Here is a 72,089-nt window from a genome sequence, read left to right as displayed (position 1 = left end):
GACAAAACCCTATTGTTATTGCCCTTTTTACAGAGGAGGAAACTAAGCTCAGAGAACCCGGCCACTTGGCTAGAGCGTGTTATTCGCTCAGTCGTGTCCAACTGTTTTGCCATCGCACTGACTGTAGCTCCCCAGGCTCCTCTGTCCACGGGATGCTCCAGGCAAGAATACAGGAGTGGGCTGCCTGTCCCTTCTCCAGGGGATCTTCCAGGATGGGAAGTGGCAACATCTTCTGTGACCTACCTAGTCCGAGAGGCCATGTACTATCACTTCTGCTGTATTTAACTTGTCACACAGACCAACTTTCACACAGTGTTGGGGGGACTATTTGACAGCATGAATGACTGTCGGCCAGGATCACTGGGAACCACGTTGGAGGCCAGCTACTGTAATCTCCCATCTTGACCCTCAGCTTCGGTCCTATGCACCCTGCATGGTAGCCACTCCAAATGACCCTCCTCCACTCCTGGCCACCAAAATCATTCCAGTCCTGCCAGAACTCACTGTTCCATATAGGCACCCAGAGCTCACCAGCTTTGATGGACTCCTGGTTCCCGTGGCACTGTTACTTCTGCTACAGCACTTATCATGCTCTGACTTGTATTACATGTGCTTGGCTATTAAGTTGCTTCGGTTGTGTCCAACTCTCTGAGATCGCATGGACTGTAGCCCTCCAGGCTCCTCTGTCAATGGGATTCTCCAGGCAAGAATACTGGAGTGGGTTGCCATGCCCTCCTCCAGAGGATCTCCCTGACCCGGGGATGAAACCCACATCTCTTACAACTCCTGCATCAGCAGGCAGATTTTCTTTACCACTAGTGCCACCTGGGAAGCTCCACCTTGTATTATCAGTTCAGTTCAGTTCAGTCGCTCAGTCGTGTCCGACTCTTTGCGACCCCATGAATCACAGCACGCCAGGCCTCCCTATCCATCGTTGGGTACAAATGTATCTACCACCAAAAGATTGAAAACTCTTACAGAGAGAATCCGTGACATTCACATTTTCACCTATCCTTGGCAAAATATCTGAAGAAGATGCTCTACACAAAACTATATGGCATTGAATTGAATGTGTCTTTCTTCCTGCCAGGGTTGCTGATTGGGAAGAGACTGTTTCATTTGACTTCGTACTATGTGCCTACTAGGTGCCAGCTCTTGGGGACAGACATGGTTCTTGTTTCCTCGGAGTTTCCAGTCAAGTGAAACATTGATAAATTCTCACAAATGACCAGACAGGTGGCCCCCACATTGAAAAATCTCTATTCTGTCAACTCGGTGCCTTAGAATATTCCTGAAAGTATTTTAGAATAAGATTCATAAAGATTTTATGCCCCAGTCCTTCCACTTAATTCTCAGCCTTTTTTTGTGTGTGATGGTTCCTATTCGTTCATTCCCTCGTTCCTCCACCTACTCACCCATTTACGCACTCAAAAAATGCTGAGGAAGTCACTGTGGGGACTCAAAGATAAACAAGGGAGTTTCTCCTGTTAGGACCGTTGTAATCCAGGGGAGGAGACAAAAGTGTGCAGAGATGACTCCGACACAGCCAGGAGCACCGCAGGAGCAAATTTCAGCAATGATTCACGCGACGGTCTTCTGCCAGTGTGCGCGGGGCAGGGCTCTGGCTTTGGCTGTAAGAGCTGCTGAGAGCACAGTAACCTCCACAAACTTCATCAGAGAGAAAAGGCTGTGTCTTTTTCATCCTGCAAGATCTGGATCATTCCCTGATCCACAGCACTAAATATCCGTGCCAATCTCTGCCTCTTTCTATGCAGGGAATTGAGAGCCAGGAAAGGAAATAGGATCAAAGGTTCATTGATGCTCTCTAGGTAAAAAGTCCATCTGTGTGCTCTCTCTGGGAAAGCAAGCAGGCCAGTCCTCCCCTTGGACTGCCCAGGTCTGGATGTCCCCACTCTGGACCATGCTGGCTGGCCTGGAGAGGATGGGCACACCAGTGATTCAATGCTAGAGGCTCCAAGGAATCTAGAACCTACCGATCTTCTAAGCAAAAAAAAAAAAAAAAAGGGAAAAACAAAAATGTGCTCAAATTAATTCCCAGGGAATCAGGACTATTCTTATTGTTACCATATTTCTTTTGATCCCTGAATAAGAACACCTGGGCAGTCCTGCTGTTTGGCACATGGGTTAGTAATCAGGTGGAATATTTTCCTTCATAGCTGCCCTGGAACCCTGGGACGCATGATTGCTAAAGCAAACCTCATAAATGCTCATTTATTTTTAATGCATGTGTTTTAATGTATGCAAAATATATGATACACATAAAAAGGATTCATAAGATATATGCACGGTTTGAAGCTTAATAAAATGAACACCATGGACCCACTACCCTGCTGAAGAAATATATGTCAGATTATTAGTAATAAGAAGAGTTAATATTTCTGAGCCCTTATCATGTGCCAGGCGCTGCTCTAAGCATTTTACATATATTATCAGATGGGTCCTGGCAATGGCCTTACCGGTCAGGTGAAGAGAGCAGTGTGGAGGAGGGGCAGGAGGAAGCCCTCATTTCAGGCTCTGCAGCCGACAGAGAGAGGGACCTGGAGAAGCGTGGACACACCAGTGGTTCAACACAGGTTGCATCTTTCTCCCTTTCTCTTCATGGTCCCGTCATAGATGCCAGAATTGTTTAGACTATGTCCTGATTCCCATGAAAAGGTAAGATCTGTGTCTACTAGCTTGAAAAACCATCAAATTATCCCCAGACCTTTCTGACTTCTGCCCCCAGAAATGCCCCCAACACCCTCCTCTTTGCACAGACTAGAGCATCACGCTGTCCTTCCCCAAGACATGTGAACAAAGAGGCTTTCAAAGAGTCATAGGGTGAGTTGAAGGGAAATGAATTTTTGGCAATGTGGCCCATTCACCTCTGTATATTGGCTCCAGCATACAACAGTTCAGTAAAACATCCATGCCAACGTTTTTTCTTTAACACATTCCCTACCAGTAATTGGAGGGGGGGGCATCCTGTGGAGGTAGTGGTAGAGAACTTGCCTGCCAGTGCAGGAGACCTAAGAGATGCAGGTTCGACCCCTGGGTTGGGAAGATCCCCTGGAGAAGGAAATGGCAAAACACTCCAGTATTCCTGCCTGGAAAATCCCATGGAGAGAGGAGCCTGGAGAACTATAGGTCCATAGGTTCACCAAGAGTCATGACTGAAGCGATGCAGGATGGATGGATTTCCAATAATTGAGAATAAAGATTAATTTTGGGGAACTTGGTCCTCTCTGTTCCCCTCCTTGCAGAAATCACCTTCATAGAAAAAGTCAAGTTCAAGTCCCTGGAATAGTTAACAGCATCCTTGGAATTAATGTCCACCCACTCTACGGCGTGGTGATGGGTTGTGAGAGCAGAGATTCATGACTTGGGTCTCATACCCCTCCAGGGTCACTGGGGAGGCCCGAGGCAGGGAACCGGGAAGGGAGCTCACCATTGAGCCCTGTCCAGTCTTCATTGAAGGTACAACGTCTTGAGAGCCCAGGGCCCAGTGGGAACCCTTGTACAGGAAAGTGATGCCCTCCCTATCACCAGGATGTGGGACCAGACTGTGTCTCAGGGGAGCTGCATCTTCTGTGACAGGACTCTCTGGACACACAGAAGCCGCTGTCTGTCTGAAGGGAAGATGAGCCCAGCACAAGAGGGAAGCTCTCCTCTGCAGCAGGGCGCCGGAGAACAGGAATGGCTGGCCACTCAGGAGAGGAGGAAGGGATGATGAGAAAGGGATGGGGGTGGGGTGGCCGAGATGCTTCCAGCCAGCATCCAGGGAGTCGCAGAGAACTGTGTGTCTAGGGTCCTGAGCCATCTTTAAGAGAACTCCACATACCTGCATGTCCGATGGTGGAGGAGAGGGTAGCCACACACTTTCTGTGGGAAGAAGAGCTTATGGACTGTTTCCACTTTCAGAAAAATTTCCTTGGGGCACATTTCAACAAATGAGGATCAGTGGTTAGGAAACTTGCAAGAAAATCCTCATGTTTCTAGAGGGGGCTCAAACCAAGGGAAGAGCAGGTGGAGGCGATTCTTGCCCCAGGCAGGGCTGGTCCAGATGTTACAACAGCAGCCTTCCCCTGAGCTGGCCCAGGGCCCCATCCCAGAGCCAAGAGCCAGTTCACTCCTCCCAGAAAACTCCTGGGAAACCAGATCCAGGCTGCAGTTGCCAAACACCAGCAAATGTAAAGAATGTGAAGGCAGAAACACGGGGCAGGAGAAGACGTCAAAACTCAGTACCCATGTGTGTGGTTGGGTAACGAGACAGGTACACACTCCCGTGCATCACGGTGGCATGCTCAGTCGCTCAGGTGTGTCTGACTCTTTGGGGCCCCATGGACTGCAGCCTGCCAGGCTCCTCGGTCCACTGGAGTGGGTTGCTATTTCCTTCTCCAGGGGATCTTCCCTACCCAGAGGTCAAACCCATGTCTCCTGTGTCTCCTGCATCGACAGGCAAATCCCTTACCACTGTGCTACCTGGGAAGCCCTGTGTCATGGTTATTTTGTATCAAATGGCAAACCTTATCCCTAAGGGTCAAAGATGATGTTAAAGCCAGAACAATCATGGGAATTTTTAATTCAACGAAAGAACTTTCAAGAAAGAAAAATTGTTCCCATTGATGTATTTATTTTCATCTTAGTAGGACAGCATGCAAGGGCCATGACCTCTTACTACCAAACAACCGAAGTCAGAGTATCGGTGGAACTTAAGCAAAAGATCTTCTTCAAGGACCCAGCGTTAGAATGGCAGACAAAAGGCAGGACGGTTGGAGGCTGAGGTTTGCACGTCCACAGTAGGCGAGCTCGGGTGGGGGGAAGGGGTGAGTGTGGAGGCCACTGCCCTGTGGGCTTGTGTCTCCACTTCCTTCCCCTTTCCTCCCACTCGCTGTCCACTGGCTATATTTGTCACTCCTGCCACACCTGCTCTTAGAATAAACTTCCATTGCCAACACCCAAATCCCTCTTCTTTCCACCCTTTGGGACTCTTGGAGAGCTCATGGCAAACGCTTCTGTGTTGACAGCTGTTTTCAAATTTCCAAGCATCCAATATCTGTGCCCTGACATAGGTGGGCGACGTATGGGTGTGAACAAGGCGGGCACCTCCCAGCCTTGGAGAACGGCCAGGCCAGAGAAGGAAGCAGATAGAGGTCCTCATAACCGAAATCCAGGCTGAGCCAGCTAAGGTACTGGAAAGGTAGAGATAAAATTACTGGTGTGCAGGTGCAACGGGGCACAGAGATGAACTCCAAAAATAGACAGGGTGGTCCTGGAGCAGGCCTGGCGTGCTGCAGTCCATGGGGTCACAAAGAGCTGGACACGACTGAGCGACTGAACTGAAACTCCTGGGGAAGACAGAAACTGAACAAAATGACAGGGGCTTGCATTTCTTAGCTCTGAGGTTCCCTGTGAGGATGCTAAACAGAAAAGTTAGAGAACAGATGTGCAGATCTTCACAGAGGGTTGATGGAGAGTTTCAGCACCCACTTGCACAACTGCGGGGGCCCCAAGCTCTGCACACACCCCAGCTCATGCTCAGCTTCACGTTCTCCAGGATCTTCATCTGAAGGTACAGCAGCCAGCTCAGACATCCCCCTACAGCTCAGAGGGAGACGACCAGAAGGAGGGCAGAGATCTTAAAGATCTCCCTTCCCTGACCTGGAATCAAGACTCGAACCTCACCTGGGAACCCTCCTGGGCTATACGGCTGCCCCAGGCCAATCTGTTTAGGGCTTCCAACCCACCTGCCCATCAGAACTGACTCGGGGCAGAAGGGGAGGTAAGGAAGTGCAGAGAGACAGAAAGGAGATGAGTCTTTCCAGGACCTGCCCTTGCACAAACCACTTCCCCTCCCTGAACCTCAGTTTCCTCATCGGTCAGGTGAGACAGGTGGCCTTTGCCGGCTCCCGCGTGACAGGCTGTTTCCTGCCCTCTTTCCTCCAGGATGCCCTTCTCTTCCAATAAGATGGGCTGTCTCCTGTCTCTGGAGCCCTTCTCCGCATCTGCTTGGCCTCCTCTCCATGCCTCCTCCCCTGCCTTCCCTTTCGCTCCCTTCCTGGGGTCTCTGCTCTTCTCAGTGCCTGCCTCCCTTGCTCATTCTATCTCAAAACACTGGTTTTTCTTCCCCTGCTCGGGCTTCACTGGGGAAGTAGCCAGACAGGACGGTGCACACAGCTGCTACTTTGGGGCTGGCTTTTCTGAGGTTTCCCTCCTTCCTCTCCAGCAGACGAGCGCGTGCGCGCGCGTGCGCGCACACACACACACACACACAAGACAGGAAGTGGGCCTTTCAAACTGTCTGCTCAGCATTTGCCAGACAGACTTCGGATTTCTCAGTGGCGGCAAGCAAGAACCATTAACCCCAGCCTGACTTGCAAAAGTGAATTTAGAATCTCTGAAAGGCGGGCAGACCTGGGTGGAGAAAAGAGCCTCCTTTCTTTAAAAAAAAAAAAAAAAAAACACTCCTTGCTGAGACATGAGCCACGCTCGTTGTGAGACGGAAGCCAGGAGGCATCTGGAACAGGGTCTGCTCAGCGGATGCAGTGAGATGCAGCCGTCTGCTGCAGAGCCGCTTGCTCCCTTTTAGAACCGTTGTCAGAGAAATGGGCTTTTTTAGGAGACACTCCATCTGGGAAGACAGCAGAAACAATGCTATGCATGTAAAGTACATCTCCCTTTGGATCTTTTTGATCTGAGCTTTCTTCCTGCCTTCTTTGGCCTAGAGTGGATCCTGAAAGAACACAGACTGAACCCTCACACTGGAAGGGCTCACAGAGGAGAGAAGGTGGCCTGAGGTGACCGTGTTCCCCTTTACTCCCACTGCCCTCCCCCCGCCACTCCCTCTTCCTCAGCCTCCCTGGAAACCAGTCTGAGGAGCCGCTGCCCCTCAGAGCCCCCATCCCCCATCCCCAGAGATACACCCCACCACACAAGGAGTGGATGTTAAATGCATGCAATAAATGTATCTATTCTTATCACATAGATGATAGTTACGACAAACCTGCTTTAGCAGGCAGATTCTTTACCACTAGTGCCACCTAGCTCAGTGGTAAAGAAACTGCCTGCAATACAGGAGATGTGGGTTCGATCCCTGGGTTGGGAAGATCCCCTGGAGAAAGAAATGGCTACTGGCTCCAATATTCTTGCCTGGGAAATCCTATGGACAAAGGAGCCTGGCAAAAGGAATTCATGGGATTGCAAGAGTTGGACACAACTTAGCGACTAAACCACAACCCTGACAAACCTAGGCAGAGTATTAAAAAGCAGAGACAACTCTGCCAACAAAGGTCCATACAAGCTATGGTTTTTCCAGTAGTCATGTACAGATGTGAGAATTGGATCCTAAAGAAGGCTGAGTACCAAAGAACTGATGATTTCAAATTGTGGTGGTGGAGAAGACTCTTGAGAGTCCGTTGGAAAGCAAGAAGATCGAACCAGTCAATCCTAAAGGAAATCAATCCTGAATAATCACTAGAAGGACTAATGCTGAATCTGAAGCTCCAATACCTCCACCACTTGATGAGAAGAGCTGACTCACTGGAAAAGACGCTGATGTTGGGAAAGATTGAGGGCAGGAGGAGACAGGGACGACAGAGGATGAGATGGGTGGCTGGCATCATCAACTCAAAGGATGTGAGTTTGAGTAAACTCCGGGAGACAGTGAAGAACAGGGAAGCCTGGTGGACTACAGTCCACAGGGTCGCAAAGAGTCGGACATGACTGAGGGACTGAACAATAATGACATTCCTATCACCTATGTTGGTGTTGAGCTCTCCCTGCATGAAGCACCTTCAGCCTTTGTGCTCTGGGGCACTTACTCAGGATTTCATAAACACATTTATCACTTTAATCCTTCTAAAGGGCACGTCCAGTCTGCCAGCCAAACTGCAAACTGCTCGAGCCTGGAACTGCATCTCATCCACCTCTCTCATCCTGGTACCTATCAGTATGTCTAATTCATAGTCAGCGGATTCTGTTTATTTTTTATTTTGATCTATTACACAAATAAAACATGCTCACGGTAGGGTTGCATGTTTATTGGCAGAGTAAATCACCACGGTACACAATTCTCAGGCTCCATGGCAATTAAAGAAATGCAAACTTTTAGAAAGAGAAGATATTCTGACATGTGTACTGCATGGTTGTTGTTGTTTAGTCGCTAAGTCACGTCTGACTCTTTGTGACCTTACAGACTGTAGCCTTGTCAGGTTCCTTTGTCCATGGAATTCTCCAGGCAAGAATACTGGGGTGGGTTGCCATTTTCTTCTCCAGGGGATCTTCGTGACCGAGGGATCGAACCCACATCTCCTGCAATGTCAGGTGGATTCTCTACCACTAGGCCAGCTGGGAAGCCTGTGTATTATATTAAGACAAATCAATAAAGGTGATAAAATACTTTATGGAGACGATCATAGGAAAGGAGTGTGCATGGACAGCATTGGAGGGATGCTGTAATCTGGTTAAAGACTGGTTAGTGACCTGGTGACATCTAACAGGACGTATAAAGGTCCTTGTGGCGAGACTTCCCTGGTGGTCCAGTAGTTAAGACTCCGTGCTCTGAATGCAGGGGGCATGGGTTCGATCCCTAGTTGGGGAACTAAGATCCTACATGCCTTGTGAAATCAGCCACACTCCGGGAGTCACCACCCATGTCCAAGGCAAGGTGGACATCTGGTCCTCTTGGGAGTGAGCGTGTGCAGCAAAACCCCAGAGCAGAGGGTCGCAGGCTGCCCAGAGAGGCCCCACAGGCTGAGGCCGGCAGCTGAGGTGTGGACTACACCTTCCTACATAGTGAGGTGGTGCCAGGGAGGGCATCCCTGGACAGCAGGAAGGGTGTGGCCTTGGGAGGAGAGACTTGGACTCAGTTTTTTAAATTAAAACTAATGTTTGCAATTTACTTTTCTGATAATGAAATTGTGCATGTTTATTACAGTAAAACTGGAAAGTAGATACAATCAATAAACAAACAAATCAACAAACACCTATCACACCCCTGATTACCTCTGTTATCACCTCAGGATGGAGTTTCAGGATTTCTTCTATATATATAGGTGTTGCATGCGTGTGTCTCAGACAACTCTACTGACCCATACATTTAAAACTGGTTAAGATGGGGGACCTCCCTGGTGGTTCAGTGGTTAAGACTCTATGCTCCCAATTCAGGGGGTGCACGTTCGATCCCTGGTCAGCTAACTAGCTCCCACATGCCACAACTACGAGTTTGCATGCTACCAGACCCTGAGGATCCTGTGTTCCACAATTAAGACCCAGTGCAGCCAAATAAATAAATACATATACATAGTAAATATTATTATGAAATATTTTAAACACAAAGATCAGTTAAAATAATAACAACCTACAGAATGGGAGAAGATATTAAGAAATCATATATCTGATAAAGGGCTAATATCCAGAATTTTTAGGGAACTCATACAACTCAACAAAAACAATAAAGCAGTGACATTACTTTGTCAACAAAGGTCCGTCTAGTCAAGGCTATGGTTTTTCCTGTGGTCATGTATGGATGTGAGAGTTGGACTATAAAGAAAGCTGAGCACAGAAGAACTAATGCTTTTGAACTGTGGTGTTGGAGAAGACTTTTGAGAGTCCCTTGGACTACAAGGAGATCCAACCAGTCCTAAAGGAAATCAGTCCTAGGTGTTCATTGGAAGGACTGATGTTGAAGCTGAAACTCCAATATTTTGGCCACCTGATGTAAAGAGCTGACTCATCTGAAAAGACCCTGATGTTGGGAAAGATTGAAGGCAAGAGGAGAAGGGGATGACAGAGGATAAGATGGTTAGATGGCAAAACCAACTCAATGGACATGAGTTTGGGTAAACTCCAGGAGTTGGTGATGGACAGGGAGGCCTGGTGTGCTGAGGTTCATGGGATCACAAAGAGTCAGACACGACTGAGCGGCTGAACTGAACTGAATGCAATTAAAAAGGGGGCAGGGACTTCCCTGATGGTGAAGTGGGTAAGAATCCACCTGGCCAGTGCAGGGGTCATGGACTTGATTCCTAGACCGGGAAGATTCCACATGCAGTGGAGCAACTAAGCCTGTGCGCTGCTACTACCAAGCCCAAGTTCTAGAGCCCGTGAGCTGCAACTACTGAAGCCTGAACACCTAGAGCCTGTGCTCTGCAACAAGGAGAAGCCTGTGCACCACAACTAGAGAGTAGCCCCCACTCGCCGTCACTAGAGAAAGCCTGCATGCAGCAATGAAGACCTCAGTGCAACCAAAAAAAACAAAACAATTAAATGAACATTTCAAAAGTGGGGAGCAAAAGACTTCAGTAGACAGGTCTCCCAATGAGATATACAAATTGGCCAAAGAAGCATATGAAAAGATACACAACATCATTAATTATCAAAGAAATGCAAATCAAAATCACAATGAGGTATTAGCTCACACTCAGGATGGTCACTATAAAAAGAACAAAAGATACCCAGTGTCTGCAAGGATGGAGTGAAATTGGAACATTCATGCACTGTTGGTAGGTACGTAAAATGGTGCCGCCATTATGGAAAACAGTAGGGAGCTTCCACAAAAAGTTAAAAATGAAACTACCATATGACCCAGAAAACCCACTCCTGGGTATCTATCCAACAGAATTCAAAGCAGAATCTCAAAGAGATATCTGCATGTCCATTGCACATTATTTGTTGTAGCACTATTCACAATAGCCAAGAAGTGGAAGCGAACAAAATATCTACTGACAGATGAATGGACAGGAAAAATGTGGTCTATACAGATATACATACATATATACATATAATGCGGCCTTAAAAAAAGAAGGAAACTCTGACATATGCTACAACATGGATGAATCTTGAGCACATTATGCTAAGTGAAATAAGCCAGTCACAGAAGGACAAATATTGTTATGATTCCACTTGTATGAAGAGTCGGAAGCAAATTCATATAAACAGAAAGAAACGTGGTAGTTGCCAGGGACTGGGAGGACTGGGGAATGAAGAGGTATTGTTTAATGGGTATAGAGTTTCTGTTTTTCAAGATGAAAAAGTTCTGGAGCTGTTCACACAATAAGGCAAATATGCTTAACACTATTGAACACAGAAATGGTTCAGATAATAAATTTTTGTTGTATGTTTTTTCCCCACAATAAAAAAAGTAACAAAAATCTGTGTACCCATCCTGGAACATTATGAAATACTAACATTTTACTATAAGTTCTTCAGACTTTATCCAGGAGCAAAAGGTGGCAGACAATGGTGTGGGGGGCGGGGGACTCCTGTCTCCATGACCTGTTTCCCTCTTCAGAGGTATCTACTTTCCTGAACTTTTTTTTTAAATCTTTCCTGTGCATGTCTGATATTCTGACCGCATGTAAATATATCTATAAATAATATATAGCATTGCTTTGTCTATTTACTACTTTTATATAAATGGTACCATGCTGCTGCTGCTAAGTCACTTCAGTCGTGTCCGACTCTGTGTGACCCCATAGACAGCAGCCCACCAGGCTCCCCAGTCCCTGGGATTCACCAGGCAAGAACACTGGAGTGGGTTGCCATTTCCTTCTCCAATGTGTGAAAGTGAAAAGTGAAAGTGAAGTCACTCAGTCATGTCTGACTCGTAGCGACCCCATGGACTGCAGCCTACCAGGCTCCTCCATCCATGGGATTTTCTAGGCAAGAGTACTGGAGTGGCTTGCCATTGCCTTCTCCGAAATGGTACCATAGATGGGAATACAATGGAAACAGTGACAGACTTTATTTTTTTGGGCTCCAAAATCACTGCGGACATGGACTGCAGCTATGAAATTAGAAGACGCTTGCTCCGTGGAAGCAAAGCTATGACAAACCTAGAGAGCATGTTAAAAACAGAGACATCCCTTTGCTGACAAAGGTCCACAGAGTCAAAGCTACAGTTTTTCCAGTAGTTGTATACAGATGTGAGAGCTGGACCATAAAGAAGGTGAAGTTCTTAAGGATTTACGTTTTTAAACTGTGGTGCTGGAGAAGATTCTCGAGAGTTCCTTGGACTTCAAGAAAATCAAACCAGTCAATCCTAAAAGAAATCAACCCTGAATATTCATTGGAAGGACTGATGCTGAAGTTGAGGCTCCAATAATTTGGCCACCTGATACGAAGAGCCAACTCATTGGAAAAGACCCTGATGCTGGGAAAGATTGAGGTCAGGAGGAGAAGGGGGTGACAGAGGATGAGATGGTTGGATGGCATCACCAACTCAATGCACATGAGTTTGAGCGAGCTCCAGGAGACAGTGAAGGACAGGGAAGCCTGGCGTGCTGCAGTCCACAGGGTCACAAAGAGTCAGACACAACTGAGCTACTGAACAACAACCGTGGTGGACCTATCCTTTGTGCAGCATCACATTTTAAAATTGATGCACACTGATAAAGACCCAATTCATTATTAAAACTTCTGTACAGTATTTGCAATGCTTAAATATACTGTGTTTACTTACCCACCATCATTTTGACGAGTAGTTGATTCATTTCAAACGCTGCACTATTATGACAACTCAACAACAAAAAACAAACAACCCAATTGAAAAACGGGCAGAGGGTCTGAATAGACATGTTTCAAAAGAAAACATACAGATGGCCAACAAGCACGCAAAAAGATGCTCAATATCACTAATTATCAGGGAAATGCAAATCAAAATCACAGTGAGATATCATCTTATACCTGCTAGAAGGACTGTTATCAAAAAGACAAGGAGGAATAAATGTTGCAGAGGATATGGAAAAAAGGGAAACCTCATGCACTGCTGGTAGGAATGTAAATTGGTGCAGCCACTATGGAAAACAGTATGGAGATTTCTCAAAGAATTAAAGATAGAACTGCCATATGATCCAGATATTCTACCTCTGAGTATTTATACAAAGAACACAAAAATACTAGTTTGAAAAGATATATGCACCTTTGTGTTCATTGCCACATTATTCACAATAGCCAAGATATGGAAACAACCTAAGGGTCCACTGGTGGATACATAGACAAAGAAGATGTAAGATATACACATGTATACATACAGCACAGTGGAAAAACCACACAGCCAAAAAAAGCGAAACCCTGCCATTCGTGACAATGCAGGTCAACCCTGATGATATAAGTGAAATAAGTCAAATGGAGAAAGGTAAATACCTTATCATTTCTCATATGTAGATTTCACTCATATGTAGAACTGAAAATCATGAGTAAATGAAATTAAATAAAAATAAACTCATAGAGAACAGATTCGGGGTTATCAGAGGGGAAGGGGTTGTGGGGTGGGCAAAATGGGTGAAAGGGGCCAAGCACATGGTGATGGAAGGTAACTAGACTCGTGTGATCACTCTGGAGGGCACAGAGATGTTGAACTAAAACGATGTACACCAAGGACTCATATGATAAAATATTAATATTTAAATGTATCAAATAATTTATTTAAATTTAAATTATTTAAATGAATTATTGTTTATTTAAATAAAATAAACAAAATAGTTCACTACTGTGAACAATACTGGATGGAGTCGTCTTGTGTACATCCTTGTCTACGCGTCTCTAGGATGAAAAACTGCGCTGAAGGGAGTGAGTCTATCCAATATCACCAGGATACTGACAAACGGTTCTCCAGGGCGTGTGCCCCCAAATTCCACCCACAGCAGACGAAAGCACCAAGCGCTCCCACCACACCAACTGAGTCTGTCAGGCTTCCTCAAGTCTGCCAGTATGCTGGGTGTGAAATAGTATCTCACTGTGATTCTATGTGTCCCAGGTTATTAGAAGAGCTGACTGTCTTCTCACAAGTTTATTGATGATGGGTTTCCTCTCCACTGATGTTTTGCCTGTTTCTCTGTTTCGTTGTTTGTCTTCTGATTGGAAGGCATTTTTATGAATTCTGGATACTAGTGCTTTTCTAGTTACATGAGTTGCAAATTCTTTTCAGACCATGGTTTGTCTTTTATATTTATGTATTTATTCTTTGTTTATTGGTTTAACAAAAGTTCTTCTGCATTTTAATTAGACTCAAATACATCAACTCTTTATTTTATGTTTATATTTATTGTGTTGTGTTAATGAAATCCTTTCTTACCCTAAGGAGACTTTTCTGTCTTCGCTGGGGAACACGGTGATGATTCAGTAAATATTGACTGAATAAGTGAATTATTTCTAGTTTCTTGGTCTCTAGAAAATTTCACAAATCCAACTTTTAATTTATTCTGTATAAGCCCTATGCTCATATAAGTAATCTTTTATTGCAAAATTGGACTGACATGTAAAAGGTGGTGCTGCCACTTGTCCTAATGAGGCCAAGAGGAAGCACGCCTTTTTTCCCAACGGGCACAGAATCTGAATAAATATTTCCAAAGAAGATAAACAAATGGCCAGGAGATATAGGAAAATGTGTTCCACATCACTCATCATCAGGGAAATGTAAATCAAAAAGCACAATGAGATACCATTTTGAATCTGTTAGAATGGCTATCATCAAAAAGATAAAACATAACAAGTGTTAGCAGAGGTGTAGAGAAAAGAGAACCCTTGCGCACTGTTGGTGGGTATATACATTTGGGCAGTCACTTTGGAAAATAGTATGGAGATGCCTCAAAACATTAAAAATACAAATACCATGAAAGTGAAAGTGTTAGTCACTCAGTTGTGTCCAACTCTTTGTGACCCTACGGACTGTAGCTTCCCTGTCCATGGGATTCTCCAGGCAAGAATACTGGAGTGGGTTGCCATGCCCTCCTCCAGGGGATCTTTCTGACCCAGGGATTGAACCTGCATCCTCTGTGTCTCCTGAACTGCAGGCAGATTCTTTACCGGCTGAGCCATCAAGGAAGCTACAATATAATCCAGCAATTTCACTTCTAGGAATATATCCAAAGGATTTAAATACAGGATCTCCAAGAGATATCTACCCTCCCATGTTCACTGCAGCATTATTCACAATAGATAAGTCATGAAAACAAATATGTGTCTGTCAACAGATGAAAGGATATATATATCTCTCTTATAGTTCAGTAAAGCTAAATTTGTTTTTTAATTTAACTAAAAAGTTTTTACTTCTTAGCTCTTCTCCTGCAAGCTTGCCTTTTGTAATACACCAGCAAAAATAACCATTCTTCTTCTCAAGAGATACAGTTGAGAAAGAGGATTCTTAAACATAGCAATATTTAGAAAGCAGAAAGTAAGCCTTGTTAGCGAGGGCTACAGCAATAGAACAAGGCACCTAGAACAGCCCACACAGTCAAAAATTGTGTTGAGCATCTATTATGTAAGGAGAGTTGTAGAACTTCTTTCTTTAAAAAATGTAATCATTGGGTGTTGTGGCACAATAAAGTTCTTAATGCCAAAGTTATTGCCATCTATGGCACCAAGTCAATAACTCCAACTTATCAGTGTCATCCCACTGCTTTTCCCTTTGTAAAACCTTTGTCGAGGAACTTCCCTGGTGGTCCAGGGATTAAGATTCCACGTTCCCAATTCAGGGGGCCTGGGTTGCATCCTTGCTCAGGGAACTAAGATCCTACATGCCGCAACTGAGAGGTTGCATGATGCAAATGAAAGAATCTGCATGCCACAAAGATCAAACATCCCACGTGCTACGACTGAGAGCTAGTGCACAGCCAAATAATATTTTTAAATCTCCTTTCCACTTTCCACCACCCCATCCCAACAAGGCCTCCTCACTTCACACCTGGTTTATCGAAACAGTCTCCTAACTAGGTTTCCCACTAGTTTCTCTCCCCTCCTTTGATTGCCAGGTTAACTTTACTCATCACCTTGTTATCCAATCTCTTTCATTCAAAATTTTCAGTGCATCCTCACTATACATGGAACATACTACTTCAGACATTGTTCCTTTGATGAATATTTAAGTCATTTAAAATTTTCCACCATTATGAACAATACTCTTATAAACAATATTATTCATAATGCAAACTTTTGGAGGGAGGCTCTAGAGGGAGGGGACCCATGTATACATATAACCGATTCATGTTGTACAGCAGAAGCTAACATACTTGTAAGGCAATCATACTTCAACAATAAAATAAAATTTAAAAAAATAATGCAAACTTTCTAACCAGGTATTTAAAGGCCTCCAGACTGGAATTTTGGAGAAGGCAATGGCAAGCCACTCCAGCACGCTTGGAGTGCTTAGAAAATCCCATGGATGGAGGAGCCTGGTAGGCTGCAGTCTGTGGGGTGGCTAAGGGTCGGACACGACTGAGCGACTTCACTTTCACTTTTCACTTTCACACATTGAAGAAGGAAATGGCAGCCCACTCCAGTGTTCTTGCCTGGAGAGTCCCAGGGACGGGGGAGACTGGTGGGCTTCTGTCTATGGGGTCACACAGAGTTGGACACGACTGAAGTGACTTAGCAGCAGCAGCAGACTGGAATTTAGCTTTCTTCATGTCCTACTAAGGTCTGTGTAAATATTCTTCTTTGATTGGGTCAATCATACACTCTCACGGTTCACATCTCCATTCCCTCTCCTCACCATCTAAAGGATCCTGCCAAGGATCAGCCCAGGACCCAGCTCCTCCCAAGGCTCTTTACTGATCGCTCAGTGGTTACTCTTGCCTCAGATGCCTTAAACACTTACCCCCAGTTTTCACTTACTGCCTTGAGCCTTTTTAATAGATCTCCTACTTGCCAAAGTAGATTAAAGTGATCTGTGGGAAGGACTGATGTCTTGGAAGATCTCTGGAAGAAGGAGAATCTTTGAAGCAACTAACCCGGTTCCTTATGGGATTCAATAAATGGCTGCTAACCAGGGTCTGTCTAGTCAAGGCTATGGTTTTTCCAGTGGTCATTTGTGGATGTGAGAGTTGGACTGTGAAGAAAGCTGATCGCCGAAGAATTGATGCTTTTGAACTGTGGTGCTGGAGAAGACTCTTGAGAGTCCCTTGGACTGCAAGGAGATCCAACCAGTCCATTCTAAAGGAGATCAATCCTGGGTGTTCATTGGAAGGTCTGATGCTAAAGCTGAAACTCCAAAACTTTGGCCACCCCATGAGAAGAGTTGACTCACCGGAAAAGACTCTGATGCTGGGAGGGATTTGGAGCAGGAGACGGGGACGACAGAGAATGAGATGGCTGGATGGCATCACTGACTCAATGGACATGAGTTTGAGTGAACTCCCGGAGTTGGTGATGGACAGGGAGGCCTGGCATGCTGTGATTGATGGGGTCACAAAGAGTCGGACATGACTGAGCGACTGAACTGAACCGAACTTCCATGTAGCCCTAAATGCATTAAATATTTCATATTAAATTTACACATTTTTAAAAGTCTTAATATTCTCCTATAGGTTGGGTTATCCTTCCCAAATGAAATTAATTCATTGTAAAAGAAGAAAAAAATCAGTGCAAAAAAAACTTTTTTAAGAATGTAAAAGTCATATAAAATCTCAAGTGCATGCATGCTCAGTCACTAAGTTGTATCCAACTTTTTGTGACTTCATGGTCTGTAGCCCACCAGGCTCCTCTGTCCATGAGATTTCCTAGGCAAGAATACTGGAATTGGTTGCCATTTCCTCCTGCTGGAGATTTTCCCAACCCAAGGATCGAACCTAGTCTCCTGTGTTGGCAGGTAGACTCTTTACCACTGAACCACCTGCAAAGACCCTGATGCTGGGAAAGACTGAAGGCAAAAGGAGAAGAGGGTGGCAGAGGCTAAGATGGTCACCTGGTATCACTGACTCAATGGACATGAATTTGAGCAAACTCTCGGAGATACTGAAGGACAGGGAAGCCTGGCGTGCTGCAGTCCATGGGGTCACAAAGAGTCGGGCACAACTTAGCGACTGAACAACACCACCACCACTGGGAAGCCCAAAATTTCAGGGACCAGTTCTTAAATGAAACTATATTCATTACTAAAGAGTTGCACACTGTAAAATTCCCCACAGGAATCTACTGTCCCTCAGACACTCTTTCTGAGGCAAAGAGTGGAGAAAGAGTTGGAGAAGAGAGACCAGGTGACGGGCATACGGGGCTTGACAGAGACCCACGTGTGCAGACACAGGACTATGCAAGTTACCACCTCACAGGCTGGCACTCCTCTGCCCCCAGATGGAGAAGATCGGCCAAGAATAACCACCTACCACCCTCTATCTGCAATTTAGGAAACTGCTTCTGCCGCCTTTCATCACTGGCCCTTTATAAGTACTGCTGGCTGCAAATGCTTGAGGACGTAGTGGAAAGGGAGAAAGAAGAAAATTAAAATCACCATTCAGAGATAACCATAACCACCACTCATGTATAAACACACACACACACAATTTGTGCTCGTACTGTGTAGGCAATGTGAGAGGCTGTGTGGGTCAAGTTACAAGTGTGACTGATGGAATGTGACAGGGTCTGGAACCCAGCTCTACACTCACAAGCTCTAGAACCTGAACAGAAGCTCTCTGCTCCAGTTCCCCACCTGCAAAATTAGAATAAGTAAAGATGTCTGCCCACAGGATTGCTATGGGCTAAAATGAGATGTTATATATGTGTGTCTAATAGCATGAGGCACATAGAATATGCAGCTGTGACTTATCACAATGACACAGTTCTTCATCTGACCTTTTCACTTAACATGTCATCATAGCCTGTTGTCAAACATTCTTTGAAAATACTATTCTTAGAATTATAGGGTTCTGTAGCTTATTATTATTTTTTAATATAACACTTTACCAAGACTATATCCTTCCCCAGTGGTGCAGCAGTAAAGAACCACCTGTAACTAAGGAGATGCAGGTTTGATCCCTGGGTCGGAAAGATCCCCTGGAGGGGGGTGTGGTAAGCCACTCCAGTATTCCTGCCTGGGAAATCCCATGAACAGAGGAGCCTAGCAGGCTACAGTCCATGGGGTGACAGAGAGTCGGACATGGCTTATTGACTAAACAACAACTTACCATGACTGACTATATATTTCAAAATATTATTTTTAACGTCTATATATTTAATATTCTATTTCCTCAATATAGAGGAAATAGACACCCACTCCAGTGTTCTTGCCTGGAGAATCCCAGGGATGGCGGAGCCTGGTGGGCTGCCATCTATGGGGTCGCACAGAGTCAGACACGACTGAAGCAACTTACAGCAGCAGTAGCAGCAGCAGGCAGTTATGTTTACCTAAACAGAACCAGATCAAACATAACTGACTCCAAAAGTTTCCCAACAGAGATAAGCAAAACAAGGTCTCTAGACAGTCCTACTCAGCAGATTCCTCCTTCACTTCCTCTCCTTGCACAGCACAGGCTCAACTCTGCAGCCTCCCTTAGCCTTTCCCTACCCCCTTTATCAGAAGCTGGCCTCCATCACTCAGAGCTTTCTCCTAAGAGGAGCAAAGCTGGCTCTAGATAGGAGGAAGCATGCAGAATAAGGGTCAGAGAACCCAAAAGAAGGATCAGAAAATATGCTCAACATCACTAATCACTAGGGAAATGCAAATCAAAACCACAATGAGAATACTTCACATCCATCAGGATGGTTATTACCAAAAGTAAGGAAGGGATGGAGGAAGGAAGGAAGGAAGAAGGAGAAAGGAGAGACAGAGAAAGGAAGGAGAGAGGAAGGAGGGAGGAGGAAAGAGGAAGAAAAAAAAGAGGGAGGGAGGAAGGAAAGGAGAAAGGAAGAGGGAAAGAAAACAGCAAGTGTTGGCAAGGATGTGGAGAAATAGAAACCTCCATGCATTGTTGGTGGACAAATGTGAAATGTGCAGCTGCTATGAAAAATGGTATGAAAAATTAAAAACAGAACTGCCGTATGATTCATCAATTGTATTTCTGGATATGTTACCCAAAATAAATAAGAGTATGGACTCAGATACGTGCACATCTGTGTTCACTTTAGCATTATTCACAACGAAAATGTGGGAGCAACCCAGGCGTCCATCAACTGAGGAAGGGGTAAAGAAAATGCAGTGCATACACACAACAGAATATGATTCAGCCTTAAAAAAGGCTAGGGATGAATTCCACCTTAAGAGGGAAATTTCAACTTATGCAACAACATGGATGAACTCTGAAGACATGCTAAGTGAAACAAGACAGGACAAGTACTGTACAATTCCACCACAAGAGGTACCTGCTGCTGCTACTGCTATGTCACTTCAGTCGTGTCTGACACTGTGTGACCCATAGACGGCTCCCCTGTCCCTGGGATTCTCCAGGCAAGAACACTGGAGTGGGTTACCATTTCCTTCTCCAATGCATGAAAGTGAAAAGTGAAAGTGAAGTCGCTCAGTCATATCCGACTCTTAGCGACCCCATGGACTGCAGCCTACCAGGCTTCTCCGTCCATGGGATTTTCCAGGCAAGAGTACTGGAGTGGACCTAGGGTAGCCATATTCCTAGACACAGAAAGTAGAATGGTGGTTGCCAGGTTTGGGCTTCCCAGGTGGCTCAATGGTTTAAAAAAAAAAAAGTCAGCCAACTCAGGAGAATCAAGAGATGCAGGTTCAATCCAGAGGTCAGGAAGATCCCCTGGAGCAGGAAAGGGCAAGCCACTCCAGTATTCTTACCTGGAGAATCCCTTGGAAGGAGGAGCCTGGCGGGCTACAGTCCACAGGGTTGCAAAGAGTCAGACACGACTGAGCACACACATACTCCACAGGAGTGTTTACTGGGTGCAGAGTTTTAGTTTTGGAGATAGGTGATGGTAATGGTTGACAGCAGTGTGAGTGTATTATTGTCACTGAACTGTGTGCTTTAAAACAAACAAACACCATTAACATGATGAGAAAAGAAGAACTAGGAGGAAGGGAGGAGAGATGGGAGAGGAAAGCAGGAGCCAGTGTTGGAGGAAGGCCCCTCCCAGGTAAACGGAACAGAAACAGGAACACACACTAGACTGGATTTGGCACGTGGAGAGCTAGAGTGAAATTTCCTTTTCTGTGGGCTGAGGGCACAGGGGAGCTGAGCCCAAAGGAGCTCTAGAGATCTGACTTCCGGCAAAAGTAGAATGAAAACCAGGCAGTTCTCAGGGTGTGGCACCAAGCTAAAGCCCCTACTCCCCTCCTCCGTGGAGCTCAAGTGCAGAAGTCAGGGAAAGCCGGGAGCCTGCAGTGACCACTTCAAGCATCAGGGCATATCTGAATTGCCACTCCCTCCATAAAGGCCGTTCTGATGCTAAAGCTTAAACTCCAATACTTTGGCCACCTCATGCGAAGAGTTCACTCACTGGAAAAAGAGTGATGCTGGGAAGGATTGGGGGCAGGAGGAGAAGGGGACGACAGAGAATGAGATGGCTGGATGGCATCACCGACTCGATGGACATGAGTTTGAGTGAACTCCGGGAGTTGGTGATGGACAGGGAGACCTGGCGTGCTGTGATTCATGGGGTCGCAAAGAGTCGGTCACGACTGAGCGACTGAACTGAACTGATGTCCCCCAAACCATGCATTCTCAGCGCGGTCCCTAGCCTCCCCCGCAACCCAAAGAGGGCAAACAGTGGTTCTTGCAGGTGGAAAAATCTTTCCATGCACCAAACACAGAAGTGCATATGGCAAATTCACACCACGGATCAGTGGTGTCATAATTGGGGGGGGGGGGCAAAATTTCCCGTGGAGAAGGAGAAAGCACGCCAAGGCTGAGAACCACGACCCTAAAGTTAGGGGTAGGGCTGAGGGATGTGACCACCCCCCATCCCTGGGGTCCGCACGGACCTCCATGCTCCTCTCACAGCTCCGGTGAGGGAGCACGGGCGACCTCACCCGGTCCAGCCCCCGCGGTCAGGCGCCCTGTCGCCGGGGTCGCGGTCACGGTCACCGCGCGCGGCCGCCACCTTCCCGCCCGCACAGGGAGAGGGAACGGGACGCGGCAGACTCCGGAGCCGCCGGGGCGGGGCCGGCTCACGGGAGGGCGGGGCCAGCTCCGGGAGGTGGGGCCGGGGCCGGCTCCGGCTCCGGGGGGCGGGGCCGGCTCACGGGAGGGCGGGGGCGGGGCCGGCTGCGGGGGCGGGGTCTGCGGGCGGCGCCCTGCCCCTCGAGGAGCCCCAGCGGCTCCGCCCGAACGTCCGCCTGCCGCCCGGCTCCTCCCGCCGCCTCTTCGGCGCGCTTCTCGGAGGTGCCCGCGCGGCGACGCCCCGGGCAGCTAGGGAGCCGCTGCGGCCGCGGAAATCTGTACACACCGCAGCGTAGCCCCAGTAGCTGGGTCTCTGTGGCGCAATCGGTTAGCGCGTTCGGCTGTTAACCGAAAGGTTGGTGGTTCGAGCCCACCCAGGGACGGCAGCGTTCTGTTTTTCCTCTACGGGAAAATTCGTTTTAAAATGGCAACAGGGAGATTTTTTAATGGAGCAAGAGTACGATACTGCGACGCTTCTAGGACAGAGGAAGACTACTTCCAGTTAATGGTGTTCGGTGCCGGTGAATCCTAGAGCGACGCTGCTGCGGCGTGGTTTGCTCATTCTAGTTCAAACGAATATGTGGGGGAAATGTGCACCCATGGTCCAGGAGTCCTGCCTGACCTTGTTCATCAACAGCAGACACTGCAATGGCAGAAACAAACCCCAAACACGCAGTTGCTCATTGGCAGGTGAATGAATTGGTTTCTCTAGGAAAACCTGATACCACCTTAAAGTCAAAGTGGTTATGCAGTTCTGCCTTATGTGCAGCCAGAAAGATTGGAGGAGCCGTGCAGATGCAAACAGGCAAGAGGAGACATCTCAGACTGTGGAGGCACAATTCATTCCAAGCCATTGTGGGCTGAATTAAGCTGTGTTCTATCTAGCTTTTGGACTCAGCACTCCAATCTAGGCAAAGGCCTTAACTGTTCACTTTGTTTAGACTCCCACCTGAATTTTTCCGGAAATTAGAAAGTGTAGAGGTTCCTGTGAAAAAATCTCCTACGACGTGTTTTCAACTCATCTCATAGAAGACGCAAATATTTTTCAAGCAGACGATTCACACGCGATTTCCTGTTTTTTCCTGATTTTATTGAGAAATAATTGACATTATGTCACTGTATACATACGATTTTCTATAAAGATAGGGAACCACATGACAATATAACATGAGGCTGTAATTCATTCCTGCCAAGATTGAGGTCACCTGGTGCTTAGTAGGTAGGTGCTTTTTCTCTGAGATGTACCTACCATGTATAGACTTTAGAGACCCAGAAGAAGGAATCGTTAAACTATCTCACTAGGGTGTCTCTTAGGGAATACTTTGGCAAATGCTGGCTGGCAACTATTTATCAAGTTACTGTTGATGATAAAATATCCTCTACTGCCTTGTTAGGAGCCCTCAGGAAGAAGACACAACACTGCACTTTTGGTGGAATTCCGGACAGAATAACAGTAGCCCATCCCCTTCCCCCCCCACCCCTAACCCCCGACCCACCCAATTGTTCTTAGATAGGAGCCTTTCTGAAGCTCCTGGAAATTCCAGACTTTCACCTACACTTCAGGATAGCTTACAGTGGAAACAAGAGAATGGCGGGGTGGAGGTGGAATTGTGTCATAAGTTTATTTACAGACAAATTGAGTCTCACATTTCAAGATGAAGAAGCTGTAATATTTGCTGTTAACTGAAGTGACGGATCCTTCCACTTTGAAGCTGAGTATATTTACACTAGGCTCTAAGCTCCTCGAAGGAAGAGACCATATTAATGATCATTTTAGGATCCAGAGGATTCCCTTCACCCTGTTTCCGCATGAAATCTTTTAAAGGTTATAAGCACTTAACAGAAGTTCTTTGAAAGGTCCAGTCTGCCTTACACCCTCTTCCTGGCCAGGTGTCTGCCCAGCGTGCCCTCCCCCATCTCTGCTTACCTGGGTCACATCTACTGAGAAGCTACCCCTGGGGAAGCCTCCCCTGACACTGCCTCCATCTGATATAGACGCCCGTCCTCCACGATTCATCATAGCACCCTGCAACCAGGGAGTTACTTGTCCCCTGAACGGGACCGTAATCTCTTTAGAGGAGGAACCATGCCTTTATTCATGCTGCTCACTCACCTAGCACAGGCCTGTCCCATGGCACACACTCAGGACCAGAGCCATCCCTGCCTTCCTGGGTACGTGGTTCATAGAGGCCGACCGTCACATAAAAATGCATATGGCCAAGGGTCAGCATGAGGAACACAGAAAAATGTTCCCTGGCCCTGAAGAAAGAAGTCAACTTAGATGGGCTGAACTGTCTTCATGGAGGACTTGTAATGACCCTGAAAGATCTGGACAGGGCACAAGGGAGGGGAGGGACATTTTAGGCTGGGGAGATTTCAGGACAAGATGAGGGGGTGGTGGGGGTTATGGGTGGGCTATTTGTACTTAGGGTGCAGTGAAAATGTTCTTAGCTTGTAAAAGGGCCCTGAAGACTGAGGGAAGAGGCTGGGCTTGACTCTGTAAAGGAGTCACTGTTAAAGGTCTCTGTTTTAGGACAGAAGGAAATCTACTTTTGGTGGTCAGGCTGACAACAGCCATCAATAAGAAATAAGAGGTCAGAGAACAGCTGAGACGCAATTATGTTTCAAAGGAGAAGCATTGAGGCTCTGGGCTAAGGTGAGTAAAGGCAAGAAGGCATAGATGAATTCAAGGGAAGACTGGTTGAAACTTTGGAACGGAAACAGGAGGGAAGTGTGAGGGTGAAGTCCACATTTAAAGCTTGTTGTGTTCAGACCCTAAGTCATGTCTGACTCTTTGTGATGCCATGGACTGCAGCACACAGGCTTCCCTGTCCTTCACTATCTCCTGGAGTTTGCTCAGACTCATGTCCATAGAATTGGTGATACCATCCAACCATCTCATCCTCTATCGTCCCCTTCTCCTCCCGCCTTCCATCTTTCCTCCTGCCCTCCCTCTTTCCCAGCCTCAGGGTCTTCCAATGAGCCAGTTTTTCGCATCAAGTGGCCAAAGTATTGGAGCTTCAGCTTCAGCATCAGTCCTTCCAATGAATATTCAAAGTTGATTTCCTTTAGGGTCAAAGCCTGGGGGACCCAGAAAAATGGTGATGCCTTTGCTTGATGTGGAACTTTGGAGGATTCTTAAAGAAAACTTGAAATTAAAAAAATTTTAAATTGTCCATATTTTTAGCTTATCTAACCTGTGGTCAGTTCACCACCATGAAGTTCATTGAGAACCTAGTCTCAGAAACAATCTTTTTTTAAAAAAAGTTTAACTTCATTTATTTAAGATGCGCTTCCCTGGTGGCTCAGCTGGTAAAGAATTGGCCTCCAGTGTGGGAGACCTGGGTTCGATCCCTGGGTTGGGAAGATCCCCTGGAGAAGGGAAAGGCCACCTGCTCCAGTATTCTGGCCTGGAGAATTCCATGGTCTGTATAGTCCATGGGGTCACAAAGAATCGGATACGACTGAACAACTTGCACTTTCACTTTGATTTATTTAAGATAGTTTCCAGCAGACCACTTGGGGTTTCACAGAGCCCTGTGAAAATCTGAATGGGAAGCTAAAGCTCTTCTCCGCAGAATGTACACATTCACTGGGAAATTTTTATTTACAGCATCCAAGGGAGTCACAGAGCCTCTGCAGTAGGTTCTTGGCCCTGTTTTGTATTTTATCCAATTTGTATTCTAATTACTGATAAAAGTCATAAAGCATGTCAAATCCAAAATGCTTAGGTATGGAAAAGTTACTAAACTGAAGATTTTAAGGTAACACAAAGAACTAGAAGAGTCTAATAGTATTGACAAGTCACAAAGAGAAGCCAGTTTCTTTTTTTTTTTCTTGCTGAGAAATTAAGTACATTTGTAAAATTAGTAATAAAGGACTTGAGACAAAAAGAGCTGTCTTGAGGTTTTAACACTTAATGTTTTATTGTTGGGGCTTCCCAGATGGCTCAGGGGTAAAGAATCTGCCTGCCAATGCGGGAGATGAGGCGGGTTCGATCCTAGGGTCAGGAAGATCCCCTGGAGGAGGGCATGGTGACTCACTCCAGTATTCTTGCCAGGGAAATTCCATGGACAGAGGAGCCTAGTGGGCTACCTACAGTCCATAGGGTCACAAAGAGTCAGACATGACTGAGCATGCATACTTTATTGTTAACACTCTGGAACCACTGGACGTACTCTGCGAAGGGCTTTAATATACTGAGGCTTTCAGGGTCCCTTCTGTAGGGATTTATACCATTCAGTTCAGTTCAGTCGCTCAGTCGTGTCCGACTCTTTGCAGCCCCATGAATCACAGCATGCCAGGCCTCCCTGTCCATCACCAACTCCCGGAGTTCACTCAAACTCATGTCCATCGAGTCGGTGACGCCATCCAGCCATCTCATTCTCTGTCGTCCCCGTCTCCTCCCACCCCCAATCCTTCCCAGCATCAGATTATTTTCCAGTGAGTCAACTCGACGCATGAGGTGGCCAAAGTATTGGAGTTTCAGCTTTAGCATCAGTCCTTCCAATGAACACCCAGGATTGATCTCCTTTAGAATGGACTGGTTGGATCTCCTTGCAGTCTCACCAGATACCAATTTACATTTCTTTCCTTAGGAGTTACTTTAATCACTCCCAGCAAACTGTCATATTTGCTGTCATGAGTCACCCTCTCATAGGAATTGAGCTTTTTTTTTTTGCAGTAAAAGCAAACCAAAAACTATTGTCTGTCAAAGATGACTCAAAGTAGTTATTCTGAAATAAGTAAATCAAATACACACTTTAAAATAAGGATATCCTCAACTGCCTTAGTAATAAGCTGAAAAAGTACAGCATAGATTATTATATGCACATGTTGAGTGTAATGATAGTTTGTATTTAATTATGTAATATAGTCACTTTACTAGCATATATAGGCTGACCTGATAATTGGAATTCACTATAATACTACTACAGAGGTGACAGTCTGCTATGGATAAGAACTCAATATAGAATTAAAGTTTTAAAGATAGAATTTTTCCATTAATGACCATCCACAGAGATGCTTTACGGTAATGACAAGGTCTGTATCCGTGGGACTCCAGATTACAGCTCAAACATTTTTCCATCCTTCTGAATAGGCCAGGCTTACATCGTCTTGGGCCTTGGGGGAGCTTTAAATATCAGGTGAGCTGTAGACACACTTGAACTTCTCAGCATATTTAGATCGTTTCTGCCTCCAAATCCAGCGGGAAGGTTATAATAAAGAGAAAACTGGCAAGAAGGGTGCTTGACCCGGCTATTAAGTGCCTGCAGTAACTAAACAGAAAACGCATTTTCATTTTGAGATTTGAAGTATTTCATAGGAGCCTCTTTTCTCCCAATGACCTCTTGCTTCTTGGTTACATTTAATCTCCTGATTAAACTTCTCCAGTTGCAGATTCCTTGTCACTTTGGCACTTGGCTGTTGTGAAGAAGTTATTTATATAAGTGTCTTTTGTGGGTCTGCTTTACCCAGAAATGTCCTGGTGTGCCTGTCAGCCACCTGTGTCTCTTCTGTGCTTCTGGAGGGAACATGGTTGGGAGAAAGTGGGGTGAGGATCTCCCGGAGGCAAAAAGCAACAGAGGGCCAGAAAGACAGCCTACCATTTAGATGCCTTTACCACCTGGAGACTGTCCACACACCATCTTGGCCTCCTGGGTCCTGTGTCTCCTCACTCTTCCTCAGCTCCTCACCCAGCCTTGGCCTTGCACCCCCCTTGTCATCCTTCAGACCCTGTCATCACAGGTCAGTGCACTGTCTGAAAGCTCAGGTTCAAGCACACCACTTTCTAACCAGCTCCATGAGTCCCACTCCGGCATTCTCTGAACCCACCTCCAGTCCGTGGAGGTCCGCCACCACTTTTTGAATGACCATCCCTTATCCCATGTCCCTCCTAATCCTCCCTCTTCATCCTTTACTATAATCATTTTCTTGCCTAAAACCTGAACTCCTCTCTCTTCTGTGTCCAGTTTGTCTGACAAAGCCTCTAACTTCAGCTAACTCTTTAATTTCCCATCTACTCTCTCAGTCCTGCACCCGAGTCACACACACAATTGGAGAAAAATAGACAAATATTTTAGCTGGTCTCAGTAGAGTTTACAACCGTAGACTTCTGGAGGGTTCTGAGCACTGCCTAGTGAGCCTACTGCATGGTCCTGTTCATTTAGCACCAGAGACTCAAATCTCTTCTTCCATCTTCAACTCTTTCTCCCCTCAGGCCCGCAGCTTTTACTGTCTCGAGAAAAGAATCACAAGACCTTCCTTATCCCCGAATCTTCAAATCTTCTGATGACAGTACCTATATACTTTGTTTTCCCTGGTACTAAAATGGATAAACTCTTCTAGCTCTTCGGGTCACACCCTCTTCCGATCTTGGATCTTGTCCCAGAGAAATCTGCTCCTGCAATTGTACCTTCTCTCATTTACAACATACATTTGTCTTTCTGGAACACTTGGGCTCTCACTTAAACATGTGCTAACATCTTCCATCTTAAAAACATGAAAACCCTTGACCTTGCATTCCCTCACCAGGTGTCAAGCAAATGGTTCAAAAGAATGGGATGTGTATCTGCCCTTTCTCACCGTCCCTTCTCGCTTGAACCCATTCACTCTTGTCCTCACAGCTGCATTTAACTGTCCTGGCAAAGTTACCAAGGGCGTCCCTGGTACCGAGGCCAATGTCAGGTCTCAGGCTTCATGTTTCTCTACTGCTCAGCGGCACCTGGCAAGTCGGCAGCCTTCCCTTGACAGCTCTTCCCTTGATTTTCAGGACACGACTCATCTGGTTTTCCTCTTAGCCGCCCCTCTTCTTTCCCCAGAGCTGTTTTAACTCCCTAAATGACCCCGCTCTCTTGGTGGGACTGGTGGTAAAGAACCTGCCTGTCAATGCAGTAGACCTAAGAGATGTGGGTTCAATCCCTGGGTTGGTTGGAAAGATTCCCTGGAGGAGGGCATGGCCACCCACTCCAGTATTCTTGCCTGGAGAATCCCATGGACAGAGGAGCCTGGCGGGCTGCAGTCCATAGGGTTGCAGAGTCGGACATGACTGAAGCAACTTAGCAGGCACGCACTACATCATGGCATCAAATAGGATCTGCGCACCCATCATTCCTAGATGGCTGTCTCCAGCGGTCCCCTCTCGAGCCCCAGTACTGTAGATCCACTTTCCTATTCTCCCCACTTGGAAGTCTAATAGGGATCTTACACTCAATGCATCCAATTTTATTTTTTTTAGCATCCAAAATCTTTTTAATAGCAAAGTAGAGTCGGGGTTAGTTCTTGTAGCTACGGTTGGCCTCTGGTGCGCTCGAACTTCCAGCCCTTGGAGTATACAAAGGGTTTGGGGTGGCTATGCAGGGTTCCTGGGGTCTTGCTGAAATGCCTGTACACCTCTCTCCAACCTGGAGAGGACCAGAGAGGACAGTGCCACAGCCCTTAGGGGAGTCCAGGGTCAGCTGGTCAAAGGTGAGGATCTTGCTCCCTGGCCTTGCGGGTACGACTCCGGGTGCAGCTGCTCACTCACAGAGCACACACCTTGTTCATGCACTTCCTGGACATGCACATCAGTGATTACAGTTCCCACGATCACAGATGTTTTGCCTTCCCGGCTAGGAAACCCTATCTTCTGATCACCCAGGAAAGGGAACGCATCCAAAACTGAATGAATTCTTTCCTTTAAAGGTTTTCCTTCCCAAGTCTGTCCCATCTCAGTAGACAGAACCACCCATGTGTTCAGGCAACGAAATCTGAGCTCCGTTTCCTCCTCTTTCTACCCCCTAGTCAACCAACAGCTCGACCTATTGGCTCCACTTCTGAAATGCAACAGTCGTTCAGCTGTTTATCACCTCCACGGCTGAGACGGTCGCACACTAGCACTTCCATTCTGATAACTGTAGTGATCTTTTAAAACCTCTTGACTAGATTGTGTTATTGTCTGGAAACTTCTGGTGGCTTCGTTATTTTCGGGAACCATACGTGACCTGGTTTCTGCCGACCTCTTTAACCCGGTGTTCTAATTCTCCTTCCCTTGCTCACTCTGGTCACACTGGCCTCTTCCCTGTTCTCAACCATGCCACGCACCCTCACACCTCAGGGCTTTTGTTCTTCCTGGATAATGCCCTTGATTCAGTCACGTGGTCAATTCCCTAACTTCACTGAAGGACCTGCTCAAATTTCACTCCCACTCCAAGTCCACCTGATCTAAAATAATCCACCCATCACTCAATTCACTTTTCTCCATAGCATTTAGTACCATCTGACATTTATCAATTATTAGTCTGTATTTGTGAATTTGCCTACTTGCTAAAATTTGTAACCCTAAAAATCAATACCTGCAGTGCTTTTGTGGTCATTTGTGGATGTGTACACAGCAGTGAAAAATCTGAGTCCCTTGCAGAACATCTGGTCTGTGCCACAAGGTCCTCGATGTGTGGTACAGATCACTTGGCGTGAACTGAATATGCTCATGTACATCTTGGATAGGACCAGACTTCAAGGACTGCTGGCATGGACCCAACACTTATGGACATTTTTTGTGCTTTTTGTTGGTTATTTTGTGGTTTAAAATAGCCCTGAAGCGTGGTGCTCAAGTCCTATCTCCTGTTCCTAAGCTCAAGGAAGGTGTGATGTGCCTTATGGAGGAAAATGTGTGTGCGGGACAAGCTCCATTCAGGCATGAGCTACAGCACTGTTGGCAGTGTTCAACGTTAGTGAAGCAATAATATCTATTGAGCAGAGGTTCACAGGAACCTAACTGTATTACTGCCAGAAGCAGTGGTTCAGTAATTGCTAATGCAGTGTTCACAGCAACTTTACAGAACTACCAAATAACAAGAGTCAACTGCATCTATTTCCTATTACCACCTAACATTATAGATTTACCTTCTTGTTTAAAAGGCAAATGACTGAAAGGCAAGAATTTCCTTTTATTATTATTATTTTTTAATTGCCTTATATCAGGTTTACAACAATGTTTGACATTAAGCAGAAACCTAGAAATATTTGAATGAATAATTAATAACAAGTAAAGGATGGATAAGCAATGCCTCAAAGACACTCAAATGGCTGAGAGAGTTACAGAAAATATTCAGCCTCACTAGTCATCATGGAAATGTAACCAAAATCAGCCAAGGTTCTCCCTCCCCAACCAGTGCTACTTCCTAGTGCTGATGAGGATTCAGCAAAATGACTCAAGCCATTATTAAAAGATCAAAAATAAAAGTGCATATTCTTCGACCCAGCAATTCCACTTCCAGAAAATAAAACCCGGATCTGTGAAAATTTTTGTCAATAAGTATAATTAACAATAACAAAACAACAGGTTCTCCATGATTAAAACAACTCATATAAGCATATTTTCTTCTAATACTGACTTTTAATTTCCTGGTACTAGGTTTAATGATTGATATCTTAATAAGTTGATTTAGATTTTTCAGTCTGTGCACAAAATATTCTCCAAATAAAATGTTTTGAAATTAGTAAAAAAAAAAAAAAACAATAACAAAACAGTACAAATCACTTCAAAATATAAATTGATGAAACAGTGGTAATACAATGTAACATTACATAGCTGTCCAAAAGGTGTCAAAAACTAAAGACAGAAAAAATGCTCATTAAACATGAACACAGATCATTAACAAACAGGTACAACAGAAGCTTTCATTTCTTAAAAGTCTAAATGCATAAAAACATGAAAATGTCTGCAGTAGTTATTATCACTAAATGTTAAGATGAATTCTCTGAAATCTTGGTGTTTTCTTGTATTTTCCCAGTTTTTGCTTATAATAAACATGTCACTTTTGTAATTAGAAAAAAGGGAAGGGAGGGAGATTTGGAAGTAAATTTGACCAATCAATTCTAAAGTTCTGAGTCCCTAGCAAAGTATTCTTTCCCCAAGATGGCCACCCTTAAACCTTAGTAAATCTGCTACTAATTCAAATTAATACAGAAGGAGGTGCTGTTTGGGCACCCAAAGTTTAAATGAAGCTACAGGTGGAACATATAAATTCAGCACCTCTTACTGCTGTAGTAACCACTCTACTCACTGCCAGGTCTACAACTTATTAGCTTGATGGCGTTTCCTTAACTGTTAAAGGTGATAAGAGTACTTTGCTCATAGGAACGTTGAGGTTTAAATGAATTAACATTTCATTTATAAGAGAACCCAACGTATGCAAGCCGTAAGTACTGGCTATTTCTGCCAAAACATAACTGTTAGATGGTGTGTTCCATTTTGGTTACAGAAATAAGTGTCTTAGGGGAGAAAGATGATACTTATAATCTCTTAGCACATCAACACAAAAATACATTACTTTTTCCTTTTACAGATCATTTTTTGATCACAACATTATGCAACATTCTAGTTACGAGTTTCCTGCCATCTTTTTTAAGGAGAGAAAGAGGAGACAAATTATATGGGGGGTGAGGGGGTAGTTTACATTGTATACCACTCTACTGGTACAAGAAACATGCTTAGGCTCTTGTCTAAGACCACAGCACCACTAGCAAAAACAGTCACATGTTCACATACCATATAGTCACTTAAGTTTGTATCAACTAGCGTTTTTCCTGAACCAATGAAACTAAAATATGAAATGAAGAAATTTAGTGTACCCAACTGTACAAATTGCTAGAAACTATACACTACTTTTCATTTTTAACATTTTCAAATCCTCATTCACCTACAACCACAAAATGAAGCCAAAAAGGAGAACACATTCATCATTATTTACACTCATGAAACACATCACAGGATTCACGGGCATGCTGCTGCTACAGATAAGTCACTTCAGTCGTGTCCAATGCTCTGCAACCCCATGACTATAGCCCGCTAGGCTCCTCTGTCCATGGGATTCTCCAGGTAAGGATACTGGAGAGGTAAAACCTTCAGTAGCTTATATTTTGTTTGTGACAAGGCCAGTGTGTCAAACACTACCTAGAAATACAATTTTTCCAAGAGTAGTAATAAATATTAAACTAAAAATTTTAGAGCCAAAAGCATTCAACAATTCTCAAACAGATATTCATCAAAATGAGGTAAGTCTAATGTGTCATTTGCTAAAGAATTTAACGCTGAAGCAGAAAAAAACTCATCAAAAATATCAGTCTTCATGGGACTTTCCGAGTTCAATGTTCTAATAAAGGCATTATTTGTGAGTGAATCTGGCTGAAGTTCACTCTGGTTTTTCTTGGTGGGGCTGCAGTAATTATGCTCCTGCCTCAGATGTGTGTTGTGGGGAATACTGTTTAATTCATTGGGAACTGGTGCCGGGATGTGACTATCTCCCATTTCTAAATACCTGAAGTCAGCCTCCCCGTTTTCTGAGAGCTCGGTTGAAACCACAATGGTTGGGGACAGTAATTCTGCTAGAATTTCTTCATGCGTCTGACCACCGTACGGGGAGACACCAGGAGCTGTGGTGCACCCTGATTTATTATCGGCAATGTCAATTTGACGCTGCAGTTCTTGTAGCAAGCCTTCTATTGACTCACCGTCATTTGGAGACCCACAATGGGACACCTGTTCGGAAGGTTCACTTGGAAGTGTTCCGTTTTGGGGGGAAGACATCAGAGAGGCTAATTTCTTCTTTTTTGCCTTAAGTTTTTTAAGAAGTTTCAGACGGAGTTTATGAATCTGACCCTCAATTGTGTCTCCATGGTTTGAAGAAATACCATTTTCATTTCCATGAGAATTGTGGTTGAGGTGAGCTCCACAGGAGGCGCTTTTACCTCTCTTCAAAACTTCTGAATCACCAATGCCATCAGCATTGGGAGGGGAAGCTGTGCTGGCGGGTGACTGATGGCTTGGAGGAGAGTTACTCACCAGAGGTGGCTTAGCTGCCCTCCTGTGAGCTTTCCTGGAGGCCTGGCTGGCCTTTTGTCTTGAACCTTTAGTTTGAAAGCCACCAAAATTACTTGCCCCCTTAACTGTAGGCTGCAAATCAGTCACAGTGTTTCTGTTATGAGCTAAAACACAAGATGGCATAAAAGAAACACCCTTGCTTAATAAGCCTTTAACCCAACTTCCCACAAATGGTTTCTTCTGGTTCTCTTTCAGAGGTGGATTCTGTAACAGCTTAGCTGTTACAGTGTGAGGAAATGCTGTGGTTTCTTTTTCCTTCCAATCAGATACCTGAGATGTAACATGCTGTTCTGGATTTAACTTCTCAGTTTCTGGTGCAAGAAACTGTTTCAATGAAGCATTCCTCTCTAGGGCAACTGCACCCTCAGTGTCCACTGACTTTACTTGCTGTATAAGGTCAGCAGCATGAGTATCATTCACAGGCTGAGTAACTACAGTATCTTCTGTAGTCACCTGTACTGATGACATAGTTAAGAGTTGGGATGAAAAGCTTAAATCCATAGACTGGTTGTGGGTAAGCTTGTCCTCGCATGGGGCCACTAAAAAAGCTGTGAGTGGCTCCTTTAACTGCAAAATGTTTGCTTCAACAACCCCAGCATTTTCTGCCACAGGTTTGTGTTCTAATAAAACACCTTCAGAGTTGGACTGTACTTCTTCAAGTGTCAAAGGTAAGATACTGCTGTCAACTGAACCTTTCGGATCTGGAAGGGAATGATGTCCAGAAGCTACGACTTCATCCTGTGAGAGGGTATTAGGAAACATGGTCACATCTGTGGGGTGCGTTCCTGAGGACGGTTCAGCTGAGGCAGCTTCACCTGCAGAACATGCTGCTGGAGACTCTTGTTTCTCGTCGCCAAAAGCATACTGGTCACTAGTCTTTTTAAGTGGATGGTGGGCAGGTGCTTTATCTGTCATCTGGCATGTTTTTCTTTCCCAAATAACAATATGTATCTCTGAAGCAGGAACCTGAAATGTCTCATGCCTTTCAGAACACAGGCCTTTTAAGTCATCACATTCTAGCCAACTTCCTGGGGAATGAAAGTGAAAGAGGTTAGACATTCAAACAGACCACTATCCTAGGTTAACTTTCTTCTGGTCTTTTAAACTGCTATTACTACTGAATACCCACCAAAAGAGAACTTGAAAACATGGCCTTACCCTTATGTCACCATTTTTCTCTGCCGAATGTCAAGTCCTTGAATTTGGATAACAAAAGTTATGGACTAACATCCAGAAATGTGAAAAACTGAGGCATTGTGTACTCTTTACTAAAATGCTCATAAAAATCAAGACAGAAGTATCTTTAACTTCTGGAATTGAGAGTGCAAAATCACCTGATTATCTAACAATATCAGAAAACAGATTTAAATTTTTCATATATATGAATTTTCAAGATAAATGAAGCTTGTTACCTCAAGTACCAACATTTAATTTGATTATTTTATTGGGGGGGGGCAGTTAGGAAAAAAATAAAAGCTTAGGTTTTTGGGTGTCTGCTCTTATTTCTGAGCTCCTGTTTTCTCATTTGTCAAGTAGGGATGAGATGATCAATGACAGGGAAAGACATTAAGTACCCCCTCTAAAACACCAAAAAATCCCAAACAAAACTAACGGCTAAATAAGTGTATGTCGATACAGCCTTGTAAACAATCTGAACCCACTACTTCTTATCCTATACCTATTAAAACTTTGAGAATATTTTCTTTGCCTAGGTCAGTGGATCTCCACCACAAACATGTTAGAACCATCTAATTACTGTTTGGGCTGAACCCTCAGAGATTGATTCACTGCTCTAGAGAAGAGCCAGGACATATTTTATAAGCTAACCATACAATTTTAATATACTTGTCAAAGTTGGAAAACACCTAACCTCTTTTCTCTGAAGAGGATTTTTGATTCTTTAGAATGCAATTAGAAAACCAAAATTTTTTTTCAAAGTTTTAAGTTATTGAGAACTAATCCCCCCCCTAAATTCTGAAGTAGGGTAAAACTTTAAGGCAACATCTATGAGTTTCCATTTGCAAAGTGCCTTTATAAGCATATTGTGATACGTATCCAAACTATCCCCAGGAAGAACATTCAGTGAAAAACAGCAAACTATAAACCAACAGTAGTCTCTCACCTCAATCTCTGTTTAAAAAAGAAATATGCATATGCATGTGTATACTCATTAACATGCTGATATAAACAAACAAAGGCAGCCATGAGGAGTGATTCTAAAGCAGGGTGATGGGGTAGAGGAGAGGGTGGGGTTGTAACAGGCAAGGACAAGAAGAAAGAAAAGAATGTCAAGGCAATGTCTGTCTTAAAAGAACAACAAACTAGAGTTCAGTCCCTACGCCTATTACCATGAAAGAAAAACGTTTAAGCACTTACCATCAGCATCTAAAATCCATGTTATAAAATGATTATTTGCTTGGTACTGAATTACAGAAGTTACTTGATAAAGACAGCCTTCAGAATGAAATGAATAGCGCTGCAAGTCATTATGGGGTAAGCCTTCCACAAAGTGCAACATGAATACGAGAGAGACTCTGTAGGGGAGAAAGGCAAGAGAAGTCAAATGAATGTGATGCTATGTGTCCGGCTGCACAAAAGATGGTCTGAGGCAAGTGAGTCACACATAACACTCCCAAGGCCAATTGCACTGCTTTTTCTTGAGAACCTCCAGATGTGTGCCTTAATTAGAAATGGAGAACTCATTCGAAGACGTGTGTAACAGTACACCCTTCTCAGAATGGTGTCACTGACAGTTGGAGGCCATCATGCAGTAAAGCTCTAACACAGGCCATTAAACAAAACTTGCTCTGTAAGCCGCAACACTGCTTTGGCTTACAGAAGATCTCTTGAAAACTACTTCACAGAATCAAAAGAAAAAAATCTAGACCTTTGAGAATTTTCTTTGGCACCAAGTGCCCAAATTAACTGCTTTTTTGTTAGATGGGACAGGTAATACGCGAAATAAAATAACAAACCTAAGATATTAAACATTTAAAAAAATCGAATAAGCTAATAATTTGGCCTATTTCTCTGTTTTCTCAGGAAGTAAACAGACCCATCATGTTAAAATTCTACTTACAAAAAGTTTATTTCTAAGGAAGTAGAAAAGAAAACATACTGGTTGATTTACTATAAATTTCAAAACATCTGTAATTTCAAATATACATTATTACAATAACATGACAAACCAGAGAACAGAACCCAGAATAGGCCTCAAATAACTAAATTTAACAGAACTTTCAGGATTTACAAAAAGAGTTGAATATCTCTTTTCCCAATATTTAAACAGATGTCAAAACTTACTTAGCTTATCAACATTTATTCAGCTGAAATAAACTTGAATCAGTGTCCATAAATGTAGATTATCCAAACTGACAAGGGATAATTTACAAATTATCCCTTGTCAATCTTTCTATTAGAGAATAATCTAGTCTTTACGTAACTATAAATAAAAAGTCCTGAAAAACTGTCTATATCAATAAATTCTGTTTTTTGCCACATATTGACCTGTGATGCCAAAAGTGGGGAGGAGAATTTAAAAATTGTGAAGCATTTGAGTGTTTAGAAAATTAATGGGCATTTGGAGAAAATTCACAATGCATATATAACAAAGCAAATGAAAACACAGGCAATCAATAACTCCAGGAAAAATAAAGAGCTATGAAAGAGATGAAATACAACCACATATACTCCTTGGCAGGAGAATGGATGTATGTATACTCATAATAAACACTGAAGTACTGATTTAACCAAAAAATGTAGTCAATTAGAAGGACAGGGAGAGGTTAAACACAAGTGGGGCCCAGGTGATGGTGTGAGAGCCCCAGTCCTCAACTATTTTAAAAGGTGGCAAAGGTACACTGTACTGAAATGTCAAAGTGAAAGCTACCTTAAAGGTTTAAAGCAGGTGCCTGGTATGGACTAGGAGGGGCGCTGTTCTTTTCTCCTTTTAGGTCTTGGCACTAGTAGATTAACTGAGATTTTGTTACTTAGATGAAAACAAAACCATTAGGAAAGGTTGTGAGGGATTTCTTGGCACATCCAAGGCCATCGGGAAAAGGGAGGAGAAGGTTAATGTCACTGGTTCTTTACTACATCAAATGAAACCTCAAAACATGTCCTTTAGGTGGGGACAAAGTTACAGAGGAGGTACATATGTGTGAGTGTATTAACAAAAAAACAGAGAGAAAGTACCTAACGTGGAACTGCTGCTGCTGCTAAGTCACTTAAGTCGTGTCCAACTCTGTGTGACCCCAGAGACAGCAGCCTACCAGGCTCCTCTGTCCCTGGGATTCTCCAGGCAAGAACACTGGCGTGGGTTGCCATTTCCATCTCCAATGCATGAGAGTGAAAAGTGAAAGTGAAGTCGGCTCAGTCGTGTCCGACTCTTCGCGATCCCATGGACAGTAGCCCACCAGGCTCCTCCATCCATGGGATTTTCCAGGCAAGAGTACTGGAGTGGGGTGCCATTGCCTTCTCTGAACGTGGAACTGATACATCTGCTCAATGGCAGCAGTAAGCTTATGGAAGGATGAAGAATTAGCACGCTGAAGTCTGGGAGAAGATGGAAACTCAGACAGATGAGCCTATGGCTCATTTTGAATCATGTTAGTTCTTGAAATCAGGTTAAGGAAATCCCAGAATTCTAATGACTCTAGGCACTTGATAGAGGTGAGGAAATGGAAGTTTAATAAGCTTAAAAAGAGAGAGAAGATAAAGAAAAAAAGGAAGAGAGATAGTAGGTGTGGGGTCAGGCAATTACCCTAAGTCAACTGCAGTGGTGTGTCACCTGAACAGCTTACCAGAGCTCCTGACAGAGAGAAGCACTTTGGCAATTCATAAACCTATGTTAACTCAAACTTCTGAAAAGCAAGTTGCAGTCATCACTTTCACTACTACACACTGGAAAAAAAAGAAAAAGTAAATCCACATTCACTTTGTTCTAAAAATAGTAAGGGAATTTAAACTCACTTTTCTAACACCATTTTTCTTATTTGTGACTTATTGTTGCAATTGTTACATGGGCCAAAATGGGCAGCCTTAAGTGGGTGCCACTCAGGGATGACATTTGTAAAGGTGACCAGATTCTTCATACATCTATTGAAAAAAAAAAAAGACATAATTTTGATTAAGTTAAATTCATTCATATTACCTTAAATCAATGTCTAAAACAGAAGGCACTTTCCTTTATTTATTCATATTTTCCTATTCCTGCAAATGAATGTCAACGTTCCTTCCTAACCCTACCCTAGTAAAGTTCTCTGTAAGGAGTCTCCACATTAATTATCTATAGTTCCTCAGCTATGAGATGAAAATGTTAAAGGCAGGTTTTCTCAAGGGCAATACTGCTGCTATATATTTTGCACTGGATTATTCTTCGCTGGAGGGCACTGACCTGTGCACTGGAGGATGTTGGGCCTCATTCTTGGCCTCGCTACACACGAGAGGCCGTAACAGCCTCCAGCTGCAGCAACTAGCTATCTCCAGACACTGCCAAACGTCCCACGGGGCAGGAAAGAGCCCCGAGTGAAGGACCACTGCTTTAAGGCTTTCAAATGTATTAAGAGTTCATCCTTACTCAAAAAATTCACCATCTGGCTATCCATTACTAACAACCAAAAATGAAAAGGGGCACTTACAAAAACATATATTTGGGAATAGCAACAATTTAAACTATTTTGACTCTTAAACTATAAGAATATCAGTTGTGAAAAAATACGGTTTTCACAGTTTACGTGAGTTCTAAATTTTGCACTTAAGCCTGAATATTTGATAGCAACAGCATCTGCAAACATGATTTTTACAGTTGCACACTACAATTCAACTCGATTAACAGTATCTTTAAAAGAGCAATTATTTATTATCTAAGAGACACCACCTTCTTTTATAAATAACAACGAATACCAGTAACTTATGTGTCAGGTAAGCACAGGCTGTTACAAATAGATCAATTCTCAGGGAAGCTAACATTTTAAAGGCAAAACCACATAAAGTTATCAACAAACGCACTGTTATTTCTGCTACATTCTCAGTTTCCAAAGATAAGTATTAAGTAAAGGCTCCTATTTTTCATTAATAAAAGGGAGTTTGTCTTAGCAAATAAGCATTAATGCCCCACATGACATCTCACATTCCTGAGCACGTACTGCATATAAGGCACCAAGCCAAACACTCATCTACCAAACCATCCCTGTGGCAGGTGCGCCTTTCATCCCCATTTTACAGATGAGGAAAATGAGGCACATCAGATGATAAACCCGACAGACATGAAATGAGTTCAGGGAGCCCAACTCCAGGGTCTTTAACTGCCTGCAGAAACTATCTTCTGAATCAAGTCAAAAGCTCTTCAGGTCAGTTCAGTCACTCAGTCGTGTCCAACTCTTTGAACTAGCACTAAAAACAGCAGCACACAAATGAACAAATTTGCTGATATTCTTCCACCAGATTAAGTGAAAGTAAGTTTCGATGAAATGCCACTTCATTTTAAGCTTTTCCCCTCTGACTACTTTTACTTTTAGAGCAAAAAACTTTTATTGAAAAAAAAAGGGAGGGGGGCAAGTGGTTGGTGGATTCTTTCCCTTGAGCTCTCAGGAGTTTTTCCATATGGCTCCAAAATGCACTTTTCACTTTGTATTCAAAGCCAACAGATCAAAATACCTGCTAAGTCACTGGCCCTCTGTTAGGTTTCCATATCACTTCCCTAACTCTGAATTTGGCCAGAATAAAGACGATTTCTGCTGAGTTCCTGGCACAGAGAATATGTTCAGTGAAAAGCTGTCAAACAACTGAGATACAGATTCTGGAAAAGCTATCATCAAGTTGACTGTCGTCTTCAGGCTTGTTTCTGTTATTTATATTATTTAAGACCCAGGTGGAGATTAGGCACCATACCGCAGTGAGCAGGAAAGTCTGAAGGAACAGAAAACCTAAGCCTGAGTTGTTCCACTTACTAGTCTGTCACCTCAGGCATCAATCTAACCCCTTTCAAGTTTCAGTTTCCACACATGTCAAACGAGGAGAAAGTCAGATAATCTATAGAACTCAATGCCAGAAGACCTAGAAGCAGATGTTTGTTCTAATACTCACACAAAGTTACTTAAGTCCTAGGTATGAGTGAAATGCTAAGTCTTATTCTGTTCCCTGATGGACAGGGAAGCCTGGTGTGTTGCAGTCCACAGGGTCACAAAGAGTCAGATACGACTGAGCGACTGAACTCTGTTCTAGTCCTTTTGACTTAACTGATTTAAAAAAAAAACAAATGCTTCCCAGTTCTACAGCTTGGATTTCCTAGAGTATTCTCTCACACTCAGTTCTCCTTAACTAATCCCTAAATACCTGAAAATAGTCTCAATTAAGATAATGAATATCTAAAGTAGTATTTTTTCATATATATTTATTCAATAACTTGGAGACTCCAAATTTTCTAGTTTACTAACAGGTGAATTCAAGGAAAGAGGAAAGGATTTACCTCTACTGTAACAGTTTGAATAAATGACCAACAGAACCAGCGTGGTCATATTTTAATTGCCAGCCAGCCAGTGACTTTCTCATATATGGACACAGCAAAGGTGTCATGTCTGATAAATTTTCTCTCCCTGACTCCTCTTCCAAAACCTAATTTCTCTATGTTTTTTAATATGGTAGGTGTATGGAAGCAAAATAACTTTGCAGCTTCTTTCTTCTCCATGTTTCGTCCTGAGTACCAATCTCAGGGTCATGTACAACAATCGTGATCTCTCTAATCCTCACCTAGAGGCAGCAGGGAAGTAGAAAGCATGGCTGAGACAGTTCACGTGTAGAAGGATTCTGGTGGTGGCTGGTCTTTCATAGGACTAAGGGAAGGAATGGGAGAGCATAAGTTACCTCTGAGATCTGCTGCCAGACTCTAGGAGCCTAAAATCAAGTTTCCACAATGTTGAAAACAAGCAAACAAAAGCCCTAGTCTCTAATATAGGAGTAAACAAAACACATATGGCTTTGCAAAGAATTCTAAGAGATGTACTTACTCAGTGGGGAATCCAGCGGAAGTGGGGGAGGCAAGGGACTGTGCTACTTCACCATTAGTCCTCACTTCCCACTAAAGAACTTAACAAAATTCCTTCTAGTAATCTATCAAACCATTTATGTTTGTTTATTATTATTATTATTGGTACTCTTTTAGTATGAAAAAGCAAGTAAATATTGCAGTTTTGGGGGCTCAACTTTTTCCTTTTAATCTTAATGGTGGAGAAACTTCAATACACAAAAGGAAATTTTATCAAGGGTAAAGACAGCAATGCTACAAGTGGAAGCAAGTTTTCTTCATATTTCATTACTTGGAGACATTTTCAACAGAATGAATCCATTAAAGAATATAGAAACACTAACCTGTTTTGATACTTGTGTCGACAGTGTGAACATTCAAAATTCCAAGAAAAAGAGTATGTGAAGAGCTGTTCAATGTGGGGTTCTATTTTTAAGAGCAGGGGAAATGCAAACACAGGGCTTTCCATATCACCTTGAAGAAGAAAAAGAAAAATTATTGCTCATAATGAACTGAAAAAAATTACAAATTGTCTTTTCTCACTATATTCACAGTATGACTACATGGGAATATGTATATATAACAGGGTAAGTTATTCACAGTTGGGCAAGAGAAGTTTTCGAAGCACTTTCTAAAAATGTCCATCATTTTAACTGACACTCACTATCTTTCATTTGTCTTGGTGACACTTATGAAAACACCTAAGATAAAGATACAAAAGACTCATACTGTCTCCTCAGATAAGCTTTTCTCAGGGAAAAAAGAAATCCTCAGAACTGTGACAGTTCTAAAGCATCATAAAAACAAAGCAAAAATATGTAGATGTGTCTGGTACAGATGCTAAAAATAATATAACTGGAGAAACACTGTAGGATAATAATTTCCGAGTTGGACAAAACCATGAAAAAAAGCCATCTCTACTCTGACTCTCTTGTTCTACAAAGTGGTGAGGCCATGACGTACCAGGCTCACAGGACCAGACTCCTCAGCCACTACTCTTCTTAATCTTTTAACAATTAAACTTCAACAACTTTAAAACTAAAGAACATCTGAATTTTGTTGCCATTAAAACAAAAGCTGAACTGTGGATTCTGTCTTCCAATTTGGAGAGCAGCACGTTAGGAGGAGGATTTAGATTCTCCTCACACATATCCTCCATTTGCTTTCCCTCCTTTCTATCCTCTGGGGAGCTTAGATGCTGCCTTACTGATTTGGCCCAAGGACTAATCCGAGCCCTGCCATCGCCTCCCTCCCCTGGGACAGCTTCACTTCTGACGTTCGCTTCTCCCCAACCCTGGAACTACATTTGTCTGGAACACAGTCGAGAGGAGTCATCTTGGCTGGCTGCACTGAAAGGCAGAACAGTGGATCTTCCTGCTTCAGAATCAGTGGTCTTAGGCACCACTCTATCAGTATCAGTGGTCACAAAGGTTATTTTATAGTCCCACTGCTATTTTTGTAAAAAAAAAAGAAAACAAAAAAACAGAAATCCAAAACAAAATACTTTCATAAACAGAATGAAATAATAAGTTAATCTCCTAAAAATGAACATCATATGCATAAAGAGTGTGTAGTATAGCATGAGTCTGTAATTAGTTATCAGCCTTTAATTACTGTTGAAACTAATATCAAGTGAAAAAGTAAGTAATTTACATTGCATTATGACAACATAATCTTTAGCTCTAAAAAATATTTAGTTCTCAACAAATCAAACTATCACAAAAGAGCTCAAAACACAATTGAAGTCGCTCAGTCATATCTGACTCTTTGCAACCCTGTGGACTGTAGCCTTCCAGGCTTCTCTGTCCATGGGATTCTCCAGGCTAGAATACTGGAGTGGGTTGCCATTGCCTTCTCCAGGGGATCTTCCGGACCCAGGGATAGAACCCGGGTCTCCCGCATTGGAGGCAGACACTTTAACCTCTGAGCCACCAGGGAAGCCTAATTTATATTGCATTATGACAACATAATCTTTAGCTCTAAAAAATATTTAGTTCTCAACAAATCAAACTATCACAAAAGAGCTCAAAACACAATTGAATAAGTTATATGATTATAGACCATTTTATGTACATTTAGGTAATGTACACAGCTCCTAAATTGATCTTAATTATTTTTCCTTTATCAGTCTTACGTGTCTAAAGCATCCTATTAGAGAAACATACAATACCAAAGTTTACTTCTAATTTTAATAACCTCCTGTCTAAATTAAATGGTTTCTCTGTCTCTACTTTCTTAACCCCAACTCCTGCTCAATTATAGATCTTCCTCAACTCATGGCAGGGTTATGTTCCAATAAACCTATACATCATGGAAAATATCGTAAGTTGAAAAGGCATTTAATCCTAACCTACCAAATATCAAAGCTTAGCCCAACCTACCTTCAACGTGCTCAAAACACTTAACATTAGCCTACTGTTGGGCAAAATCACTGAATACAACTGTCTATTTTATAATAAAGTACTGGATATCTCATGTACTTTATTGAACACTATACTGAAAATGAAAAGCAGGATGCTGGACTGGATCCAGAATGGTTGTAAGCATATCAGTTGTTACCCTTGTGATCGCATGGCTGGCTGGGAGCTGCAGCTCACTCCCACTGCCCAGCATCACAAGTGAGTATCATAGGGCTTATCACTAGTCTAGGAAAAGATCACAATTCAAAACTTGAAGCACAGTTTCTACTGATTGCATTTATCTCTTTAACACCATTGTAAACTGGAAAAAAATCAAAAGTTGGACCAATGAAAGATGGGAGACCATCGTACCTAGTTTGCATATTTCCCTTAAGTATCTTGTTCATCAGGATGCAAGCTTTTCAGTGACTCCTTCCTGTCTAGCTATTCAGGTTTCCTCTTCTGTTACTGGCTCATTAATGTGTCTGGCCACTTTTCTATCAGGTTTTTTCTTTTTTTTTTAAACTGATGTACAAGAATTTTTCATAAGATATCCTGGATATTACTTCTTTGTTTTATCTTTACACAGAGGTTTTAAACTTTGATGTAACTGCAGTCACCAATCTCTAGTAAGATAGAGACCTATATTTTTTCCAAAGTTTTACAATTCTGCTTTTCATGTTTAGGTCTTTAAATATGTGAATACTGGAAGTTTCTTTCTAATTATGCTGTAAAGAAGGGCTCTAATCCCACCCACACCTCCTCCCCTCCCCCCAATCAGGAACCAACCATCACCATTAAGAAGAAACCAAATGGGGTGCTGGGGGTGGGGTGGGGGGGGTGGGGTGGGTTTGGATCTGGACTTTCTATTCTGTTCTATTGGTCTGTCTATCCTTATACAACACTCAAAGACTAAATTACTCTCTACACTTACATAAATACGTAGACACCATAAAATACTGGCTTTTTCCTAAAAAAAAACAAACATATATACAATGAAGGAAAAGAAATATCAAATTGAAGATAGCAGTTACCTTTGTGGTGAGGTAAGGAATAATTGGTAAAGAGTACAAAAAGGGTATTAGTTGTAAGATTTCTTAAACTGTGAGGAGGGAGAGCAGAGAGGATAGCTTACAATGTATTTTTTAAAAAAAGTAATGAAAATGATGAAGTGTCTGGCTGATCTTAAAAATGTAACCAACATTCCAAGCCAGTACAGATTCTATTTCTCTTTCTTTAGTGGTTTAGGATACATGCTATTATTCAGAATGAGGACACACACATTTTAAGATTCCAACCTGCTCCCAGAAGCAAATGTTAGGTTTCATTAGTAAGACCTTAAGCACTAACGTAGCCCCTTCTCACTGCTGACTGAGTAGTGCAGGTACAGAGAGGAGGCTACTCTATAGGAAGAGCTACATGCCTACCCAATTGCTATGAGTGCACAATTTTCAGACATCCCTTCTCTGTTATACAGAAATCCACATCCAAGGCAGCAGTAGAGCAAGACACAATCTGCCAAATATTTATAACGAGCAGGGATAAGCAGGGTGGTGATTCAGACTGGGGAAGAAACCACTCTTTAAAATTCAACTGGGAACCTGAATAAAACATCTCAGGTCACTCTAGGAGGGAACTGATAGCCTCAAAATGCAACATGGGAGTCCCTCAATCTACACTCTGGCGATCTTATGGACAAGGCTCCTCTGGGATGAGTCCCCACCCCACAGATGAGTGGCTGGAGTAGTCTACTGGGGGAAAGGACAGGGAAAGCAGCCAATGGTGTAACCCCTGAGTGCTGACCTGGCTCTGAGAACTGCATCCACTCTGAAGGGATGAAACACATGCGTGCATATTTATATAAAACAACTCCATCCTTGAATGATTTAACCAGTGATACGTTTCTACCCAGATTCTCCCTTCCAAGAATCTGATCATCCCAAGTAATAAAACAGTATTGTATTTCCTTATGACATAAGTATGTCTTTACAGCAGATGAGTAATACAGTTAAATTCCACAAATTACTTACCTAATGTACATCTAAGCTGAGGTTGAAGTCTAATAAAAATTTCATCTCTGATTTCATTCAGACAGGTCTCTATCTTTGCAAATATTTCTGAAGGAAGCTTTTTACAATCTCCATCTAATAATAAAATATAGAACATCATTGATTTCTCACCAACCTGTATCTTTCTATAGACAATTAACATATTATCAAAAATGAAAGTTTCTTAGTCAACAAATTTTCTAGAGACAAAATAGAAAACCTTAATTCTTCTTCTCTTTGTAGTATATCATGTGTTTATGTGCTTAGTCAACTCACTTGTGTCTGACTTTTTGTGACCTCATGGACTGCAGCCCATCATGGGGTGTCCATGGGATTCTCTAGGCAAGAATACTGGAGTAGGTAGCCAATTCCTTCTTCAGGGGATCTTCCTGACTAAGGGATCGAACCCAGGGTCTCCTGCATTGCAGGCAGATAGATGCTTTACCATCTGAGCCACCAGGGAAGTCCCATACATTCCCTAAGTCTTTTTTAACAGCACAGTATCGTTAGTACTGACTGCCTGGCTCAACGTCATTCTGCCCAAGTAAAATCCCAGTGAGTTTTTCTTACCCAAATAATCACAGGCCTAGCTAAAGAGCTACATGTTAATATTCTGCCCATCTCTGAAACATCTGACGCCATTTCTTTCAATGCAATTGTTCCTTATGCTAAGACAACTTCTAATCAGTTAATCTTCTCTTTATAACTTTTACTGAACTTAACTAGATCACAGGAACAGATAAATTTATAAGGAGTCTTAATATTATGATTACTTCCCAAACAAACATTTGGTATGTTTCCCTCCTTCTACATCTTTTTTTGGGGGAGGGGAAGGAAGAAGGGCATGAAGGGGTCTTCACTGACATCATTGCATTTTGTACAACTCCACATTCTGCTTTTTTGACACAAATGTGCTTCATTAAAACTTTGCAGGCTAGTTATTACACTCCAACTGAACCATAGTTTTATTGGCCATTCCCTATCACTGGACGTTTAAGATTTTTCTTTTTTTTTTTTTTAACTATTATAAATACTATTATCATGAACATCTTTGGGCACATACCTGTCCATGTTTTTGACATTCTTTAGGGCAAAAGTCCTCAAAATTACTGACAGAAAACTAAGATTAACAAAATTAAGAAACTAAGATTAACTAAAATTATTCTGAGTAAAAGCCTCCATATGCACCTAACTCTAATTACTCTTAGGCTACTAGATTTTTTCACTCAAATCTCTTACAAGTAAATAATTCATAAAGGCTGATCACACACAGTTTGTGCGTTTCACTATGAGAACATCTGGAGTCTCCTGTAATATGAAGTGAGCACTGACCAGAATTTTTGGTATCTGATCACACTGGAAAAAAAGAGAAAACTTACAATCAACAGTAATGCAGCTGGAACAAATATAATTACAATTATAAAAACGACAATTATCTTGTAAAAGATGAATAAAATACTGAATATCCAAAGTCAAACTGCATAAAGTAAGGATTCTCCCCTACCAGATACCAAGACTGAAAGGCCATAATAGTTAAAACAGCCCAGCACTGGTACAGAGACAGGAAAATATTCAAAGATCAGGAAACAAAATATAAGATTTATATAAAAGATTGCAAGATCAAAGTCAAGTTGAGTAAAGATGAGGATAGCAAGACCTAAAAAGCCCGAATAATTAACGTAGTGTGGTAGTGGTGCAGAGACAAAGTGACTAAGAGAACAAAACTGAGTGCTAAGGAGCTGCACACACAGACTGTAATATGACAAAGGGGGCATGGCAGATCACTTGAGGAAAAAGGTGGAGCTAGAAAAACTGGCTATGCAATGGGAAAAAAAAATGAACCCTTACCACACACCATACCCAATTACCTCCCATTGAACTAAGAATTTCAATGTAAAAAGCAAAGCTCTGTGACTTCTCAGTGAAAACACAGGTGAATGACTTTCTCATCTTGGATAAAGGAAACATTTCTTTTTAAAGCCACAAACATTACTAGCTACAAAAAGAAAGATGAACAATTTCTGTACATCAAAAGACATCTTTAAAAAAGCAAAAGCACAAGATACAAACTGGGAGATGTAGCAAGCTATCTGACATAAATAAATAGAGCAACAAGGACATATAAAAGCTCAAATCAGTAAGCACATGACAACAGAACAGGTATAAGACACAAACAGGCTTCACAGAGGGAACCGAGGGTCAATCTATATAGGAAGAGTTGTTCAACCTTTCTAAAATTGGGGAAAAGCAAATCAGAACCATTTTATACCATTCAAATAGCAAAAATCTCCAAGTGTGAAAATAGCCAAGGGAGGAAATATGGATGAGGAAGATCTCATCTACATTGCTAATGGGAGGACACACTGGTACAACCACTCTGGAAAACCATTAGCCTTTATCCAGTCTGTGTGAACTCAGAGTCTGTCCTAAGGCAGATCCAAGGGAAACTCTTGGGCCCTGAGAGATTGGTCTAAAAACAGTCACAGCAGCAGTATTTATGATGGCAAGAATCAACCCAATGATAGATGAATAAATGCACTGCTATACTTACAAACTGGTATTTTGACAAACTGGAAATATTACATAGCAATTAAAATTGGTGAGCCACAGATACAAGCAACTTTACAGATAAATCTTTATAGAAGAAAAAAAAAAAAGGTCCCAGAAAAAATATACTGTGTATCTTATGTTATAAAGTTCAAAACATTAAATTAGGCAATACGTTACTTAGCCATATATACGTAGGAAGAACTATTAAAAAGAAAAAATGATAAAACACATTTTAGGATAATGATTACCTTCGGGGGAAGTAGAGGATGGCACAGGGAGGAACACAAAGGTACATGTAAATCACTGCAAATATTTTATCTTGGGTTGGAGGTGGTTCCTGGGTATCCTATTTCATGAAGTGATTTTTTGAGAGTTGTGGGATTATGGGTGATCTATTTACTTCTTTATTCCACTTTACAGCAACTCAAAAACTTACAAAGTTTTACTTTGATGGACTCTATGTCGACCACCACTGACCAACAGATAAGATATAGTCATAGATTCCTTACTCTTAGTTTTTGAAAAAGACTGCCTTCTGGGCAGTCGTGGTAACACAACTGGTATTACCTTAAGCTTCATAATATGGTCCCTGCTCCCAGGTCTCGACACAGAACAACGGGTACTAATGGCATCTTTTTCATGAGCTATGAGATAAGTTCAGTATTAGTCTCTCTAAAAACTAAACAGAAATAAAATGTTATTACTAACCTTTAACTCCATCCAGCTGACTGGTGTGCAGAAGCTTATTGGCTTGATTATACCTGGTAAACAACCGCCTGAACACGGACTCCTCTTTAGAGCACAGGTCAGTCACAGTGCTTTTCAGCCCTTCCAAGTGCACCAGTGCTGACAGGATACAGTCTAACCAACACAGAGCATGTGCATTTTTCCACTGGACACATGAAGACTGGCAAAATGAGGTATGTTTGCTCTCCAGTGGCTTTTCCAGTTCAGATGTGCACCTTTCATTTTGAGGGCGAGTCCCTTCAGTTCCAGAAACATCAACCATGGTAGCATCTTTCTCAGGAGCCATGTCAACAGTATCAGCTTCCAAAGCCTCATTCGGCTCCCAGGAATCAGCTGTCCTAACTGGATTCTGCTGTCCACTGTACAGTGAACCAGGTAAGCCTGGTGAGGTTCCATCAAATTCTCCTCCATTATGGTTACTGTTCAAAACTTGTTCACCGTCAATGCCTCGATTTTTAGTCTTTTTGGAACCTGCTACAAGAGGTGAATCTTCACAGTTGGTTTCTAAGATCTTTCTTTTTTGAGGCTTATTTGGAGAGTGACAATCTTCCAAACCAGGAGAAATTAAGGTATTAAGTGATTTAGAGCCCAAAGGATAGATGCACTAGAAAGAAAAAATATAATTCAAATAAGCTCAAGCTTTACTTTACCATTTCTATGTCATGAAAAATATGTACAAAATGTTAGCATTAATTTGATATGAGAGAGTATATAATATTATCAATCTAAATTTGAACAAGGATAAACAACTAATCAAAAATTTAGTCCTCAAAAGAGTAATTTTTTCCTAGTTAATCTGAATAGTCAAGGGTTTAATCTAAGCTACACCATACTAAGTTACCTCTACTAAGTGTAGGCTAACAAGGAAAACATACATGTTTTTGCTTTAACAAAGAATCCAAAGTTGAATGAATTAAAAATTCTAAAATTTTATGATGAGTGTACTATTCTTTGGGGGATAGGTATACTGTGTGGCATTCAAAACTAGAAAAGTAGTTTCAATGTAAAAAGTTGCAAAGAGTAATGTCTATGTTACATAGTTTTGACACTGAGTATTAACTCGAGAGCACATCAGTGGACCAATTTTACAACCACACTGGATCTCAGAATCAAACTGGCTGAATTTTAATGACTTCACCGTGCATGAACACAATTTTAGCCAAATAGCAAAAGTGTAAACAAATCACTAAAATAACCAACGAATTTTCCCTAAGCTTGAACACCAGCAAAACACTTTATAAGACAGATCCAAGAAATCTACATCCTATGTGCCTTCACTTAAAACATGCCTTCTTCTATACAGGCATGGTAGACAGCCACCTCACTGGCCTCTAGTGAACTAAAGAACTATATCTCCAGGTAGTCAGGCCCGAGAGTCAGCCCCCTGCCACAGCCTCGGGCTTGGCCACGTGCCTAGCTGTGATGGGACATGAACCACCAGGATGCACACGGAGGCCTGAAGCACTGGCTGACTGGACTTGCCCTCTTTCTGGAAGACACTTTCTTAGTTTCAGCTACTGCACTGTAAGTAGCCCAGTTAGCCTTATGGAGTGACCCTCGTGGAAAAGAAGTGAGATCCTGGCTGACTACCTGAGTTGAGTTCCCGTTGGGAGCTGGCATCCACAGTCTGCCATATAAAGTAAATTTAGCTGTACCAGCCAAGAAAATGGGAAGTGTAAGAACTGCCTTGACAACCCACAGAATCATGAGTGAGCAATTAAGTCACTCTCTCACTAAGTTTTGAAATGGTTCATTTTACAGCAACAACTAACTGAAACGCACTAAGAATGAAAGATGTCCAACTCTTATATGACCCCATGAACTGGAGCCCGCCAGGTTCCTCTGTTCATAGGGTTCTCCAGGCAAGAATACTGGAATGGATGGCCATTTCCTTCTCCAGGGGAACTTTCTGACCCAGGAATTGAACTCACGTCTCCTGCACTGCAGGCAGATGCTTTACTGACTGAGCTATGCGGGAAGTCTGAAATGCATTAAATCCTCCATTTTAAAATATAGCATCTTCTATACAAGTGAACAGTATACTCCTAATATTGCACTTATTTAGAAATTCTTTAGTTTAACAGGACAAGTTCTTCATTTTTCCATTACTAACTAGTTGTGCAGTCACCATTAACTAACAACTTGATCCTCAACTTTTATACCCTGAGATTACTTCCTTAACCCTACCACATGTCAGATGACATTGACATTTTAAAATCAATAGCAGTAATTTTGTATTCAAAAAGTTGTCCAAAGAAATTGAAAGCAAGACCTTGAAGAGATATTTGCACACCCATACTCACTACAGCATTATTCACAATAGCCAAGAAGTAGAAGCAAATCAAATGTCCATGTACAAAGAAGTGGATAAAGAAAATGTGGTATATACACATTAAACAACAGAATGTTATGCAGCCTTAGAAAAGGGAACTCCTGTCATATGGTACAATATGGATAAACTTTGAGGTCATTACACTAAGCAAAATCACAAAAAGACAAATACTGTATGATTCCACTTATATGAGGTACCTAGAGATAGTCACATTCATAGACAAATTAGAATGGTAGTTGCCAGGGCTACGGGGAGAAGCTGTTATTCAATGGGTACAGAATTTCAGTTTTGTAAGATGAAGTTCTAGAGTTCTTAAATATATAATATTTAGAGGTTAATAACTTTTTCAGTGAGTCCCAAAGTTAATTAACCAACAGATAAGAGTGACAACATCTAAAGGGCCCCCATGAGGTTTAAAAAAAAAAAATCTTGAAATATATTCCTTCCTCTAACAAGTCTAACATCTTCATGTAATAACTCAGGAAACTGAGTGGAAAAATAACTGAGAATATTTAAAATTGCATACCAGACAGATCTAGAAACTTTGACTATCTACATATTAAAAAACATACAGTCTAAAAACTACAAAATGAGCATAAATTTAAACATTGCACAAAAAAGGAAAAGGCTAAAACTTTGATACCATCTAAGCTTAATACTTTACCTGCAGATCCTCACACAAAAAGACAGATTCTTGAAAACTAATTCGGTAAGTCTTTAAGGCTTTTAACTTTCCCTTCGCCCTACAAGCAGGGCAATACCCATCTGACAAAACTTTAGCTGAATCACAATTCTAAAAGAGAAAAAAAGTAAATTAAAATAGAGACACTCACAGATTTTACCAAATTACAAACAGTTAAATGGAAAAGTAACCAGAAAAATTTTTTTATAATTTTCACCTAGAAGCATCCTGGCAAGATATCTTAAAAGACAGCAAATAAAAGAAATGCATACAGGCTTTAATACAGCTTTATTCCAAAAAGAATATATTCTAGTTTTAAATGTTAAATTAGGTGTTAAGAATAGCATTAGTTTTATTTGCAAGAGAAAAACTAACGTCAGTTACCACTGAAAATATGTTCAATATTTTCAAACAGTAAACCATAAGGTCTATGTTTTCTACTTTCACATATCAATGAAACAGAGAGGTAAACAGAAAACAGTCTTTCGCCATTACTGTTAAGATTTCCGTGGAAGATACAATTTTTTAGGAATTAATTGGTAAAATTAAAACCAAATTTAAGTCTCAAAAACAGGAGGGAAAAAAACCAACTTTGCACTGAGGCAAAAAATAAGTGCACTAACTTTTCCCAAGTACCCCACCATGTGGAGTGAAGATTTCCCTATATCAGCCCCTGGTCCAATCACTGGCAAACCATTTCCACTCTTCGGGGAATCCGTCATTCCGAGTCATTGGCTAATTTATGTCCCTTGAAACATGTCAATAGCACTAAGGATTTCTCAATGAACCCTGGAAAAAAAAAAGTCAATAGACAATTAAACAAAAATCCTATTTACTTTGAAAAAGAGCTATGCTATATTAGAAGATGGATATACATTAAGTATATTTTGAGAACTATATACCCTAGGTTAAACAGATTCTAAAATTGTTATTTTGAAATGAAAGCAAAATACCTAAATTTATTTATAAATCTAGCAAATTTGTGGGAAAAGGGCATAAACCAGCAATAGGGCTAGTCTTCATAGTAGACTCATTTAAAAGCAAACTTATCAAAACTTGTAACAAAGTTAGCTATTATTTAACTATATTGACCAGAGTTTGAAAACCTCTTTTTAGTCTATATACAATTTAAAACAAATATATAAACATTATATTAAGATAGTACTTTACAAAACCCAGATCCATTGTGCTATTACCTGACAAGGACAAAAGAACCCCCTACATTCCTATTGCTTTCAACTACCAAGAATACATCACCAGCTGAGAACAGTGCCACTTCTTAAAAGCTGACAATACTGTACTTTATTTTACATTAAATAATTTGTAACAGAACAGAAATATAAACACTGTCATAGTACAAATTACACATGTAACGAGTGTTTTTTGAGTGTAGTCCCCTGGAGTAGAATCACATTCAGTCAAGTCAAAATTATGAGACTGGAGCTCAGTGTAAGGGAAAGTAACTGTTAACAGTAGTTTAGATTTAAAATACAAGGAAAACTAGATAAAGGAGAACTCTGAACAGACTGAAGCACCACTTCACAGGGATGTTGTAGAACACTTGCAAGAAAAAAGTTTTCCCAAAATCTAAGAACCCATGATTCTATGACAACCACCTCCTGGGAAACAGGCTCACAGATTCATTTTAGAAACTAGTTATGCTATTCTGTTTCAGAGGAATATACTTTACACAGCTTTCAAGCCAAGGAATAATTCCAAAAATAAAAATGCTCTTTAGAAAAGCATCAGTGGATCTCAAGTTGCTATTTCTGAAGAAACATCCATAAGCAGGGTTTCTCAACCACAAGATTACAGACATCACAGACCATATCAATTTGTTGTGGAGGCTGTCCTGTGGGTTGAGGGGATGTTCAGCAGCATCACTGATCTCCAACTGCTAGATGCCAGCAACACCCACCCCTCAGTTGTGACTATGTCTCCAGATGTTGCCAAATGTCTGTCAAATGTTGCCAACCTGAGGGGTGGGGTGGGGGTAGGGGGCCAAATTCAGTCTACTGAGTATCACTGCCAAAAGGGTAAAAAAACAAATTCAGTGCTTTTTCCTTTTAAGTACTCAGGGACAACACCAATTTGTTAACTCTGGCTGGTTCTGTTTATTACCTACTCACAGAAGAGAACTATACAGGAAGAGTCAAACTTCTAGGATTCAAGAGTGGCTAAAAGTACAGGCTTTAGGTTCAAAACTGTATTTGGAAAATTAGATGTTTCTAAGAATTAATTGCAATGCGTGTAAAATGTTTAGCACCAGACATACAGCAAATTTTAACTACTATTTAGGGCTATTTTATACATTATGCAGAAAATAGGCAGCATAGCTTGGATCATTTTGCAGTATTCTCAAAAAAAAAAAAAAGCTGGTAAGCCACGTATCTGGAACAAATCTTCCCTGTTGAAAATTTCCATCTGCCTGAGGGATTAAGAAAACTTTTCCAGTTGGTTCTCTCTCTCTCTCTCTACTAAAGTTAAAACACGATAAGAATTCAAATTTGCTCTCCTGATCCTATCACCCAACAATTTCAATGGAAAAAACAGGTAGGTTGGTGGTTGAAATCCTGAATATGCAGAAGCCGCAACAGAAAATTCATTTGAAAAAAAAACACAGAGGTAGGCTATTCAGGTCTTTCAAATACAACTTACTTGGTCCTAGATAGGAAACCCTGGGGTAGTTCTTATAACTTAATTTGTCCCTGAATGACTGCCCTCATTGTCCTCCCTTCAAAAAACCACCTGCTCCTGCTGCTTGTATTTCTCCTAGACTTTGGCACCTCTATGCTTACAAATACACATACTAGAAAATTTGAGTGGTTCTCTAGTCAAAGTCGTCAAATTCTGCGGACAGTTCTTTGGAAGCATCTCAAACCCCCAATTCTGTCTTCATCTCCATCTCCACTCCCTATCACTGCCAAAGTGATGCTTTTATTGAAGAAAAACAAGTCTGAGTCTGTCGCTGCTCAGCTTAAAATCAAGTAATGACTCCAGTCTGATTACAGTAAAGTCCAAACAGCTCCGTGCGTGTGTTCAGTGTTACCTGAGGGCAATGCTAAGACCTAAATACCACCGCACTGTGAGACCACTGGCTTTTCAGTCTTACCATCTACTCCACTTCACCCTCCGCAATTTTTTTTTTCTGAGCCGCTCCCCTCTCCCACCCTTTTCATCACTTCTGTGAGCCACCGACTCTCCAGAAGCCCAAATGTCAAGTACTAACCCAGCACGGACCCAGTTACAGCAACAAAGCGTCAAGTTGGCCCTGGGGCTAGCGAAAGCAGCAATTAAGCTGAAGTCACAGCCCAGCGCAAAATGGGGAAACCCAGAGAACCAACTGCTCGAAGAAGGCCTTACACCCGTTTAAGCTTTCCCTCCAAGGAAGCGGGCTCGGCACGCGAGCTGTCAAAGGTGAGGCCACAACAGACTTGAAGCCGAGGGCTAGGCTGGCTTTCGGCGCCCAGCCCCGTCTGGTACCCAAGCCAGCCGTCCTGAATCACAGACCAGGAGACGTCAGTTTCAAAACCCAACCTTGGAAACCCGAGGAGGCGCAGGGTTCCGTTAATCCACGCTCCTTATGAAGGAGGGGTGAGGGAAAACCTCTGGTTTCTCTTCAGCATTTACCTCTCTGAGTCCAAGCTAATGAATCTGTGACTCTATTCTAATACCTTACTCATCAAGCCTTTCCCCATCCCAGCCTAGCCCCTCCTTTCAATCAGCGAAGTATCCCCACAGATCACCCCAGCTCCACCCCCTTTTCCTACTTCAGAAGCTGAAGGAAGCTACTCCGTCTTCTCTTACCTGCCGCCGGCTCGGCCCTTCCTCGCGTCCGGGTCGCTCGGAACTCCCGTTCCAACTGAGGCTCCCACGCCAGAGCGCGACGTTCAACCCACGTTCTCCACGGCCCGCTCCTCCTCCCGAGCTCCTCCGCTAGGAAAGCAACTTCCGGTTTGAGTCCTCGGCGAAACACTTCCCCTTCCGGCTCTGCGTGGGGGCCCTGAAAGGGCGTAAGCCGGCAGGGAAGGGGAAGACTGGAGCACTTCCGGTCGGCCTCCGCAGAGAGGCGTGGCTTTCCGCTCGGCCGCCGCAGCCGCAGTTGTAACTGCGGCGACGACTAGGGGCGGGGCCGGTGACTGTAAGAGCCTGCCATATGTGAGTGGCTGGGTTCGGGGAGGCGACGTTTCTGGAAGCTGCTGGAAACCGCTCGGGTGGCGGAGGTGACGCCGGCGGCCAGGCGGGGGAAGGCGGGGGAGAGTGGGGCGTGATTAAAACTAGTGCGCGGCCGGCAGCGGAGGGATTACGCTGAGGAAAATCCGGCGAGCGTCTCGTTTCGCCTCGGCCGGGCAAGCCCGGGTCGAAAGCCGACGCGCCCTGAGTGACTTGGGTGGGCCGGCGGGCGGGCGAGGAGCGAAGGCCCACACAGCTGTCGGAGGGTGCGATGGAGGGGCTCTTGGCCGGCGCCCGCCCGTCGCGCCGAGGTTTTTTCGTCGGGGCGGGCGGCGCGGGGTCCCCGTAGTCCGCTCTCTTGGAAGCCTCGGTGAGAGCCTAGCTGCCACAGAGCTGTTCACAAAGCGTCACCACACACACGGAGCTGTCCCTCCCTGTCTCCCTAGACCCCCGCCAGGGCCTTTTTCACCAGGATTCTATTTCTCCTCCTTTCCTCCCTCTCAGATCTTCTCACGGTAAGGGGAGTAGCCGCAGCACGGGGACCCCATTCTTAGCTAGTCAGGGGCCGAGATGTCACTAGCGCGCTCCTGTCAGCTGCCCTGCTTGTTGTAACTTCAGAGAAAGGGGGAGTTCTCCATGAGTTGATGAGTGTTCAGGCTCCGCTTTCGTAGGAAGGTCATGTGGCTTCAGGGATGTCGTGACCGCGCGTGCTGTTTCTTGAGTCTTGCATCCTGAATCATGGGGGCAGCATATTCCAGAAGTCCTTGGCTCGATTGATCCTGCGTCCTAGAATAACAACATGTTTCTGACCCATTTCTTTACAGAATAGTCACCACTGGCATTTTGTACTGTGGGGCTTTTTTTTTTTAATAAGTGGTCTCAAGCTAAATAATTTAAATATTTAATGCTGATCGTTTTGATAAGATAGTATAGAGGAAGTCAGTCCCCTGTACCAAGAAATCGAGTGAGAAGGATTTTAGTTTTCGTTCCTACTGAATGTTATCAGCTAAGAAATGGACCAGGGAGTTTGTTTTTCTCCAGACTGAAAAATAGTCTGGTTAGTTTTTGTTCACCTTTTTTGTTGTACTAGGTAAGTAACGTGCTGGTTTATTTGTTGTTAAGATCTAGCTTGTTAGGTTTTCTTTTTCTTATTTTAACAAATTAGGAAAATATGAGAAGGTAGTATTTCGCTCTAAAATCGTAGCCAAAATCCAAGATTTATTTCATTTTCACACTTGGTATTTCCATTTTTAGAATGGAATACACTTTTCTGTAATAAACACTTGCTGAATGTTAATATCATACAGTGAACAAAGTAATTGATTCAGTTAAAATGTCCATGCAATTTTAAGATTGAAAATCAACATCCCCAGACTGAATCCTATCAGACATTGTTGTCTGCAGAGTTGATTTGTAGTCTTTTAGTGCAAATTGGGTATTTTGCCGAGGAAAAAAAAATCTAATAGTAACAGAAGCAAAGTGAAGGTGGGGCTTGAGTTATGCAAAGAAAAGAATGGATTTTAGTGTGCTCGGTTTTGATCGCAGAGCTTTTTCCATTTGTAAAAAGTAGAAAAAAACATGTGAGACTTTATATAAGATGGCTGATAATATAAAAGTCAATCAGGAGAGGTTGACTAGAAATTTTCCCCTGGTTTATATTAGAGTAATTATAATTAGAGAAAAATGTGTACATTTCTGCTTACTTCTCACCATTGTATTTGGAATCCCTCTTTCTATGAACATTGGTCCCCAAAGAGTGCAGTTATCTTCCCATAGAATTCAAAGCTGATAGCCTCCATAATCTTGTTAGCAGTAATGGGACAGGAGTTTTATTTACCCATTTTCATTAAAAAATAACTAACATGATCTAGTCAAATGGAACTTCCTTGTTAAGTTAATAATTAATGAGCAGCTCCGATAAGAATACAGTATTGTACAATTAGGATTCCCACCTTCCCCCCCCACCCCATTCTCAACTTTTGATCCTCTCTGTTAGGTTGGATTCCTTAGTGATAAAACAAGTGTCTCCAAACATGGGATATAAAAGCTGCCTGGTATAACTGCTTGTTCTGGTCTCATCAAAAAGATGAGAGTCGAAGTGATTAATCGCATCTTCTAGCAGCACTGTTGTGAATACAGTCCGTAATATCTCTAATACCAACATTCAAAAGGCTTTGAAAAGCAAAAACATTTTAAGCTTGGAGATAGAATTCATTTGGGAGCAAAATGCAACCTGAACTAATGAAAAGGTATTTATAGTCTTCATTATCCATTATGTTTTGCTGAAGAAATATTAATATGCTTGATTATGAGATGCTGCTCTTGGCCACTGGTATGTAAGGTGTTTTGAAATGGTTTGTGTGCCTTGTGACATTTTTTAATTCATGAAAATTCTTGTTTCTAAAACAGATCCAGCCCGTGGGTTTTGGTTAAGCAATGTGAACGTATATTAATATTTTTGGCAGTACACTTAGGCCAGGTATTTGCATATATAAAAATATAAGAAATTTTAGTTCTTGGACTCAGTGAATTCAGTTCAGTTAGGAGGATAGTTAGCATACTGTAATATGTGCAGTGATAGAAATGTACACAACCTATTTGTGAATATAGCCATATAGTGACCACACAAGGAAGTAGTATGAGAGTTTGATATTATTTTGTACTTTTAGACTATAATTTAGACAGAAGGTGACAACCCATTATGTAACCTAAACTTAACTTGGCTCTGATTTTCACTCACAAAATGAGAAGACAGAAGGTAAGGAAGAGCCCTAGAGCAGATGCTGAAATTTTGGATTTCTAATCTTAATTCTTCTGCTGTGTCACCTTATATTCCGGAGCAACATACAGTTCCGAAAGCCAGCAGTGCATTTTTTCTGATGACAGAATAACATTCTATAAGTAATTGTTGAAGTAATCATACAGCACGTTGATTAGCAATCAGGAGGGCTTCACATCAAAAAATGAAAGCTGATATTAGAGGAAACACTCTTTCCTAATTGGGAAAGAGTTGTCACTTTGAGATGAATTTAATAGTCATAAGGACTGAAAGGAAATTAGTATTATTTGGAAGGAATCTTGCATTCCCCAGAGTTAATACTGTCATTTAATTTAGGCAAGAGAATCTGCGTAAATTTAATTTAGGCAGGAGAATTCTTATCAGATAAGAAGTGTTGGTAGAAACAACAGCAAAAGAATTGAAAAATAAAAGGTTGGGGAATGTGCTGTGGTAACTTTTCCCCTGAAGCTGGCATTGCAGCACATGACCCACACACCTTTAGGCCCTTCAGTTCAGTTCAGTCGCGTCTCACTCTTTGCGACCCCATGGACTGCAGCACACCCAGCTTCCCTGTCCATCACCAATTCCAGGAACTTAAACTCGTGTCCATTGAGTTGGTGATGCTATCCAACCATCTCATTCTCTCTCGTCCCCTTCTCCTCCCACCTTCAATCATCGTGGCATCAGGATCTTTTCCAAGGAGTCAATTCTTCACATCAGGTGGCTAAAGTATTGGAGTATCAGCTTCAGCATCAGTCTTTCCAATGAATATTCAGGACTGATTTTCTTTAGGATTGACTGGTTGGATCCCCTTGCAGTCCAAGGGACACTTAATGAGTCCTCCAACACCACAGTTCAAAAGCATCAATTCTTCGGCGATCAGCCTTTTTTATAGTCCAACTCTCACATCTGTACATGACTACTGGAAAAACCATAGTTTTGACTAGATGGACCTTTGTTGGCAAAGTAATGTCTCTGCTTTTTAATATACTGTCTAGGTTGGTCACAGCTTTTCTTCCAAGGAGCAAGCATCTTTTAATTTCATGGCTGCAGTCACCATCTACAGTGATTTTGGAGCCCCCCAAAATAAAGTCTCTCACTGTTTCCATTGTTTCCCCATCTATTTGCTATGAAGTCTTGGGACTGGATGCCATGATCTTAGTTTTCTGAATGTTGAGTTTTAAGCCAACTTTTTCACTCTCCTCTTTCACTTCCATTAAGAGACTCTTTTGTTCTTCTCTTTCTGCCATAAGGGTGCTGTCATCTGTGTATCTGAGGTTATTGACATTTATCCTGGCAATCTTGATTCCAGCTTGTGCCTTGTCCAGCCCGGCATTTCTCTGCGTGTAAGTTAAATAAGCAAAGTGACAATATACAGCCTTGACATACTCCTTTCCCGATTTGGAACCAGTCTGTTATTCCATGTCCGATTCTAATTGTTGCTTCAGGTTTCTCAAGGGGCAGGTAATGTGGTCCGGTATTCCCATCTCTTTAAGAATTTTCCACAGTTTGTTGTGATCCACACAGTCAAAGGCTTTGGCATAGTCAAAAGCAGAAGTAGATGTTTTTATGGAACTCTAGCTTTTTCGATGATCCAGTGGATGTTGGCAATCTGATCTCTGGTTCCTCTGCCTTTTCTAAATCCAGCTTGAATATCTGGAAATTCACGGTTCACATTCTGTTGAACCCTGGCTTGGAGAATTTAGAGCATTACTTTGCTAGTGTGTGAAACTGCTGACTAGTCTCCTGTTTGCATAACTGACTCTCACCCTTCAATTTCAGCTTAGACTTCGCTTGTCAGGCTGTGCACCTATGTATGCTGCCCTAACCCTCCACCCTTACTCTAATTCCTCATTTCACCTACTGTTTGTTTTCTTCATAACATATATTTGTATGCTATTGTTTGTCTTCCTACTAGGTGTAAGCTTTATGAGGTCAAGACTACATCTTTTTTTTTTCCATTGTTGCATATACATTGCATGGTACATGCTGCATATTTGTTGATAAATAAATTATTTTGGTGGTTCCCAGTTCTCAAATTACATGGCTGACCAAACCTGCTTAAAAATGGAAATGTTTTCAACAGTGTATTTCCCTGTGTTCTTATATTTGTTAGTTCAAGGTTGATACAGGAAATGTGTTAATATATGTAATTTATGTGCTCATCTTCTTAAGCTTTTATTGAATGTGCAAGGCACTGTGCTAAATGCTGCTGCTGCTGCTAAGTCACTTCAGTCGTGTTTGACTCTGTGTGACCCCATAGACGGCAGCCCACCAGGCTCCCAGGTCCCTGGGATTCTCCAGGCAAGAACACTGGAGTGGGTTGCCATTTCCTTCTCCAATGTGTGAAAGTGAAAAGTGAAAGTGAAGTTGCTCAGTCATGTCTGACTTGGAGCGACCCCATGGACTGCAGCCTACTAGGCTCTTCCGTCCATGGGATTTTTCAGGCAAGAGTACTGGAGTGGGTTGCCATTACCTTTTCTGTGCTAAATGTTAGGTGAATACAAAGGTGGATAATGCATCAGTTCAGTTCAGTCACTCAGTTGTGTCCGACTTTTTGCGACCCCATGAATCACAGCACGCCAGGCCTCCCTGTCCATCACCAACTCCTGGAGTTCACTCAAACTCATGTCCATCGAGTTGGTGATGCCCTCCAGACATCTCATTCTCTGTCGTCCTCTTCTCCTCCTGCCCCCAATCCCTCCCAGCATCAGGGTCTGTTCCAGTGAGTCAGCTCTTCACATGAGGTGGCCAAAGTATTGGAGTTTCAGCTTTATCATTAGTCCTTCCAATGAACACGCAGGACTGATCTCCTTTAGAATGGACTGGTTGGATCTCCTTGCAGTCCAAGGGACTCTGAAGAGTCTTCTCCAGCACCACAGTTCAAAAGCATCAATTCTTCGGTGACCAGCTTTCTTCACAGTCCAACTCCCACATCCATACATGATCACTGGAAAAACCATAGCCTTGACTAGACGGACCTTTGTTGGCAAAGTAATGTCTCTGCTTTTTAATATGCTGTCTAGCTTGGTCATAACTTTCCTTCCAAGGAGAAAGCGTCTTTTAATTTCATGGCTGCAGTCAGCATCCGCAGTAATTTTGGAGCCCAAAAAAATAAAGTCTGACACTGTTTCCACTGTTTCCCCATCTATTTCCCATGAAGTGATGGGACCAGAGTCCATGATCTTAGTTTTCTGAATGTTGAGCTTCAAGCCAACTTTTTCACTCTCCTCTTTCACTTTCATCAAGAGGCTTTTTAGTTCCTCTTCACTTTCTGCCACAAGGCATAGTCCTCCCTAAAGAGAAGTAGAAACGTTTTTAAACAAACAGCTTTAAGGCAAGGCAAAATGAAATAAATGCTAAATTTGTACAAGCAACGATACAGCAGCAATGAAGGAAAAAATGATTAATTACAGGAAGGGCCTTACAGAGTTGAATTTTTATTTTGGTCTTGAGATAGAAAACAGGAGCTGAAGTTTATAGAGACAAATATTTTAAGGACTTATTTTCACTGTTTTTCACTTTAAAAATCCTTAAAATTGTAACATGGACCACAAAGCAGTCTTATAAAACATTGTCGTAAAGCAGTCTTTGAACTGCAAGATCAAACCAGTCAGTCCTTAAGTAAATAAACCCTGAATATTCATTGAAAGGACAGATGCCAAAGCTCTAATACTTGCGCCACCTGATGCGAAAGAACTGCCTCATTGGAAAAGACTCTGATGCTGGGAAAGATTGAAGGCAAGAAGAGAAGGAAGTGACAGAGGATGAGATGGTTGGATGGCATCACTGACTCAATGGACTTGAGTTTGAGCAAACTCCAGGAGATGGTGAAGGACAGGGAAGCCTGGCGTGCTGCAGTCCATGGGGGTTGCACAGAGTTGGACATAGTGACTGAACAATAACAACAAAGCAATTTTTAATAAAATTATTCTGGCCTTAACGTTATATTTCTAAAATTAAGGCTAGCTATACAATTAGTTTGACTGTTTTGACTAGTTTTGTGCTTTCCAACTAGTTGATAAGTCATCAGTCTTTAACAGTTGGTTCCTGACTGACTGCTAATGGCAGTTAGTAATTATTTAGTAAACTAAACAATTGAGACAAAACCATAATGATTAAACAGTTATTTATGAGTGATTTTTAAGCCATTGGTGGCCTTTAATGTATGATTCTCTGACTGTATCACAAGTTAAAATGTACGTCTGTTTTGCAGTGGTCTAATATTTTTTTTAAGTCTGCTTTTGTTTTCCTTCTTTTGTGTGTTTTCCTAAGCAAGATAGACCTCCTTCCCCACTTAGTAAAAAAAAAAGGCAGCAGAGCCTTTAGATTCACAGACTTGATTTCACCTTGGCCACTTCACTTCTTAATCACAGTTCTGTCCCTTTACAATGTTGTTACTTCTGACATATTTTACCCCCTTGAGGCTCAATTTCATCTTTAAAATGAAAATTTCTGCTAATCTCGTTCTGTCATTTAACTCGTTTCATGAGTTCAGGCAAATTATTTAATCTGTCTGGGCCTCAGTTTTTCCATATATGAGATGAAATTGTCTTAAACGAGGTAATATATAGGAGAGTGTCTGCAGTTAAGAAGCCCTCAGCAGATGTTTTCCCCTCATCCTCTTCCACCTCATCTAAACCCTGTATATCTTTAAAAGTTTGCTTCAAGTTTTGTTTGCTATCATCTTTCCTTTGCTAGCTCATAGCAGGCTCCTTTTTTCCAAAGTCATTGCACCTGCCATGTATATCTTGGGTTGGGGCTTACCTGGTGGCTCAGATGGTAAAGAATCTACCTGCAGTGCAGGAGACCCAGGTTCGATCCTTGGGTTGAGAAGATCCCCTGGAGAAGGGAATGGCAACCCACTCCAGTGTTCTTGCTTTGAGAAGCCCAGGGACAAAGGAGCCTGGAGGGCTGCTAGTCCATGGGGTCGCAAAGAGTCAGACACAGCTGAGCAACTGACTTTCACTTTGACTAGATTCGTTTGAGAACTTATTAAAAGCACAGTTATTTGGGTCCCATTCCTGAGTTTATAGGTTTGGCATGGGTTCCGTTCCGTTCCGTCGCTCAGTCGTGTCCGACTCTTTGCGACCCCGTGGACTGTAGCCTACCAGACTTCTCCATCCATGGGATTCTCCAGGCACTGGAGTGGCTTACCGTTTCCTTCTCCAGGGGATCTTCCCGACCCAGGGATCGAACCCGGGTCTCCCGCATTGGAGGCAGACGCTTTAACCTCTGAGCCACCAGGGAAGCCCTGGCATGGGTTAGGTCTATGTTTTTACCTTTCTCTTTCAGATGTTCTGATTCTCACAGATGATCATAATTTGATCACGTAGATGAGATGAGACTAAGTATTAGACAAGTAGGCTTCCCTAATAGCTCAGTTGATAAAGAATCCGCCTGCAATGCAGGAGACCCTGGTTCGATTCCTGGGTCGGGAAGATCTGCTGGAGAAGGGATAGGTTACCTACTCCAGTATTCTTGGGCTTCCCTTGTGGCTTAGCTGGTAAAGAATCTACCTGCAATGCAGGAGACCTGGGTTCGATCCCTGGATTGGAAAGATCCCCTGGAGAATGGAAAGGCTACCCACTTCAGTATTCTGGCCTAGAGAATTCCATGGACTATACAGTTCATGGGGTCGTAAAGAGTCAGACACAACTGAGTGACTTTCACTTCACTTTTAGGTGAGCCTCAGAATTTCTTCTCTCAAACTTGTTATCAGACCAGTTACTCCCTCCTAATTAGGGAGGAATTAGCAAGAAGTTAGAGGTCAGCATGAATATTACCCTAATGAAGTTTCATGTGGAGTATGAGAGAGCTTTTTTGCCCTCAGTGGTACTCAGTAGGTATTTGTTAGTGAGATTTTTTTTTTAAAACTACCTTACATTGCATCAGCATAATGTGATTTTTAATACCTAAATGAGAAGTTAAGAGACTTATAACTTCAACTAGTTAAATTAATACATATTATTATATTATCCCTGGTTCTGTAAGAAATTTTCCCAAAACTGCCTAAAAGACAGCATTTATTATTTCATGCAGTTTTTGATGATCAGGAAATTGGGAGTGATTTAGCTGCGTGGTTCTAATTCAGGGTCTCAGGTGGTTGCTTGAGTGTCCTCCCAACATGGCAGCTGGCTTTCCTCCAGAGCAGGTGTCTGAGAAAAAGGCAGAGAGCACAATATCTTTGATAATACAGCCGTAGGAGTGACATCTCATCACTGTTGCACAGACCCACCTTGATGTAATGGGAGGGATGAACACAGGGTGTAAAAAGCAGGAGACCAGGCCCACTAGAGCCCACCTCATACCAGCTACCGCAAATATGTAACATGTTAGTTTGATTTTGTTGCCTCACATTGCTTCATATGACAGCAAGTAATTCAGTAATGTTTAATATCCCATTAAAATTATTAAAATACTAAGTTGTGTGGAACAGTTGTATTTTTGTATATATTACTGTATAATACCCTAGCTGGAGAATTGAGAGGATGGTTTTCTACTGGTTGGTCCTGCCCTCCTGTCTAGCTTTGTGTCTAAAGTTTATTTAGTATGATCATGGTCTTCCTGCTAGTCTGTGAAAGTTCCAATGAGCTACAGGCTGACTTACTATAAGGTAATAATAGCTACAGTTTTTATCTTTATATGAATCAGTAGTTCTGGTCTTAGGGATAGTGCTTCTTGAAGTCTGAGTCCCAACTTCTAACTTATTCAAGTGAAGGGTTTTTGCAGTGGTAATCTGGGTGAGGTGGACTAGATGACTAGTGAAGGTCATTTACCTCACTGAAATAGTCTGTAGGCCCAAAGGAATTGAAGACCACTCTAAATAAGTGTCAATGATTTGATTAATATTCCAGTGTCAAAGCATTAAAGTCCAAGTAAATGAAATAAAATGGTTAAAAATCATTAACCGTTCTGTTTTACTCATTTCATCATAATTTAAATCTCATATAACATGCTAAATAGTTTCAGTTTTGTAAGCTAACAGAATTGCAATGCAAGGTAGAGGGAATTTATGTTCATTGAATTAAAGAGTATAAAATTGATTTGTATAAAAAATTCTGCTTTTAATGCTTTCCAACACTATGAAAAAGATGATAATTTGAATATTATGGCAGAAAATGTTTTAAGATGAATTGACAAAACACCAAAGAATTGATGCCTTCAAACTGTGGTGCTGGAGAAGACTCCTGAAAGTTCCTTGGACAGCAAGGAGATCAAACCAGCCAATCTTAAGAGAGATCAACCCTGAATATTCACGGGCAGGACTGATGCTGAAGCTGAAGCCTCCAGTATTTTGGTCATCTGATGTGAACAGACGATTCATTGGGAAAGTCCCTGATGCTGGGAAAGATTGAGGGTAGAAGAAGAGGGGGTCAGAGGATGAGTTGGCTGGACGGCATCACCCATGCAATGAACATGAACTTGGACAAACTCCAGAAGATGGTAAGGAACAGGGAGGCCTGACATGCTGCAGTCCATGGGGTCACAAAGAGTCAGACAAAACTGGGTGACTGAACAATAGCAACAATAAATGTTCCTTGAAATTCTAGCTGTAAACATTGTTGTGTCAATTTTCATTTTAAGTTGCTTAAAGAACATTCATTAAGTTGTTTAAAGAATTTGTACATAAATGACCAGTTAAAGAAGCCAAATATGAATATAATTAAATTTTTCATCTGTATTTAACCTGTTAACTACATTGACGGAGGAATGTACAGAACATACCAGCACCAACCCAGTAAACTCATCTGGCTATTATAATTTCCAGTCATGTAGGCATTCTTTGACAGCAGCTTTCACCCTCAAGTATAAGGAGGCACTGTTTTGCTAATCAGCAAAGAAATTTCAGAGGCTTCATTTTACTTTCCAAATGTAATTTGTCATGATTAATCAATAAAATGATATTTGGTTTGGGTACTGATTAGCTTTAAGATGAGATCTCCCATGAATTCTTACAGTAAATGGAGATGATAGTATATTTTTTCTGAATATGGAGTATATAAGCCCTGAAATTTGCTCAGTTGAGTATGAAAAAAATCTTGGAATAAATTGAGAATTTTCTGAAACTAAAAGACTTTGCAGAGAGAGAGATCAGAAAGTTGGGAAATGTTAATTTTAGGATATTGTGCCAAAAATAATAAATACACTTACTACCCTCAAAACTTTCCCTTCCAGGACAGAACAAGTTAAATGTCATAACAGAATCATCCAATCCATTCTGTAAAACAGATCTTGTCAAAAAGTCTTCGAGAGAGACCAAAGAAACCTGATAACCAATTGCAGTGCTTGGACTTGGATTAAGTCTTGGTTTGAGGGTGGGGGGGAACCTGCAATAAAACACATTGGAAAATTCAAGTATGCCTAGCTATAGAATATATTGGGGAATATATTTTTCTGAGTGTGTTTATGGTTATTAAAAGAGCCTCTTGATGAAAGTGAAAGAGGAGAGTGAAAAAGTTGGCTTAAAGCTCAACATTCAGAAAACTAAGATCATGGATCTGGTCCTATCACTTCACGGCAAATAGATGGGGAAATAGTGGCTGATTTTATTTTTCTGGGCTCCAAAATCACTGCAGATGCTGATTGCAGCCATGAAATTAAAAGACACTTACTCCTTGGAAGGAAAGTTATGACCAACCTAGACAGCATATTAAAAAGCAGAGACATTACTTTGTCAACAAAAGTCAGTCTAGTCAAGGCTATGGTTTTTTCCAGTGATCATGTGTGGATGTGGGAGTTGGACTATAAAGAAAGCTGATCGCTGAAGAATTGATGCTTCTGAACTGTGGTGTTGGAGAGAATTGATGCTTTTGAACTGTGGTGTTGGAGAAGACTCTTGAGAGTCCCTTGAACTGCAAGGAGATCCAACCAGTCCATTCTAAAGGCGATCAATCCTGGGTGTTCATTGGAAGGACTGATGTTGAGGCTGAAGCTCCAATACTTTGGCCACCTAATGGGAAGGGCTGACTCATTGGAAAAGACCCTGATGCTGGGAAAGATTGAGGGCAGGAGGAGAAGGGGATGACAGAGGATGAGATGGTTGGATGGCATCACCAACTCAATGGACATGGGTTTGGGTGACTCCGGGAGTTGGTGATGGACAGGGAGGCCTGCCGTGCTGTGATTCACGGGGTCACAAAGAGTCGGACATGACTGAGCGACTGAACTGAACTTAACGGTTATTTTGCAGGAGAAAGGTGTTTTGTAAGGAGGTGTGTCTGAAGTGTATTTAGAGGTGAAGTTATCTTCAATATTCAGACGTTTGTATTTGTGTGTATATGTGTGTGTGTGTGTGTGTGTGTGTATAGGAAAAACTAATGTGAAAGTGTTAAAATTTGAATCTCTATGGTAGCTATAAGGGAATTGTCACACTATAAACTTTTCTATGCATGTGCGTATATATAAAATAAGTTGGTAGAAAAGAAAATTCCCTCCAGATATTATTGTTTCTTTACTTAGCTTTACAAAGGCTTCAAAAGAGCGGATCATTGTTTAAAGCTAGTATCGAGTCCAGGCGACTCAAATTTTCCTTCCTACAGCCCCACCAAAACTGTTCATTTCCACACCAGTGTTGGCTTCCTTGTGACTTGATTTGATCGTGTCTTAGCCCTCATTTTCCTTTTGACATCTGAGCGGCATTTGACACTGTTGATCATTCTTTTCTCTCTTCCTCCTACCTCAAGTTGTCTTCTTTATCTTAGTATCTTTTACTGGTTCCTCCTCTTGACATTGGAATGCCTCAGAGCTCAGATCTTGTCTCAGTTTATATTTGCTCTCTAAATAATATTAGCCTGTGCCATAGCTGTAAATACTGTACAGATGCTAAGAGTTCCAGGTTTATTTCTCCAACCCCAGCCTTACCCCTGAACTTCAGACTCATATCCATTTGCCTGCTTGATAAATTTATTCACTTGATGCCAAGTGGATAGGTATTTCAAATTTAGTATGTCCAAAACTTGATGCTTGAATTCCATCTGTTACTTCTCACTCCCAAATGAAAACAAAGCTCTTGTTCCCCTACTTGCTGCTTCCACCACCCTCCTCATCTTAGTACGAGGCACTTCATCCTTTTGATAGCTCAGGTGAGAAACTTTGGTGTCATCATTGATGCCTCTTTTTCCTTCATACTGTCCATTTAATCCCTCAGCAAATATGGTCAGCTCTACTTGAAAAATATTTAAAAATACATCCAGAATCTCAGCACTTGTCCACCTCTCCCCACTACCATCTTAATGCTAGCCACCATTCCATTACAGGTGACTGAGTTTCTGAACCTCAGTGCTATTGACATTCAGGACTGGAATTCTTTTGGGGAGGAGTGGGCCTTCCTGTGCTTGGTAGGATGCTTAAGTGTCTCTAGCCTCTGCTGTACTCTGGATTTCCAGAATGCTTTATCATCTGTGCTGATTCTGTAGGTGACTGAAGTTCTCTTGGTCTCACCTGGGCCCACTCGTGCAGGCGCTGTGAGTTGGCAGCTGGCCTGGGGTGAAGGATCTGAGGCCTAGGTACTGTGTGTCAGCTGGGCCTTTGTCTCTGTCTCCAGGCTCTCTCTCCTCATTCGTAGTCTCCCTTGGACTTTTTAACAAGGCAGTGGAAATGTTCCAGGGGGACAGAGCAGAAGGCGACAAGGTCTAGTCTCAGAAGCTGCACATCAGTTCTGCTGCCTTCCACCATACTGTTTTATGTGCACATCAACTCACATAAACCTCACAATAGTGCTATGAAAAATAGGGTTATCTTCCGTTATCACCTTTATTTTTAAAAGGAGGAAACTAGAGCTCCTCACTAATAGTTTGACCACATGTACCCACCAAACAAGCCACAGAACCAGACATGGGTTTTAATCGTTCCTTCAGTCAGTTCATTTCAGTCGCTCAGTCGTGTCCGACTCTGCGACCCCATGAATCACAGCATGCCAGGCCTCCCTGTCCATCACCAACTCCCAGAGTTCACTCAAATTCATGTCCATCGAGTCAGTGTTGCCATCAAGCCATCTCATTCTCTGTTGTCCCCTTCTCCTGCCCCCAGTCCCTCCCAGCATCAGGGTCTGTTCCAGTGAGTAAACTCTTCACATGAGGTGGCCAAAGTATTGGAGTTTCAGCTTTATCATTAGTCCTTCCAATGAACACCCTGGACTGTTCTCCTTTAGGATGGACTGGTTGGATCTCCTTGCAGTCCAAGGGACTCTCAAGAGTCTTCTCCAACACCACAGTTCAAAAGCATCAATTCTTCAGTGCTTAGCTTTCTTCACAGTCCAACTCTCACATCTACACATGACCACTGGAAAAACCATAGCCTTGACTAGACATACCTTTGTTGGCAAAGTAATGTCTCTGCTTTTTAATATGCTATCTAGGTTCCTTCCAAGGAGTAAGCATCTTTTAATTTCATGACTGCAGTCACCATCTGCAGTGATTTTGGAGCCCAAAAAATAAAGTCAGCCACTGTTTCCACTGTTTCCCCATTTCCCATGAAGTGATGGGACCAGATGCCATGATCTTCGTTTTCTGAATGTTGAGCTTTAAGCCAACTTTTTCACTCTCCTCTTTCACTTTCATCAAGAAGCTTTTTAGTTCCTCTTCACTTTCTGCCGTAAGGGTGGTGTCATCTGCATATCTGAGGTTATCGCTCCTTACTTAACAGCAAACTCTGATGTTACTTTATCTGAGCCCGTTTCCTCATCTGTAAATTAGTTAATACTACTACATAGAATTATTTTTAAGAATGAATAATTTGCTTTCTAAAATTTATAACAGTACATCATACAGAGCAGGTACTCAAATATGTTAATTTCATCACCTTCCTCTTACTCCTCTCTGGTTTCTTTATTAGGTGAGGGAATGTTTTTATACATATTTGTCTCACTGTCTTTTAAAAAAAAAGCATGAATGGCCTAGACTAGAATTACCTTTAAAGAAGACTGTTGTTAACATTCCAGTAGCAGAGCAGTAATAAAATTCCATTTGGTGGAATTTATAATATTTTAAGGCTGCAATCTTAGTTGTTCTACCTTAAGATGTTAGTGGCTAATGATCAGTTAATATATTACTCTTCCAGAGATTATTTACATTTTCAGAGGAAACAAAGTGCCAGTGAAGGAATAGAAGGATTTTAGGGTTTGTGGCAAGCCAGTGAGGAAGCTTTGATTAGCAAAGAGATCTTTGGTGCTTTTTGTGGTCCACCCACCACCTTGGGCTGGTCAGGCCTGGCAAGTTATCAAATAAATCACCACACTTTGTGTGCAGTTTATAGATTTGGGTTTCTGCAGAAAAGAAATGCTTTTTAATAAATTCCGATCATCATGCTGTATTACTTCATTTGCATATGTGACATGTAAATAAATAGAGATGCAGTTATTGCACTATAAATGGAAACAACAGTGCTGACAATGTGTGGGCCTGTTACGAACTGAATTGGGCAACAGTCAGAACTGTACATGGAACAACAGACTGGTTCCAAATAGGACAAGGAGTACGTCAAGGCTGTATATTGTCACCGTGCTTATTTAACTTATATGCAGAGTACATCATGAGGAATGCTGGGCTGGAAGAAACACAAGCTGGAATGAAGATTGGCGGGAGAAATATCAATAACCTTAGATATGCAGATGACACCACCCTTATGGCAGAAAGTGAAGAGGAACTCAAAAACCTCTTGATGAAA

At 42.3% G+C, this 72,089-nt stretch overlaps 1 protein-coding gene and 1 non-coding gene across 3 annotated transcripts; one reads left to right on the top strand and one right to left on the bottom strand.

Annotated features, from left to right (window-relative positions):
• Window positions 1-22,136: 22,136 nt before the first annotated feature.
• Window positions 22,137-22,210, top strand: TRNAN-GUU (transfer RNA asparagine (anticodon GUU)). Its single transcript has one exon. It is a non-coding gene; the product is annotated as a tRNA-Asn (tRNA).
• Window positions 22,211-30,734: 8,524 nt separating this feature from the next.
• On the bottom strand, window positions 30,735-56,438 carry USPL1 (ubiquitin specific peptidase like 1). 2 transcript variants are annotated; one of them, XM_055426310.2, is made up of 9 exons: window positions 56,279-56,438; window positions 53,095-53,260; window positions 52,454-52,582; window positions 49,419-50,061; window positions 46,143-46,256; window positions 42,058-42,187; window positions 38,662-38,787; window positions 36,067-36,224; window positions 30,735-34,718 (listed from the first exon to the last, which is right to left on the bottom strand). In XM_055426310.2, the coding sequence occupies exons 2-9, from the start codon at window positions 53,191-53,193 to the stop codon at window positions 32,830-32,832; spliced, it is 3,288 nt and encodes a 1,095-aa protein (XP_055282285.2). In that variant the 5' UTR covers window positions 53,194-53,260; window positions 56,279-56,438; the 3' UTR covers window positions 30,735-32,829. The 2 variants fall into 2 exon arrangements, with proteins under 2 accessions (XP_055282285.2, XP_088698836.1); XM_088842710.1 differs by lacking the exon at window positions 56,279-56,438 and having other exon boundaries at window positions 53,095-56,246.
• Between the last annotated feature and the right edge of the window lie 15,651 nt (window positions 56,439-72,089).

The sequence above is a fragment of the Moschus berezovskii genome, chromosome 13 (assembly GCF_049115385.1).
Source record: "Moschus berezovskii isolate FMDL1 chromosome 13, NW_MosBer_1.0, whole genome shotgun sequence".
NCBI classification, from domain to species: domain Eukaryota; kingdom Metazoa; phylum Chordata; class Mammalia; order Artiodactyla; family Moschidae; genus Moschus; species Moschus berezovskii.
This window is presented reverse-complemented; position numbering and strand designations above follow the sequence as displayed.

Bases quoted from the DNA above. Each gene is read 5' to 3' on its own strand.
- USPL1 (XM_055426310.2), bottom strand. From the start codon at position 53,193: ATGACGGATTCCCCGAAGAGTGGAAATGGTTTGCCAGTGATTGGACCA. The intron at 46,257-49,418 runs GTTAGTAATAAC...TTTTATTATTAG, and splicing joins TCAGCTGGATGGAGTTAAAG to ATGGAGATTGTAAAAAGCTT. The intron at 34,719-36,066 runs GTAAGTGCTTAA...TTCATTCCCCAG, and splicing joins ATGGATTTTAGATGCTGATG to GAAGTTGGCTAGAATGTGAT.